Below are 72,089 nucleotides of genomic sequence, written 5' to 3' on the forward strand. Positions count from 1 at the left end.
TCTGAGACAGGATAGCATAAAGAGAAAAATAAAAACCTTAATTTACAAGTAACAGAAGTTTAAAAAAAAAAGTGGAGATATATATATGTATGTATGTAAAAATCCATTCAAGCTACTTGACCTGTTTGGCACTCGAACACAACGCCCAACAAATGCAGAATACCCAAGGACGCAGGAAATAGTCATTGAGATCAACCACATTCAAGCCCAAAAAACAAGTCTCAAGAAATTTTTTAAAAAGATTTTATTTATTTGAGAGAGAATGAGTGAGAGAGAGCATGAGAGAGGAGAAGGTCAGAGGGAGAAGTGGACTCCCCAAGGAGCTTGGAGCCAGATGCAGGATGAGATCCTGGAAGTCGGGGATCATGACCTGAGCTGAAGGCAGTTGCTCAACCAACTGAGCCACGCAGGCGCCCCTCTCCAGAAATTAAAAAAAACAAAACAAAACAGGGTAGGTGCACCTGGGCGGCACCCTCAGTGAAGTGCCCAACTCTTGGCTCTGGCTCAGGTCCTGATCTCAGGGTCTTGCAATTGAGCCCTGAGGCAAGCTCTGTGCTCTCTTTGCCCCGCCCTTCCCCCCTCCCCCACTCACGTGTGCTCTTTCTCTCAAACAAACAAACAAACAAAAATCATTAACAAAAATGAACAATGGTTGAGAGTGGGAGGGGTGGGGAGAGAAGGGGGCGGGGGCTGGAGGAAGCTGCCCAAGGGCCGCGCTGGCTCAGCGGCCACCACCGCCACCGAAGGGAGCCACGGAGCGCCATGAGCCAGGACGATTGCCAGCCGGCCGCGCCCCGGTAGGAGCGAGGAGCGCCTCCAGCGCTGGCCTAGCGCGCTTGGTTGGCGGCCACAGGGCCGCAGGCCCGTCCAAGCAGGCAGCCAGGGCAGCCTGGGGGCAGAAAGGAGGCATGGAGACCCCGGGGACTGACTGAGCTGCTGCAGGGCTTTGCGCGGTGCAGGTGGCAGGTGGCGAGGCACCAGCCTGCGAACCTGCTGGAGTTCCCGCTGCTGCACCTCATGCGCCTGCAGCAGGAGAACGGGGGCAAAGACGCGGGGACTTTGGCCATGAGGGTGGGACCTGGGGGGACGCCGGCACCGCCGCTGGGGGCGGCACCCCCAGTAAGGGGGTCAACTTGGTGGAGGAGTCCAAGCACACTGACTCTGAAAACCCGGAGGAGGAGGAGGAAGATGCTGCTGCGGACGCCAGGGTGTTCAAGGCACTGGTAATAAACCTATTCACAGGGGCGCCTGGGTGGCTCAGTGGGTTAAAGCCTCTGCCTTTGGCTTGGGTCCTGATCCCAGGGTCCTGGGATCAAGCCCCTCATCTGGCCCCCTGCACTGCGGGGAGTCTGTTTCTCCCACTCCCTCTGCTCTTGCACTCAAGATCTCTCTCTCTCAAATACTAAGTAAAATCTTTACATAAAGAGACTTTGGGGATAGCTCTGACTGCCCCAACTCAGAGCTGTTGGGAAAAGTGTGAAGACACAGGCAGGGCAGTGCTCATGCAAACAGACAGCTCCCCAGGACCCACCCTGCTTCCCTGTGCATACGGGGTGGTGCTGGTATTGAGGGGACACTGGAGGCTCCCTGCCTGATGCAGGGGACATGGGGTCACATGATGGCACCGTTTCTCAACCTGAGGTGTGTGCTCCAGTAGCTTCTGGAGTTGAACGAAAGGGACACCTGAGGCCGGTGTTCATGCCCTATTTCCCTGGAAATAGTTAAAGAAGCAGCATTCAAATGACTTATATTCCTTCTATTTGTTCTCCAAGTCCACTGTTCAATAATATAATCGTAACTGGTTTGGTCGCGTGTTACCGGCTCCTGTTTCAGGGAGCCTGGGTGGCCAGGTCCACTAGCATCTGCCTTGACTGCCTGTCATGAACTCAGGGTCCTGGGATGGAGCCCCAGTTTGGGCTCTCTGCTCACCAGGAAGTCTGCATCTCTCCCTCTTCCGTGCCCCTCCTCTCTTGCACAGAGGCTCCTTCTCCAAATAAATAAATAGATAAAAAATTAGATAAATAAACAGATAAATAAATAAATCATTCAAAAAAGTAAATAAATAAAAGCTCATGTTTTGGCAAGCTTTCATGTTGGAAAGCACTAGAGAGAAATGACATGTTTTCATTACCATAGCATAATACCTTTTATTTTAAGCACCTTCAGATTTGGCTGGGGTATTAGAAAGGAAAGGATTCACAGAAGGAAAGGGGAGCTGCAAGAACTGTGCACTTTGACTGTGTTGGTCTCATGATGGGTCTTTGTGTGGGGGGGAGGGAGGGAGGCAGGCGCAGGTTGACCGTTTCCCACACTGTGTCATCTGGGCCACTGCTGCTCTTGGGGCTTAGGGGTACAACGAGCTTGTTCATCCTGAAGCCTAGAGGCTCCTCTTTCCTGCACATCACATCACTGTCCAGGGGACCAGTCCCTTGAAGTCTGCCCAACCAAATGCCTAGGTGAAGTCTTTCCTGGGGAACATTCGTAGACACTCTCAGCTCCAGGAAGCACAGTGAGCTGAGACCAGCGAGGGCCCTGGTGCCCTGTGGCTCTGTGCCCTGGGGATGTCAGGGCCAAGGTCCCCTTCTAGAATCTATGGGGCCGCCTGGGTCCCAGACACCCAACCAGGGGGCCTCCTCCATCCGTCTCTGTGCCTCCCCCATCATTGCAGCACCTGTGTGTGCCTTCCAGGTTCTGGTTGGACAGCTGGGAAGGGGGGGGGGGGCTGCAGTTTTTAAAATGGATGTGGGTCTTCCCAATCATTGAGACCTATTTTTATTCAGTATTTAAACCCTATTTTCTCTCCGAATTATTTTGATCACATTAGTCCTTCCATCTTAGAGTGGCTACTTTCGAGTGCCTTCTGCTTTGTTTCAGTCATGTCATGCCTTTGCTTTTTGATATTGATGTTTGAGTCATTTGACTTTCTTATTGTTCGTTTTCACTTTATTTTTGGAATTCTCTATTTTCAGAGGGACCTGCTTTTAGCTCTGGGAATGTAGGTTTAGTTAGTCAGTGACTGTTCTTCATTTCTGATTCTTTAGGTCCCCAGATACATGTCCAGAGGGCCATTTCCACCTTGGCCTACAGTTCTATCAGCAAATGTTCCTATTTACAGTCCCAGACAGCAGGCTCACGGCGGGCCTGGGTGAGTGTCACAGACTCCCTAAACTTGTCCTTAAATAGTAAATAAATAAGAAAATAAAATAAATACTAATTAATAATAATAAATAATAAAATAAATTATAAAAAATAATAAATGAAAAAATTAATAAAATAAAATTAAAATTAACAAGAATAATAAATAAAATTAATAATAAATAAATAAATTGATAATTGCCAGGTTTACAATTCAAGGCAGAATTTTTGGGACCCCTGAATGTCTATGTGTGTTAAGCATCTGCCTTTCCTCAGGTCATGATGCGGGGGTCCTGAAATGGAGGCCCGCATCGGCTTCCCTGCTCAAAGGGGAGTCTGCTTCTCCCTCTGCTGCAACCCCTCCCCCCTGCTCGTGCTCTCCATCTCTCTCTGACAAATAAGTAAATAAAATCTTTAAGAAATTTTGAGGCCAAATTTTAGAAATAACCTCTAAAAAGATGAGCTGCCCGGATGGCTCAGTTGGTGGCGTGTGTGATGCTTGGTCTCAGGGTTGTGAGTTTGAGTCCCACCCTGGGTGTAGAGATGACTTCAGGTATGAGAAATAACCTCTGGAAACAAAGACACCTGTTGTGATAGGAGCAGCAAGATAATGGTAGCCTACATACTGTGTCCTCCCAGCTAGCTGAAATACTGTACACAACATGTAATGCCCATGAGATAGTGGGGAGGGTTGATCTGTGCTGTGTCCAGGAGGCCAGGATATTTAGTTTGCTTTTGACAAAGAGGATTTTACCAAAGAGCTCGTACCTAGTCTTCAGAAAGTCAGAATTGCAGGTAGCCACCAATGCAGCTTCTCAGACCTTGCCACCTCTGGAAAAAGTTGGGGGAGCAGCTGAAGACAGTGGTTGGGACAAGGAAGGCTAATTTCAGTAGGAGGGCCCAGGCGGCGCCTCTACCCTGCTGACCGCCAGGGGGCGTGCCGGCTGGATCGAGGCATAGCCTTGGACACGTGACCACTCTCGAGCCGTCCAGTTTAAGGCTGCTGCCCTGGTGGCAGTTATCTTGGGGCGGGGCTTGGGGGTGACAACCGCAGGTAGGGAGCTTGGAGGAGAAAACCTTGGTTGCCAGAGGAGTCCAGGCTATGGGAGGGCAGGGCCTTTGAGGCCATTGGAGGGCGCACTCTGTGAGTCAGGGTTGGGGGTCCTGGTGTGGGAGGGCCTGGTGCCCCGCGGGGTTTGGGGGCGCTCGCCCCACCCGGGAAGGGGCCCAGGGCGGCCACAGAGAGACCTAAGCTGGAGGAAGGAGCAGCACCTCCGCCTTTGTGTCCCCCTCCCCTCCCGCACAGACCCCCCACACTTTCCTCCCCTCCCTTGGGCCCCTGTTCGAAATGCACTGGCAAAGTTTGCAGTCAGAGCAGACCCTACAATCAAGGCCCTGGGCTTGAAATCTTAGCAATGCTTTTTCCACCTGGAGGAACGCAGCATTGGAGAGGTCTGCCTCTTTCCAGTGGTGTGAGCCCATTATGTCATTTCAACTCCCAGAGCCTCAAACCCCAGGTTGCTGAAAAAAATGAATGAGAGACTATGTTAGAAGGCTGTTAAACTTTGTAAACGATCGCTGCCTTTCTCAAGCCCTCTGCGGCAGCTGCACTGAACATTTTACATAGGTCAACTCAACCCCAGAATTTAGGGTTCTTGCTTTTATCCTGCCTGTGTGGAAATATGCACTCTGAGGGTACAGCGACTTGTCCAAGTTCTCAGAGCAAGTGAGTGGTGGAACCAGGATTGGGTGCTAGGAGAGACCGGCTACAAAGCCCACGCGTTTAACCACTAAACCGCTGCTTCTGTCCTTATTTACATTATGAGAATTGTTGTTAATGCCTGGGTTATCATTTTGCTTGCCTGTGGGAATATGGATATATACAAAGTGAGTTAGAGGGCTCTAAATTATTCCTGGAAAGGTGAGAGGCCCTGGCATCACTATGCTTCCGATTTGGTACAGGCGTTCCCAGAAGTATGAAATTCTTTTTATTCCTGTGGAAAGGAACCAGAGCAGGTATTGCACTGTTCATTGATAGGTTCATGCACTAGGAAATTAAAATGGGAAACAGAGTGAACTGCTAATGGTTATGGTCAATATTTCTCTAAAGGAAACTCCGCAAAGAGGAATGTCAGGTGCAGGGGAGATACTTACCCTGACTGATTCCCAGTCAGTCATGTCAGGAACATCGCTAGTAAGTAGTAATTTTAAGTCATTCATCTATTCATTCATTCATTCATTTGTTCTTTCATTCATTCAGAATCATGGAATGCTCACCATTTGCCATGCTATGGGGATAATACAAATAAGATACAGTCCATTTCTTAAGGAGCTCTAGGGTGTGTAGGGAGGTAGACTGATACATGAACACCATAAAACAATATCCTAAGTGCAGTGATTGAGTGATGCATGGGAGATATTTACAAAACAAAAATCAAGGACACTTAGCCCAGCTAGGAGGATGGTCAGGGAAGGCCTCCTGGGGGAGGTGTGCAGAGGAGCTGACAGAAAGAGTTCCTAGGGGTTAGTTGGAATGCACTTGTCTTAGAACAGAGTCAGCGTGATCATAGTAATGTAGGCTCTCCCCCTGAAGGAGAACTCAGTTGTGGTCCAAGGAGAAGTGACTGTGACTCGCCCATCCTTGGAGATGACCAGTGCCACTTAGAAGAAGGGTTTTGCTGTGTGGTTCTGCTCGGAGGCCAAGAATAAACTTGGCACATGCATGATTCATGTTATTTAAGTACGAAGTGTCCCACGCTCCTTTTAATTTTTTTAAATTATTACTATTTTTAAGATTTTACTTTTTTATTTGACAGAGAGAGTGAGAGAGAGCACAAGCAGGGGGAGAGCAGGAGAGGGAGAAGCAGACGCCCCACTGAGGAGGCAGCCCAATGTGGGGCTCCATCCTAGACCCCAGGATCATGACCTGAGCCAAAGGCAAACACTTAACCAACTGAGCCCCCCAGGCACCCCCCAGGTACCTTTTTGAAGCAGATCAGAGTTCCAGTGTGAGGCGAGCACTAAGGCTGGCTGAGTAGGAACAGAAAGAAAAGTAAAGGAGGGAATGAAGCAGCTCTATACTGTCTTTGGAATCACAATCTTCTTTTATTTCTTTTTTAAGAGAACCCTTGGAGAGTCAAAGGATGCGTTAGAATCAGAACATTTGGAAACAAATGAGCTTTTAAGAGACTTGAGCTCAAAAGGAAAATTTCTTGATTTGGATCAAAGCGGTTCTGAGGAAGCAGAGATTAGTTTCCCTGAAACACAGCCCTCAAGCAAGCTTGGGGAGAAAATCGACCAGATGCCCCAGGATGAACTGGGACGGGAAAGAAGAGAGGTAAAAAGATGATCAGACTTAAGTGAGCGACGAGAGGAAGAATTCCAGTCCATAGAAGAGATCCCCAAGAAATCACTGGTGTCTACCAGCGAGGACATGTTGTTTGAAAGGATGACCGCGCCAACGTGTATCCTTTGTTAAGGGAGTGTAACATGGTTTTTCATGTCCTCTAGTGCTTTAAAAGCATTGTGAAATAAGGGGATTTTATGCATATGGAAGAAAAAAATACCACCAGAAATATCCTTTTGAACTAATAATAGACTTGTATGTTTTGAAGTTCAGTGCTCTGGCGGGACATGGGTCAGAGGAGTGCTGCGTCTGGGCCTGACATCTGGGTCCGACAGGGTTGCTTCCCAGGCAGGAAATTCCGGACCTGCTTTGTCTGTTACCTAGGGTGCCCTTTCTTGTGGGAGACTCAAGGTCAATCTCTCCCTCTCCTCCCCATTCCCCTTCTTTCTCACTTCCTCCTCCGCTCCTCCATGCCTTTCCCCTTTCCCTCCTCTCCTCACCTCTTCTGCCTTAGATGGCTTGATACCTCTTCACAAGTTCCTAAAACTCTTATGGGCTCCTCAAACTGTGCATTCGGAGATGGACCAGAAAGCAAAAGGTATGAAAAAGGGAAAGGCACTGAGAAAGGCACCAGGGGCTCGACTGGCATCTGCCTTTGCCGCACAAATATTACCATTTACCAAGAGAAGGAAGAGGAGGAGAGTTTTTCCCTTCCTCCTCCACATGGCACTGAAAATTGCTTCCTAGGATTCACCTCCCTTTTTTCCTGTAGACTCTGCCTTTGGAAGATTTGTAAGTGATCGGATGCACGTAAAGTGTTTAATGTAGTTCCTGACACATAGCGAGCACTGGACGGGTGTTCACATCTAGACGATGACGGTGGTGGTGGCAAGGATGGTAGTGATGAGGAGGATGATGGGAAACTCCTAGTGGGAGATGCAGACAACTGCCAGCCTCGTTTCTGTAAATGGGGTTTACTTTGAGCAGTGGATTTCAAGGTCAAAACTTGGGCTTGCCCAGGATGAAAGATAGAACAAGTTTTAGAGCCTGTGAAGACTTTTGGCTTGTTTAGCCAGTTAGCATGACACCCGGGGATATCGCTAATGAGAGCAAGTGTCCTGCGTGCCAGGGGTTTGGGCCCCTGTTAGCCTTGGGCTCACTGTAGAACTCAACTCTTCTAGATCACCTCCCTCCGCAAATTTGTTTAGCACCTTTACAACACCTCCTTTCTGTTCCTTTCTCTTCCCGTTCCTGTATTGGTTTTCTCTCTCTTTTATTTTTAAAAATTTTATTTATTTGACACAGAGAGAGAGATCACCAGTAAGCAAAGAGGCAGGCAGGGAGAGAGGGGGAAGCAGGCTCCCTGCTGAGTGGAGAGCCCGATGTGGGGCTCAATCCTAGGACCCTGACATCATGACGTGAGTCAAAGGCAGAGGCTTAACCCTCTGAGCCACCCAGGCCCCCCCCCCCTTTTTTTCTTCCTGTTAAAAATAATAGGTGCTCTTTAGAACTACAGACCAATATCCATGATGAACACAGACGCAAAAATTCTCGCCAAAATACTAGCCAATAGGATTCAACAGTACATTAAAAGGATTATTCACCACGATCAAGTGGGATTTATTCCGGGGCTGCAGGGTTGGTTCAACATCCGCAAATCAATCAATGTGGTAGAACACATTAATAAAAGAAAGAACAAGAACCATATGATACTCTCAACAGATGCTGAAAAAGCATTTGACAAAGTACAGCATCCCTTCCTGATCAAAACTCTTCAAAGTGTGGGGATAGAGGGCACATACCTCAATATTATCAAAGCCATCTATGAAAAACCCACCGCAAATATCATTCTCAATGGAGAAAAACTGAAAGCTTTTCCGTTAAGGTCAGGAACACGGCAGGGATGTCCATTATCACCACTGCTATTCAACATAGTACTAGAAGTCCTAGCCTCAGCAATCAGACAACAAAAAGAAATTAAAGGCATCCAAATTGGTAAAGTAGAAGTCAAACTATCACTTGGCATCAGGGAAATACAAATCAAAACCACAATGAGATGGCACCTCACACCAGTTAGAATGGCTAAAATGAACAAGTCAGGAAATGACAGATGCTGGCGAGGATGTGGAGAAAGGGGAACCCTCCTCCACTGTTGGAGGGAATGCAAGCTGGTGCAACCACTCTGGAAAACAGCATGGAGGTTCCTCAAAATGTTGAAAATAGAACTACCCTATGACCCAGCAATTGCACTACTGGGTATTTACCCTAAAGATACAAACATAGTGATCCGAAGGGGCACGTGTACCCGAATGTTTATAGCAGCAATGTCTACAATAGCCAAACTATGGAAAGAACCTAGATGTCCATCAACAGATGAATGGATCAAGAAGATGTGGTATATATACACAATGGAATACTATGCAGCCATCAAAAGAAATGAAATCTTGCCATTTGCGACCACGTGGATGGAAGTAGAGCGTATCATGCTTAGTGAAATAAGTCAATCGGAGAAAGACAACTATCATATGATCTCCCTGATATGAGGACATGGAGAAGCAACATGGGGGGGTAGGGGGATAGGAGAAGAATAAATGAAACAAGATGGGATTGGGAGGGAGACAAACCATAAATGACTCTTAATCTCACAAAACAAACTGGGGGTTGCTGGGGAGAGGTGGGATTGGGAGAGGGGGAGGGGGCTATGGACATTGGGGAGGGTATGTGCTATGGTGAGTGCTGTGAAGTGTGTAAACCTGGCGATTCACAGACCTGTACCCCTGGGGATAAAAATACATTATATGTTTATTAAAAAAAAAATTTGGAAGGGTAGGCAAACCATAAGAGACTATGGACTCTGAAAAGCAACCTGAGGGTTTTGAAGGGTCAGGGGTGGGAGGTTGGGGGAACAGGTGGTGGGTAATGGGGAGGGCACGTTTTGCATGGAGCGCTGGGTGTTGTGCAAAAAGAATGAATACTGTTACGCTGAAAAAATAAAATGGAAAAAAAAATAATAGGTGCTCTTTAAAAAAAAAGAAAGCAGGGGCACCTGGGTGGCTCAGTGGGTTAAGTGTCTGAGTCTTGATTTCAGCTGGGGTTGTGATTGTGATCTCAGGGTTGTGAGCTTGAGCCCCTCATGGGGCTCTGCACTGGCCATGAAGCCTGCTTGGGATTCTCTCTGCCTCTCTCCTTTGGGCCCTCCCCCCTCTATAAATAAGTTAAAACAAAAAAAAAAACTTTCAGGCAGATTCCTCTTCTCGCACAGACCATGCCAAATCCATTTCCTGGAAGTGACTACCGTTTCATTTTGGTATAACTGTATATCTTTCCAGACCTTTTCCTGGGCATCTGTGGACACGTCTGTGTGTGTGCACCCACACATCACACATGCTAGGTTTTGTTTTCTTTACCGGTCAGATCTTCTGCATGACCACTTAGTATGTCTCAGAGGGTTTTCTGTATCAGGGCGTGTAGAACCACTTCCTCATTTTAAATTCAACCGGTGCCCTGTTATGGATGGCGCTTTTTGTTACTTCTGATTTGTTCTCACCAAAGGGGCTTCAACAAGTGTGTTCCTGCCTCTCTCTCTGCCTGCAGCCTCCTCCTTTTCCTTTGGGGTCCCAGAGTCCTGGAATAATTCAGAGTGCTCCTGGTAAGTAGGCATAACCCTGGATACCGACTTCCACCAAGAAAACAAGGTGTCATGCATTTATGAGAAGGAATCTTTGATGATTGTCGAACGCAGTGAAATCTGCTTTGGACCATAGCGTTTTGTGTTCGCGTTTGGAAGGTTGCTGTAAGAGCCGGCTAGCTCCATGACCGTTCACCACGAACGGTAACACTAGGGCCCAGCGTCAGCGGATACCGTGTGCTTTCAATGAGTGTGAGCGCTGCTGGAGCAAGGAGGTCCTGTCAATCCTGAGTGAGTCAGTTGCTAAAAGTCTCTGATCACTTAGCCATCACTTTAGATGCTACCACATTCGATTAATTGGCCTCGGTTAATTTTTTTTTAAGATTTTTTTATTTATTTGACAGATAGAGATTACAAGTAGGCAGAGAGGCAGGCAGAGAGAGAGAGAGAGGAGGAAGCAGGTTCTGCGCTAAGCAGAGAGCCTGATGCGGGGCTCGATCCCAGGACCCTGGGATCATGACCTGAGCTGAAGGCAGAGGCTTTAACCCGCTGAGCCACCCAGGCGCCCCCTCGGTTAATTTTTTAAATGGAATGTTTTTATTTTAAGTAATCTCTACACCCAACATGGGGCTGGAACACTCCCAGATCAAGAGGCATAGGCTTTACTGACTGAGCCAGCCACACGCCCCTAAGGACGATTTATTGGAGCAGTTTAGATTGATAGCAAACGAAATGAAAAGTACAGAGTTCTTGTGCGCCCCACCAGGTTCCCCTTTTGTTAACATCTTCATTAGTGGGGGACATTTGTTAGAGGTGATGAGCCCATGTTGACTGTTATTAACTAACATCCATATTTTACTTGAGGGTTCACGCCTGGTGGTGTGACATTCTCTGGGCTTTGACTAAGGTATGATGAGGTATATCCACCATTGCAGTGTCCTACAGACTTGTGTCACTGCCTTCAAATCCCTCGTGCCCCACTCTCCATCCCTGCCTTCACCCCCTCGCTCCCCGGCCACCACTTTTCCCCCCTGTCTTCATAGTTTTGCTTTTCCAGAATATCATGTAGTTGGAATCATACAATGTGAAGTCCTTTTTTTTTTTTTTTAAGATTTATTTATTTATTTGTCAGAGAGAGAGAGAGAAAAAAAAAAAAAACAACACCTGTTGGGGGAGGGGTAGAGAGAGAGAGGGAAAGAGAAGCAGACTCCTGGCTGAGCAGGGGGCCCAATGCAAGGCTCAATCCTAGGACTCTGGGATCATGACCTGAGCCAAAGGGAGACACTTAACCAACTGAGCCACACAGGTGTCCCCACTGTGAAGTCTCCTTAGGTTGGCTCCTTTCACTTAGCAAAATGCATTTAAGATTTCTCCATGTCTCTTCCTGGCTTGCTAGTTCATTACTTTCTATTTCTGAGTAGCACTCTTTTTGTATGTATCCACAGTTTTTATAAAGTGTTTTCATCACATCCATGATTTTTTATAAAAGACTTTGCACACAAAAAATATGCAGAAGTAAGCTACTATTGAATTAAAAGTAATAGATTTATAATACCTCTAATTTTTCATTTCAGAAAATTTTTATCTTGGATTTATTCCTGGGAATATGGATTTTTAAAAAGATTTTATTTATTTATTTGACAGATGGAGATCACCAATAGGCAGAGAGGCAGGCAGAGAGGAAGGGAAGCAGGCTGAGCAGAGATCCCGATGTGGGGCTTGATCCCAGGACCCTGAGATCATGACTTGAACCAAGGCAGAGGCTTTAACCCACTGAGCCACCCATGCACCCTGAATATGGAATTTTTTTTTCAAAATTTTATTTATTTATTTGACAGATAGAGATCTCAAGTAGGGAGAGAGGCAGGCAGAGAGAGAGAGAGGAGGAAGCAGGCTCCCTGCCAAGCAGAGAGCCCGATGCGGGGCTCGATCCCAGAATCCTGGCATCATGACCCGAGCGAAAGGCAGAGGCTTTAACCCACTGAGCCACCCAGGCGCCCCTGAATATGGAATTTTTAATCATGCTTAGGTAATTTTGTCCCTTTGTGCTTCATTCTTCCAGAGGAATTGGTATATGAAGAACAGATACAAATATTCCCAGCTGAATAATTATCTTTCTTATGAAGTTCCTTAGTAACTATACTGTAACTTCCCCCTTCCATATATTTTCATAAAGTAAATTGAATTTCACAATATTAAGTGCTCACTGTGTGTCAGGTACTGAGCAGTCTAGGTTCTGGGGATTAGGAGGATAGGACGTTCTTTCTGTTTACTGTTGACTTTCTTTTCTTTTTTAAGCAAGGTATAATTCACATACCATTAAATTTACCTTCTTAAAATTTAAAATTGTGGTAAAATACACATAAAGTAAAATTTACCATCTTTAAAAAAAAAAAGACTTTATTTATTTATTTGACAGAGAAAGACTCAGCGAGAGAAGGAACACAAGCAAGGGGAGTAGGAGAGGGAGAAGCAGGCTTCCTGAGGAGCAGGGAGCCTGGCAGGGGCTCGATCCCAGGATCCTGGGATCATGACCTGAGCTGAAGGCAGACACTCAATGACTGAGCCACCCAGGTGCCCCTCATATTTCTTTTAAATCTTTATTTATGGGTGCCTGTGTGGCTCAGTGGTTTAGGCCGCTGCCTTCGGCTCGGGTCATGATCTCGGGGTCCTGGGATCGAGTCCCGCGTTGGGCTCTCTGCTCGGCAGGGAGCCTGCTTCCCTCTCACTCTCTCTGCCTGCCTCTCTGCCTATTTGTGATCTCTCTCTGTCATAAATAAATAAAATCTTAAAAAAAAAAAAATCTTAAATCTTTATTTATTTATTTGAAAGGGAGGGTAGGGAAGGGCAGAGGAGAGTCTTAAGCAGACTATTCCTGGAGGCCAATGTCAGGCTGGATGCCACAACCCTGAGATCACGACCTGAGCCAAAGCCAAGAGTCAGTTGCTGATCCAACTGTGCCACCAGGCATCCCTAAAATTTACCATCTTCACCATTTTGAAGTGTACAGCGTCGTAGTAGGTACAGTCACACTGTGGTGCAACCAACACCTGGAACTCATCTCGTGAGATGGAAACTCCCTACCCATTGAACAACTCCCCGTTCCCAAGCCCTGCCCCTGGCAACCACCATTCCACTTTCTGTCTCTATGGATCTGACTCCTCTTGGGACCATGTCCGTGGAATCCTACCGTATTTGTCATTTTGTGACTGGTGGATTTCGCTTACATGATGTCCCCAAGGTCCATCCACGTTGTAGAGCGTTGGTTGCCTTCCTGTGGAAGCCTGAACAGCACTCACATGTTGTTCATCCCTTCATCCGTCATGGGACACTTGGCGTCCTTTTACCTTCTGGTTTCTGTGAAGTATGCTGCTCTAAACATGGGCGTGTGACTGTCTCTTTGAGACCCTGCTTCCAGTTCTTTGAGCTAGGTACCCAGAAGTGTCATTGCTGCATGATACGCTAATTCTGCTTTCAGTGTTTGGAGAGCTCTCCCTGGGGTTTTCCACAGCAGCTGCACGATTTCACATTCCCACCAAGAGTGCCAGTGATTCCAATTTCTCCACATCCTCATAAAAGTGACCCCTTTAAAGCGCACCATCCATTGCTTTTTAGCATGTTCACAAGGTTGTGCGGCTGTCACCACTGTCTGATTCCAGAACATTTTCATCCCCCACAGAAGAAATCCATATCCTCTCGCCGTCACTCCCCGACCACCTTCCCCAGACCCCCAGCAGCCACTGGGCTCCTTTCCATCTCTATGGATTGGACTGACCCTGCACTGCGTGTGGCCCCTTTCACTCAGCATCATGGATTCGAGAGCCTTCCAGGCCCTAGCATGTGCTTGAGGATGTTCTTGAAGTGATTTCCCTCACTTTGGACTGATGATGTGAAATCCTTCCCCTCCAGAGACTGCACCAGGGGTGCCTGGCTTCACAGTTCTGGGTTCGGCACACTCAGTGTCTTGGTGGTCTTGCCTTTGTCTTCCAGACCATGACTTGGTCTTTCAGATGGACCAGTTCTCTTACCGTTTACTACATTCGAGGTGAACACTAGCGAGTCCTTCTGTACGTCTGTGCTCACACTGTGGTCATCGACGATGTCTTCAAGAATACTCAGCAGCACCTTCAGGTATGCAAGTTCTCGTTGTTGCTTTTTAAGATTTTATTTATTTATTTATTTGGAGAGAGCAAGCGAGAGAGAGCAGTAGGGAGAAGCAGACTCCCCTGCTCAGCGGGGAGCCTGACGTGGGTCTGGATCCCAGGACCCTGAGATCAAAGCCTTAGCTGAAGGCCGACGCTTAACCGACTGAGCTGCCCAATATATGGGCATTTATTTGGGCATTTGACATATATTTTAATAAGGACCCTCCTTAAGTCAATGCGTAGGTCAAAAACATCACAGAGGGTTTCCCAAAAGCCTAGTCATATACAGGGATCCATGCCACGTAGGTGCAGAATTTGCTCTCTAGATGTCCAGAAACACACACAGGCCCAGCAAGCAGCCCTTCTTGGAGCTTAGTTGAATGTGCAGCACTGAGCACAGTGCTGATGGGAGGGAGAGGGGGTAGTTTGTATCTGCAGAGTGAGGAAGGAGCAGCAGGCAGACAGGCTGAGAAATAAGGACCATGCCAGGCAGCTGTCCAGCCTCCTGCAGAGTCAGGTGGCTGGGAGTGGCTTTGACGATCCATCCATCCACCCATTCGTTCCTCCATTCATTTATTCCATAGGTATTTACCAGAAACTCTTTGTTTCAGATTCTGGGCATGTAGTCATGAACAAAACAGATCTAGCTCCCCCCCCCGCCCCCCATGGAGCTTATAGTCTCATAAATACACAATTATGAATTACAACAAGCACTCCAAAGGAAATGTGGGCTGCTGCAGGAGAGAGATCAGGAGTGAGAGATGGCCCTTCAGTGGGTTGCGCTGGCAAACATGCCCTTTGTGCCGAGATCTGACTCACTGAGGAGGATGAACCAGGGGCAGTTTGGGGAGAAGCAGTCCAGACCCAGGGAGCTCCAGGTTTGCAGGCCTGCCCATGGGGCCGAGAAAGAAGGCTGGTATGACTGACATGGAGTGAGCAAGGGGAGAGGAAGGAGGGAAGAAATGAACTATTTCCTGGCAGGGAGCACTAGCATCTTATTTGTTTCCAGAAGGTTCCTGAGTTACTGAGAAAGGATTGTGGGGGGATGGGAATGAAAGCAGGGAGACCAGCGAAGAGGCTTTTGCTCCAGATCTGCTCAGTGGCCTGAGTGGACACTGTTTAAGGGAGATGAGGCCAGCAGGGCTTCAAGGGGGCTGGAGGTGGGGCAGAACCCCAACATTTATTCCCCACCTGGGTTCAGAGTTGGGCACATGCCTACATCTGTAGGGAGCACTGTCCTTGTGGGGAGTGTGGCTTACACTTTAGGGGTTTGAGGGAGAGAAAATCAGAAAACCACTGGCTATGAAGAAATGCCAGGGGAAGGCCATCGGAGTGGAACTTTCAGCCCGATGAACCTGGAAGAGGAGCTTAGTTTTCTCTGTGGGGCTCCAGCCTCTCTGGCCATCCTGAATCTTTCAGAGCACTTTCTCTGCATTTCTGCAGGGCCACACTAACGCGATCTCCTGCCTCTGCATCAGTGAAGACAGGCGGTGGATTGCCGCGGCCGACAAAGAGCCCTAGTGCCTGATAATCATATGGGACTCCTTCAAGGGTAGCCGTGGCGCAAGCTCCCTTTTCCCTACTCAGTGTAGCATATCCACAACAAATGAGAAATACCGGTCTGGGCATGCAGAAGCCAGCGGTGGGATGCCGGGAGAGGGTGAAGCGGTCTGGGGAGGCTGGTCGTCCTGTTGCCTTGAGGCCTGGTCGAGTGATATTACCTTCGTGAATTTCCCCATTTACAATTCTTGGCTCTTCAGGCTGAGAAACTTGGTTTGGCGATGTCCCAGAGTAGATGAGGGAGGTTAACACTAACGCAGCTTGGAGGCCCAAGGAAGTGAAGTGATTTTCCCCATCTACAAAAAGAGAGGCTGATCATACCCACTGTTTTAGTTTCCTTGGGCCGCTCTAAGAAATTACCATATGCTGGGGCGCCTGAGTGACTGAGCAGGTTCAGCCTCTGCCTTCAGCTCAGGTCATGACCTCAGAGTCTTGGGATCCAGCTTAGGTGGGAGGGCGCTCGTTTTCCTGAGAGCTGGGGTATTGTCCTAGGCATCTTTTTTTTTTTTCCTGTCCTTCGTGCCTGACACGGAATCAGCGCTCAATAGTGGGTGACAGTCGACTTCATGAAGAGAATGAACAGCATGCTTGCATAATGCTGAGTTAGTTCTATTATTTATTAAAATGAGATAAAATTCACATACGGTAAAATTCGCCACTGTGAAGCCTGCGAGTCAGTGGCATTGAGTGTGTTTACAATGCTGTGCCATCGCGGCTTGATTCTAGTTCCAACTGCTGTTTTAAAGTCATCTCTCTGCCCAACGTGGGGCTGGAACCTATAAACCCGAGGTCAGGAGTCACATGGTCCACCAGCTGAGCCTGCTGGATGCCCCTAGTTCCAAAACCCCAAAAGAAAACCCCAAAGCCATCAGTCATCCCTACCATTCCCTCTGACACCACTGACATGCCGGTCCGTCCCTGTGGATTTTCTAATTCTGGACGCTTCATAGCAATGAGCTCGAACAACGTGTGGTCTTTGTGTCAGGCTTCTCTACTTCACGTGATGTATGAGGGTCCACCCCTGATACAGCAGGGGTCCGTGCTTCCTTCCTCTGTATGGCTGCATTGCAGTCTGTTGTATGGATGGAGCACATTTGTTTCCTCCATAGCTTTTGAAACGAGTCCCTCCGGGGAGCAAGGCAGACCTCAAATCGGGATCCCTGGTCCTGTTTTGCAGCATTCCTGTGCACACAATATTTGACAGCTGCCCAGAAGGCAACGGCATCGGGGCCACAGCCATCACCCGGGATTCCAAATATCTGGCAACCATCTCCGATGCTGAAATCCAGGTATGGGGCACGTGGAGGCGGCCTCAGTGGGCTGGCTCAGCTTGGGCCACGTGGTGATGTGATGCTCTCAGGGAAGGACCGGACCCCATGGCCCCCCGTTGAGGGTTCTCTTCCTGAGGTATAGCTCTCGGTGCCATGTTCCCGAGCCACAGTTACATGGCTACCATGAGAGGTGTCGGGTTTGTCAACAGCCTTCAGGAACCTTCTCATTCTCCTCCATCTGCTGTCACTCGCAGGAAGTTTGCATCTGGAGGTGGACCTCAGCCGTGGAAACCCCAGCATGTACCCTCAACCTCCTCAAAGAGTATGGTGTTCAGGTGAGCTCAGTTTGAGTGTGTAAAGCTATGTCTACAGTCACACCGAGTCCAGGTCCAAACCTACTTTCGGTTTTACTGGCGTTCAGTTATGGTACACTAGTGCTTGTAAAAAAACACTGCCGTGTCCTTGATCTCACTTTAATCTTCCTGATAGTGAGTAATATTGTTCTGAGCATGTATTATGTGCCAGGTTCTGCTAAGTTTGTTACAGCAAGTATCTCCCGCAGTCCATGCAAACGTGCTGGGAAGGAGTTCTTTAGAAATACAATGGACTGCTACTGTTAAGTACTAGATAATTTGTCTGAAGTCACGGGCCAGCGGCCTTTCCTGTTCTAGACATGCTCTTAACTGCTCCTGAGACTCAGAAATTATTAGTCTCAGTTTGCTTGAAGCGACGTGTCAAGGGCACCCACCAAGTCTACTCTTCCATTCTGTGTCGTCGTACTCATCCTTGCACCCTTCGCTCACCACACGGCTGCTCGGTCCCTACGATGCACCAGACACTGTGCAAAGTGCTCACCTGGATGCAGGATCCAGAACCCAGTCAGAGGGCCCAGGTGACTGGGCTCAGCCGGGCACATGTCACGCTGCAGCTTCATGTCTGTGTCTCTCCTTCTGGCCCCCACCGTCCCTCTAGGTCTCCACAAAAAATTTCCTCACAGCTTTTATAAGCTGAGCTGATACGGTAGCCACCAGCCATAGCGAGTTTTTCTGTTGCTGCCAGAAACCGCTCTGGGACATTTTAGAGCTTGCATTGAATCTGGGGATTGCTTTGGGCAGTTGTCCTCTTAACAATCCATGAGCACAGCAGCGCCTGTGTGGCTCAGTGGGTTAAAGCCTCTGAGCTTCTGCTCAGGTCATGATCCCGGGGTCCTGGGATCGAGCTCTGCATCGGGCTCTCTGCTCAGTGGGGAGCCTGCTTCCCCCCCTCTTTCTGCCTGCCTCTCTGCCTACTTGTGATCTCTGTCAAATAAATAAAGAAAATCTTTAAAACAAACAAACAAAAAGCAAAACAATCCACGGGCACAGGCTGTCTTTCCATTCTCTTACATCTTCTTGAGTTTCCTTCAGCAGTGTCCTTTGCAGCAAACAAACCCTCCACCGAAGGTTTATTCCTAGGTCTTTTTATACTATCATAAGTGGATTGGTGTTCTTCATCCCCTTCGTGGGTTTTCATTGCTAGTCTTTAGAAACACAACTGCTATTTGTAGGATTTTGTGTCACGAAACTTTGCTGAATGCATGTGGCTGCTTGGATTTAAGTCGATTAGAGTGAGATACAACTACAGATTCAGGTGTCTCTGTGGGGTAAGCTACTGCCTTTGACTCAGGTCATGATGACAGGGTCCTGGGATCTGGCCCCACATCAGGCTCTCTGCTCAGCGGGGAGCCTGCTTCCCCGCTCTCTCTGCCTGCCTCTCTGCCTACTATGTGATCTCTGTCAATTAAATAAAATCTTTAAAACAAAACAGACAAACAAAACTGCAGATTCATTTCCTTGGGGTCACCACATTTCAAGTACTCCCCAGCCACCTGTGGCCAGTAGCTGCCATGTTTGACAACAGATGAGCCAATGTCTCGGTCACAGAGGAATGTGCTGTGGGCAGCGCTGCAAGGCCCCAAGTCTGGAAGCATTCTTCCTGCTCTGCATTCCTGCTGCCCAGCTGGACCGAACCCTTCAATCTGGGCTTGAGTCACAAAGGGTGAGTGAGCTCTCAGCACAGCCCAGCTTTCTAGGAGGCTGGCTGTTTCATTTCTAGAGCGAACGGTCTCACACCTTCTCTTCTTCATCTCTCCCAGCCCTTCCTCTTCCTCTAGGCTGATGACCTCTCTCATTTTGCATTGAGAGAATGGGGGCCATCGGATACAAACCCCGGCCTGTTCTCACTCCCAGCCTACAACCTGCTTCATCCTCACCACCGTCTCCTGCCCTTCTGCGTGTAAGAGCAGCCACTGCCTGAGATGCCACTCCTCTCGGGCGCTCGAGGCCGTCTCCTGCAGCGATCCGCACCCCCTCTGCTGGGTGATTATACCCCGAGCAGACACACATGCGTTCCTTTCCCCCGTCTCTGGGACACCACTGATGATGCGTCTCCTTCCGACTCTGGCCCTCTGCGCCTCTTCACAGTTACATGTCTCTGAGGTGCTGTCTGTGCCTGCTTTCTGACTTCATCATATCTCATTTACTCTTTTGTGCACAAAATATTTGATCTCTTTATATTTTCATTGCTAAAGGAGGCATACATCCAAAATGTGTACATTTTAAGGCATGAAACAAAAGGTACAGGTGTGTTTACTGCCTGATCAAGAAAGAACACCACCCAAACCCTAGAAATCCCTTTGACCTCCTTCCACAATCCCATCTCCAAGTTAACTAGGGTTAACTAGTTAACTAGTGTCCCCGATTTTGTGTTACACATTCCCATGCCTTCCTGTATACTTTTGTCTAGCAAGTATCTCTTGGTACTTTCCTTTTTTTTTTTTGTTTTTTTTCTGAGCGAGAGAGAGAGAGAGAGAGAGAGAGAGAATGTGAGCTGGGAGGGGCAGACATAGAGGGAGAGGGAGAGACTCTCAAGCAGACTCCATGCTTAGTGCAGAGCCTGATGTGGAGCTTGAACTCAGGATTCTGAGCTTCTGACCTGAGTCAAAATCAAGAGTCGGATGCTTGACCAACTGAGACCCCCGGGTCCCCTCCCCACCACCACATTTTTTTAAATTCCCATGCTGGAACTCAGGACCCTGAGATCAGGAGCTGTGGGCTCTACTGGCTGAGCCAGCTGGTGCCCCTCCCCCAGTACTATCCTATTTTGTTTTACCTGGTTTTTTTTGGTGCATATGGGGAATCATAATTGCTTCATTTTGTCTGCCTTGTTTCTGAGATTCATTCATTTTGATTACTGAGTTATAATTCACTATTTTCACGCCTATCTAGTCTCTTCTTGTCTTGAGTATAATGTAGCTCATTTATCTATCCTACTGATGATGAACATTTGGTTCTTCTGATCTGTCTTCCACCTACCCACAGCTCTACCAAATCTATGCTTATCACAGTCACTGGCATTTCCAAGTGAAGCGAGCACTATTACATCGGCATGAGCACCATTCCCAGTGGGTGCTGAAGACACCTTCCCTGGGCTCATAGCCTTCCCTGGGCTCCTCTGTGGGCTTGTCCCCTTTCACTGCACACCTTCTAAATGCTGGCCGTCCTCAGGGTTGAGTTGTGGGAGCTCCTCTTAGGGCGACACCTTCTTCCTGGGTGTCCTCATCCATTCCCATGACTTTTAAGTCCTGTGCACTCCCAAGATGCACCCAAAATCCTTCCTCCCCTCTCCATTTCCACTGCCACCACAGCTCCCTGCATGACTACAACATCCTTCAGGCTGAGCTGTGTTCATTCTTGTCCCAGTCCTTCCCGCCTTCCTGCAGCAGCCAGAGTGATAGTTCTTAAGTGAGCCGGACAGATCATAACACTCTCTTACTTAAAGTCTTTGAGTGGCTTCCCTTTGTGATGGGGATAACCCTAAGCTTCCCCTTCACCCATCTCCCAGCATCTACCCTCCTGTTTATTAATGTCTGTTCCTTTGTATGCCCTGGAATTTTACAGAAATGGACTCTTTTTGTGGAGTGCGCTGACTTCTTTTATTCAATTTAATTTTTTTATTTGATTTAAATTTTGAGATTCATCTATGTATGCAAAAATGGTTTATTCCTCTTTATTCCTCTCTATGTGTCCTTTAAAATGTGAATGCTGAGTAGTCATCGAATGGATATGTCACAGTTTGCTGATTCACCTGTTAAAAGACATCTGCCCCGTTTCCTGTTTGTGGCTGTTGAAAACAAAGGTGCATGAACTTTCATGTACAAGTCTTTGTAGGATATATGCTTTCGTTTTTCTTGGTAATTATCTTTGTTTCTGAAGGCTATTTGCCCTAACTATAGGACTGTAGGGGGGTAGTTATTTCCATACTTTGAGGATATTATTGTCGTCAGACTTAACACCATTTCCCTTGAGAAGTCAACTATCAATCTTATTTTTCCCTCTTCTGAAAGTTACGTATGTCTTTCCCCTCCTGCCCCATTCTGGCTGCTTTTAAGGTTTTCTGGTAATTGTTAGAAGTTTTTAAGGATGTGTCTGTATGCATATGGATATGTTGTTGATTTTTTAAAAAATCCAAAACTGGTGCCTGGCTGGCTCAGTCAGTGGAGTATGTGACTCTTGATCTAGGCTTGTGAGTTCGAGCCCCATGTTGGACAAAGAGATTACTCCCGAAAAAAGGATAAATAAATAAAAAATAAAATCTAAAAAACAAAAATAAAAAAACATATCTTCTGGAGTTCTTTGAAATTGCAACATCATATCTTTGTTCAGTTTTGCAAAATTCTCTGCCACTACTTCTTTTAAAATCACTTTTACCACCTTTTTTTCTTTCCTCTCCTTTTGGTACTCCAATTATACAGACATTAGACCCGTCCTGTACTATATGTGTCTTATTGTCTATATTGTCTGTTGTTTTGTGTCTTTGTCCTTCAGTCTGGACATTTTCTCCTATAATTTATCTTCCCATTGTACTGACTGATTATTTCTTTGGCTATATTTTATTTTCTGTTTAATCCTCTTTTGAAGTTTTTTAAATCAGTTTTTTTTTTTCAGATCTAGATTTTCTGTTTGATTCTTTTTAAAAATAGAGTTACTGTGGAGATTGCCCATGTGGCCCTCTACTCTCTGGCACCTCGTGACCACAGTTCTTGTCAAGTCTGCGTGTGTCGATGTTATGCCTGCATCTCCTGGGGTCCTTGCTGATGATTGCTTCCCTCTTGGTTGTCAGTCGTTTGGAAATGTCTCCTTCTTATGCCTGGTTGTGTTTCATCGGGTGCCCAGTGTCATGCTTTAAGAAGTTTAGGAATAATTTGAGTCTCAGGATGATACCTTCCTCCAAGGAAAACTCATTTTTGCTTCTTGCTGGCATCTGGCAGAGTTAACGAGATTAACTGATTAATCGCATCACAAATCACAGTGATTTGTCGCTGATTTCCAGCCTTTGTGAGGACTTGTCCATGCATTTGCTTCCAACAGTTCTGCCCACCCCTTCCCCCCACCACCCCATCCCCTACCCCTGCTGAGGCCGTTGAGTTGTCCTGAAATTACTTCTCAAACATTGGCACTGGTCCTTCACTTTCCTGGAGCAGGCAAGGAGTAGGTGATGGTGTGGAGGTGGCAGGAAGGGAACTTAAGTCATGTTTCTAGAAGCTGTCTCCCAGGGCTGCCCCTTCACCTCAGGCCACAGCCACCCCCTCCCACACACATACCCCCACAGGACACGTGCCTCAGTCTCCCCAGGGAGCTCCATGGTGGTGTGGCTGTTGTTCAGCTTCTGCACTTTGTGGTTTCCTCACTTGCGTAGTTACCACAGGGTTGATTTATGGGAGGGGAACCAGGCAGTCCAGGCTATTCACCGTGTTGGCAGGAATCAGAAACTCTTTCCAGTATCTGGCATTCACTCCAAGTTACCTTTTGGCCTTGTCAAATATAGATATGTGTATGCAGCAGTTTTTGTCCAAAAGGACACAGGGTAAAGGTTATTAGTGAATATTGTGCTACTTTTGCTTGTTCCAATTTACAGATGATGAATTATAAGAAATAAGACTAAAAATGGGGACACATTTGAGACCATTAATTTTAACACTCAGGGTTTCAATTCTATTCCTATTGCTTACAAAATGCTGTTGTCTTTTCTGTTTTTTATTCCTACTCAGCTATTTAATATAATATAAATATTATTTATTTTTAATGCTTAGCTTAGCCAGGGAGAAACAGAAAATTTGTCATAATGTAATATATTTCCATACTTTATATATCAGAACTATCTTACTTTTAATCCAGAAATATTTTGATTTGTCTTAAATGTAGGGACAAGTAGATGTTCATTCCCCGAGTAGAGATGTTTTGGTAATGTAACAGTACAGTATCTACTTAGGAAGCAATAAATATGTATTAAAATATTTCAATTTAATTATAGCATTTACTTTAATCTCATTGGAAACTAGTGTATTAAATCAGAGGCAGAAATTTAAATTTCATTTAATTTTTTTAAAGTAACGAGGCAAATATTTATTTGAATGTATTTAACATGTTTAAAAAATACAGGGTTTTTTAAGACCTTGGTTTTTACCCCCTTTTAGAAAGGACATAGAAAAGAGATCAGCATGTATGTGCTGACACAGGGCAGAATTGTGAGATTAAAAAAACATCAAACTTAAACATAAAATTACCACATGCCTCAGCAATTCCTAAATCCAAAAGAATTTAAAAATTTAAAACAGGCATTCAGACAAACACAGACATACAAACGTTTGTAGCAGCAGAATGATCGTCAGTAACCAAAGGTAGAAGCAAACCACATGTCCCTCAGCTACTAAATGCAGAAACAAAATGTGGCCCATCGTGCAATGGACTATGATTCGGCCATACAGAGGAACGAGGCACTGATGCCCACTGCGACATGGATGAACCTTGTACAAATCATGGTAAAGGAAAGAAGCCGTACACAACAAACCATGTGCTGTATGAGTCCATCGATGTGAAATGTCTGGAAGAGGAGAACCCATTGAGACAAAGTACAGAATGGTGGTTGCTGGGCCTGGGGAAGGGCATGTATGATAACTTAATGGAGGGGGTCTTCCTTCTGGGGTGATGAAAATGTCCTGAACTAGACAGAGGGGATGGTGCCCAGCATTGTTAGTGCACTAAGTGTCCCCGAATTGTACACTTTAAAATGACTAATGGTTGGAATGCCTGGCTGGCTCAGTCAGTGGAGCACGTGGCTCTTGATCTTGGAGTTGTTTGGGGTAGAGATTGCTTCAAAATAAAATCGCTATTTATTTATTTATTTATTTATTTATTTGACATAGATCACAAGTAATCACAAGAGGCAGAGGGAGAAGCAGGCTCCTTGCTGAGCACGGAGCCCGATGTGGGGCTCGAACCCAGGACACTGGGATCAATACCTGAGCCAAAGGCAGAGGCTTAACCCACTGAGCTTCCCAGGTACCTCTCAAAATGAAATCGTTATCATTAATTGAATTTAAATTTTAAAAATATTTAAGCATAAAATCTTTAAAAAATAATAAAATGATTAATGGTTAATTTTATGGTAGGTGAACCTTACCTCAATTGAAAATGGAAATTTTCAATGCAAAACAAAACCCAAGATTCAATCACCAATTTTCAGTGCTAGTTGTTACTTCTGGTACATGTTGTAGCTTTAATGCCTTAGAAATGTAGCATTCAGATTTTCATTTACTATCATTTAAACTCACAATCATTTGTGGCATTTTTTTTTTTACACATTTGCTTTTCTTTCAGAATGCTTTCAGATGTTCCTTGAGGCAGGTTCTCTTATCTGAGGAGGTTGCAAAGCTCTGCCCCTGTTTAGATGCATTCCTTTTGATTTTGTGGTTATAGTCGTTCTTTCTTTTAGAAACCAGGTCTTTTTGTAGTGGTGATTATTTTTTCTGTACCCCTCAGTATGAAGAGGGAGGTATACTTGCTCACAGTGCCCCACGTTGAACAGAAAAAGTGAGTATGCTTCCTGCATTTTTATATGCCAGATGCTGTGGAGAGTAAATATGTGTAAGCTTAGTCACTTCGGGCTACTCTTTGTTTGTCTTGATAGTACACCGTTGTCAAATCATTGGACATTTTTACTTGGGTCCTTTACTATATTGAATTGTCAATACAGTAATGGAACCATTGTTCAAAATAAAATATTATGGAAGAGAAATTTGACTACCCTGAGAAAATACCCCCCCAAAAGTGATGGCTTTACTAATATGTGTGTGCATACGACAAGGAGTGAAAAGTTATTTCAGAGTGATATAATAAAGAGTTGAACATGAGTGGCTCATTTTTAGGCTAGCCGGTTTTCAGAATAATAAAACATGATCTTAGATATTGAGATGTTTCAGAGCCAGTACAAAGGTGGTGCGTCAGGTGTTGGAGGAAACAGGTTATCTTTCCTGCCTGCTCACCTGGAGCCATTGTCGCATCTGAGGTGGACATCGGGGCTCGTCTCCTGCCACAATTTCTGCATTTGACACCCATGTAATCTGCCCTCAGTGAGCACCTTATGGTGTTTCTTCTGCTTCCTTTCTTCACTCTTGGTAGGATTTATAGAAATTTATTTTTAAGAGGACATGCAAAAAAAAAAAATTTGAGATGGATGAATACAAAGATGATTCTGTCCAAACCTCTTTTTCATAAATCAAAGTTATCAAAAAATAAAGTCAATTCTCATTATGTGTGGCAGTTAAGTTTCACAAAATCTCTGCAGACCTCAGCGAGTACAAAATCATTGCTCCTAGGAGAAGTATAGGATTACGTTCCTGCCAGCCTTGGGTCATAAGTTTCCCCAACAGATAGATACATAACCTTGTCTTCTGTGTGTTTTCTTTTGAAGACATCGCATTTAATACATAATGTTGATGCATCAGCGCTGCCTCACAGCCAGCAGCTCTGAAACACGTGCCTGAATGACATTTATCTAACTCAGGTATATTCTCTGGAAGGTACATCACTAGACTGCCTTTCAGTACCGTGTTTGCATTAGCTTAAATACTGCCCTCACCAACAAAAGCACCTCAAAAACGTGACCCACGTGGCACTAAGCAGACCCTGGAAAGACACTTGTTTACAGTTTGAAAGCTGGAATAAGAAGGCAGAGCATGTCCTCACTGGACTCAGCTAGGAATGTGTGCACAGGGAGAATCAGATTTTTGCCACTCCGTATTTGCACATGTCTGCAGACCATCATGAAAGGGCCACAAGGGTTGATGTTGGGGTTATAAATTGTAGCAAGTAGGTGAGTTTGCAAATACACAACCCACAAGCCATGACAATGTCTTGTATGGAAGTAGAGCAGCTCTTGGGGAGAACTTGATGCCCTCCTTTGACCAGTTATTGTTTTTCTGACCCTCCTGTGCTCAGGGCAGAAGAGGTGAGCCTAGGGTCTTCTCTGTGTCTTTAGAGAAGGGGGCAGCAAACTTGCTGTATCACGTGACAAATGAAGGCATTTCTTTGTTTGATTCATTCGCTGTACATTCATCGTGGGGCTCCACTCACCACTCTGGGTTCTTTCTACAATTCGTCTCCAAGACACTGCCTAAGAAAGATGGCTCTCGGGCGCCTGGGTGGCTCAGTGGGTTAAGCCGCTGCCTTCAGCTCAGGTCATGATCTTGGGGTCCTGGAATTGAGTCCCGCATCAGGCTCTCTGCTCAGCAGGGAGCCTGCTTCCCTCTCTCTCTCTCTCTGGCTGCCTCTCTATCTACTTGTGGATCTCTCTCTGTCAAATAAATAAATAAAAAAAATCTTTAAAAATACAAAAAAGAAAAAAAAAGATGGCTCTCGTGCTTTTTTTTATGTAGCACAGATTTCATGAGGTGTCAGGGGCATGTCTGTGTATAGTACTTAATTTCTTCTGATGGGAAAATAGTTTATGGGAAAAGTTTATAGTTATAAGACTGGGATAATTATTTTGTGATATCTTACAACTGGAGCATGCTTTTGCACAAGACAGACATTAGTTTCTTTTATCAATCTATGAAACCTCGGTAAGAGAAGTTGAATAGGTATAAACAAGTGGTTAAACACTTTTTCATTTGCTTAAAACAAACAGTTTCATGAACCCCGTACACAGTCCTTCACTTGCTCCTAGCAAACCTTCAGAGGTTCAGAACAGCCTGCACTATGGCAATTCACGGGGACGAGATTTCTTAGTGATTGGTTTTTTGATTTTGTCTTTTTTCCTACTGGAAATCAATGTAATATTATAAAATATGCCATACTGACAAATGCTTGTTTTATATTTATCACCAACGTAATGTGTAATCTGTCTTCTGAAATGCAGACCTTCAACAAGCTCGTGGGAAAATTTAGCCAGTCAGTCTTTCATTTGAATTTAACACAAATACTTTCCACGACAATGGAAGGGAAGCTGGTTGTCTGGGACATCCACCGCCCACCATAGCCTACCTCTGCCTCCGTGGGCTTTCCTCAAATCAAACCTTGTAAATTGGTTCATTTTCAGAAAGAGCGGATCACTGTGTTCATTACAGTTGATCTGTAATTAACTTAATAAGAAGGCAGCTATCAGTGATTATCAAAGTATATTACAACCCTTTTGGATGTATACACATATTTTGTATATGCAGTGAATATTTCTGGAGAAATTCCTTATTAACTGGGAATGTTTGGTGCCTCTGAGGAAAAGAACAGAGAAGCGGGATCAAGGGTGGGGGTGGCTTCACCTCTTCTTATGATCTCATTTGTACTAATTGGTTTGCTTTTTTAAATAATTTTTATTTTTATAAACATATAATGCATTATTAGCCCCAGGGGTACAGGTCTGTGAATCGCCAGGTTTACACACTTCACAGGACTCACCGTAGCACATCCCCTCCCCAATGTCCAAAACCCCACCACCCTCTCCCTACCCCCCTCCCCCCAGCAACTCTCAGTTTGTTTTGTGAGATTAAGAGTCTCTTATGGTTTGTCTGTCTCCCGATCCCATCTTGTTTCATTTATTCCTTTCCTACCCCCCAAATCCCCAACGTTGCATCTCCACTTCCTCATATCAGGGAGATCATATGAGAGTTGTCTTTCTCCAGTGGATTTATTTCGCTAAGCATAATACCCTCTAGTTCCATCCATGTCGTTGCAAATTGCAAGAATTCATTTCTTTTGATGGCTGCATAGTATCCCATTGTATATATATATATACCACCTCTTCTTTATCCATTCATCTGTTGATGGACATCTAGGTTCTTTCCATAGTTTGGCTATTGTGGACATTGTCGCTATAAACATTTGGGTGCACGTGCCCCTTCAGATCACTACATATCTATCTTTAGGGTAAATACCCAGTAGTGCAATTGCTGGATCATGGGGTAGCTCTATTTTCAACTTTTTGAGGAACTCCATGCTGTTTTCCAGAGTGGTTGCACCAGCATGCATTCCCACCAACAGTGGAGGAGGGTTCCCCTTTCTCCGCATCCTCGCCAGCATCTGTCGTTTCCTGACTTGTTAATTTTAGCCATCCTGACTGGTGTGAGGTACCATCTCATTGTGGTTTTGATTTGCATTTCCCTGATGCCGAATGATGTGGATCACTTTTTTCATGTGTCTGTTGGCCACCTGGATGTCTTCTTTGCGAAAATGTCTGTTCATGTCCTCTGCCCATTTCTTGATTGGATTATTTGTTCTTTGGGTGTTGAGTTTGCTAAGCTCTTTATAGATTTTGGAGACTAGCCCTTTATCTGATATGTCGCTTGCAAATATCTTCTCCCATTCTGTCAGTTGTCTTTTGGTTTTGTTAACTGTTTCCTTTGCTGTGGAAAAACTTTTGATCTTGATGAAATCCCAATAGTTCATTTTTGCCCTTGCTTCCCTTGCCTTTGGCGATGTTCCTAGGAAGAAGTTGCTGCAGCTGAGGTCGGAGAGGTTGCTGCCTGTGTTCTCCTCAAGGATTTTGATGGATCCCTTTCTCACATTGAGGTCCTTCATTCATTTTTCATCTATTTTCATGTGTGGTGTAAGGAAATGGTCCAGTTTCATTTTTCTGCACGTGGCTGTCCAATTTTTCCAGCACAATTTATTGAAGAGGATATCTTTCTTCCATTGGACATTCTTTCCTGCTTTGTCAAAGATTAGTTGACCATAGAGTTGAGGATCTATTTCCGGGCTCTCTATTCTGTTCCATTAATCTATGTGTCTGTTTCTGTGCCAGTACCATACTGTCTTGATGATGACAGTTTGTAACAGAGCTTGAAGTCTGGAATTGTGATGCCCCCAACGTTGGCTTTCTCTTTCAATATTCCTCAGGCTATTTGAGGTCTTTTCTGGTTCCATATAAATTTGAGGATTATTTGTTCCATTTCTTTGAAAAAAAAAAAAAAGAATGGGATTTTTATAGGGATTGCATTAAATGTGTAGATTGCTTTAGGTAGCATAGACATTTTCACAATATTTGTTCCTCCAATCCATGAGCATGGAACATTTTTCCATCTCCTTGTGTCTTCCTCAATTTCTTTCCAGAGTTCTTTATCGTTTTCTTAGTATAGATTCTTGCCTCTTTGGTCCGATTTATTCCTAGGTATCCTATGGTTTTGGGTGCAATTGTAAATGGGATTGACTCCTTAATTTCTCTTTCTTCTGTCTTCTTGTTGGTGTACAGAAATGTACCTAATTTCTGTGCATTGATTTTATATCCTGACACTTTACTGAATTCCTGTATAAGTTCTAGCAGATTTGGAGTGGAGTCTTTTGGGTTTTCCACATATCGTATCATATCATCTACAAAGAGTGATAGTTTGACTTCTTCTTTGCTCATTTGAATTCCTTTAATTTCTTTTTGTTGTCTGATGGCTGAGGCTAGGTCTTCTAGTACTATGTGGAATAGCAGTGGTGATAATAGACATCCTTGCTGTTGTCCTGACCTTAGAGGAAAAGCTTTCAGTTTTTCTCCATTGAGAATGATATTGGCAGTGGGTTTTTCATAGATGGCTTTGATGATATTGAGGTATGTGCCCTCTATCCCTACACGTTGAAAAGTTTTGATCAGGAAGGGATGCTGTACTTTGTCAAATGCTTTTTCAGCATCTATGGAGAGTATCATGTGGTTCTTGTTCTTTCTTTTATTAATGCATTGTATCACATTGGTTGATTTGCAGATGTTGAACCGACCTTGCAGCCCCAGAATAAATCCCACCTGGCCGTGGTGAACAATTCTTTTAATGTACTGTTGGATCCTATTGGCTAGTATTTTGGTGAGAATTTTTGCATCTGTGTTTATCAAGGATATTGGTCTGTAACTCTCTTTTTTGATGGAATCCTTGTCTGGTTTTGGGATCAAGGTGATGCTGGCCTCCTAAACTGAGTTTGGAAGTTTTCCTTCCTTTATTATTATTATTATTATTATTATTATTGGAAGAGTTTCAGGAGAATAGGAATTAATTCTTCTTTAAATGTTTGGTAGAATTCCCCTGGGAAGGTGTCTGGCCCTGGCCTCTTGTTTCTTTGGAGATTTTTTTGACTGTTTCAATCTCCTTACTGGTTATGGGTTTGTTCAAGTTTATTACTTCTTCCTGGTTCAGTTGTGGTAGTTTATATGTCTCTAGGAATGCATCCATTTCTTCCAGATTGTCAAATTTGCTGGCTTAGAGTTGCTCATAATACGTTCTTATTATTTTTTGTATATCTATGGTGTTAGTTGTGATCTCTCCTCTTTCATTCATGATTTCACTTAATTTGGGTCCTTTCTCTTTTCTTTTTCATAAGTCTGGCCAGGGTTTTATCAATCTTATTATTCTTTCAAAGAACCAGCTCCTAGTTTCTTTGACTTGTTCCATTGTTTTTCTGGTTTCTATTTCATTGATTTCTGCTCTGTCTTTGTGATTTTTCTTCTCCGGATGGGTTTAGGCTTCCTTTGCTGTTCTTTCTCCAGCTCCTTAAGGTGTAGGGTTAGGTTGTTCATTGGAGATCTTTCTTGTTTCTTGAGAAGGGCTTGTATTGCTATATATTTTCCTCTCAGGACTGCCTTTGCTGTGTCCCACAGATTTTGAATCATTGTGTTTTCATTATCATTTGTTTCCATAATTTTTTTCAATTCTTCTTTAATTTCCTGGTTGACTCAGTCATTCTTTAGAAGGATGCTCTTTAGTCTCCATGTATTCGGGTTCTTCCCAAATTTCCTCTTATGAATGAGTTCTAGCATCAGAGGATTGTGGTCTGAAAATATGCAGGGAGTGATCCCAATCTTTTGATGCCAGTTGAGACCTGATTTATGACCCAGTATGTGATCTATTCTGGAGAATGTTCCATGTGCACTAGAGAAGAATGTGTATTCTGTTGCTTTGGGATGGAATGTTCTAAGGATATCTGTGATGTCTATCTGGTCCAGTGTGTCATTAAGGCCTTTATTTCCTTGTTGATCTTTTTCTTGGATCATCTGCCCATTTCAATGATGGAGTGTTAAAGTCCCCTACTATTATTGTATTATTATTGATGTGTTTCTTTGATTTTGTTCTTAATTGGTTTATATAGTTGGCTGCTCCCATGATAGGGGCATAGATATTTGAAATTGTTAGATCTCCTTCCTGGACAGACACTTTGAGGATGATATAATCTCCTTCCTCATCTCTTACTATAGTCTTTGGCTTAAAATCTAATTGATATGATATAAGGATTGCCACCCCAGCTTTCTTTTTTGAACATTAGCATGGTAAATTGTTTTCCACCCCTCACTTTCAATCTGGAGGTGACTTTGGGTCTAAAATGATTTTCTCATAGACAACCTATTGATGGTTTTGGTGTTTTTTTTTTAATCCATTCTGATACCCTGCCCTGTGTCTTTTGATTGGGCATTTAGCCCATTATATTCCGGGTAACTATTGAGAGATATGAATTTAGTGCCATTGTATTGCCTCTGCAGTGAATATTACTATATATTGTCTCTGTTCCTTTCTGGTCTACTATTTTTAGGCCCTCTCATTGCTTAGAGGACCCCTTTCAATATTTTCTGTAGAGCTGGTTTGGTGTTTACAAATTCTTTGTTTGTCCTGGAAAGTTGTTATCTCTCCTTTTATTTTCAATGATAGCCTAGCTGGATATAGGATTCTTGGCTGCATGTTTTTGTCGTTTAGTACTCTGAATATATCATGCCAGCTCTTTCTGGCCTGCCACGTCTTTGTGGATAAGTATGCTGCCAATCTAATATTTTTACCATTGTATGTTACAGACTTCGTGTCCTGTGATGCTTTAAGGATTTTCTCTTTGTCGCTAAGACTTGTAAATTTTACTATTAGATGACAGGGTGTGGACCTATTCTTACTGATTTTGAGGGGGTTCTCTGCACCTCCTGGATTTTGATGCTTTTTCCCTTTGCCATATTAGGGAAATTCTCTGCAATAATTCTCTGCAATATACCTTCTGCTCCCCTCTCTCTTTCTTCTTCTGGAATCCCAATTATTCTGACGTTGTTTCATCTTATGGTATCTCTTATCTCTCAGTTTCTCCCCTTGTGGTCCAGTAGTTGTTTCTCTCTCTTTTGCTCAGCTTCTCTGTCATTTGGTCTTCTATATCACTCATTCTCTCTTCGGCCTCATTTATCCTAACAGTGAGAGCCTCCATTTATTTATCGTACGTCATTAACAGCTTTTTTAAATTTCAACTTGGTTAGATTTTAGTTCTTTTTTATTTCTCCAGAAAGGGCTTTTATTTCTCCAGACCGGGCTTCTCTAATATCTTCCATGCCTTTTTCAAGCCTGGCTAGCACCTTGAGAATCATCATTCTGAACTCTAGATCTGACATATTACCAATGTCCGTATTGATTAGGTCCCTAGACTTCGGTACTGCCTCTTGTTCTTTTTTTTTTGTGGTGAGTTTTTCTGCCTTGTCATTGTATCCAGATAAGAATATATGAAGGCGTGAATAAAATACTCAAAGGGTGGCCAAGACCCCAGGAAAATGTGCTTTAACCAAATCAGAAGGGACTCCAAATCATGGGGGGAAGAAAGTGGGTAAAAAGAAGTTCAGAAAAAAATTTTTTAAGTAAACAAATAAAGAAAAAATATATATATATATATGAGACTGTTGAATAGAATAGGGTCTCCCACTTAATTTTGGGAGTATTTTGGTCTCTTAGAAGAAACTAAAGAAAGTATCTCCCAAAATTTTAAAGAATGAAAAAAATATATAATGGTAAACACAATGAAGTGATGGAATATGATTATAAAGATGAAAATTTTTTAATTTCTATAAAAGGAATTGATAAGGATAAATTGGTTGGGAGAATAAAGAATAAGAAATTGGAGACAATTTGCTGAAGCTGGAGATTATAACAAAGCCCTGTGCTAGTTATAGGGTGTATTTTGATCTATTAGAAGAAGTTGTAACCCAAAATTTTATTTAGAAGAAAAAACCCTATGTGTAAACAAAAAATTAAGTTAGATGCAATGAAGGATAAAATATGACTTTAATAATGAAGCCTCCAAAAAAATGTTTTTTGTTTTTTGTTTTTTGTTTTTTGTTTTTTTTACGAAAGGTATTGTTAAGAGAAACTAGTTAAAAATGTTAAAAGAGGAAAGGGTAAAATTAAAAAAAATTTAGCGGAAAAAAAATAAAATTTAACAAATTTATTAACTGTGCAAGACTAAAGAATCATGGGGAGAAAGCCATGAATTCCATGCTTTGCTTTCTCCTCCTCTGAATTCCGCTGTTCTCTTGGTACGTGAACTTGGTCTTGGCTGGATTTCTTATTGACCTTCTGGGGGAGGGGCATATTATAGTGATTCTCAAGTGTCTTTGCCCAAGGCGGAAATGCATCGCCCTTACCAGGGGCCAGGCTACGTAATCCGCTGGGGTTCACTATCCCTGAATGCTTTCTGTAGAGTTCCAGAGCTCAGGAATGAAAATGGCGGCCTCCCAATCTCTGGCCCAGAGGAACAGAGTGCTTGGGGCCCCACTCCTCTGTGCGCCCTCGGAGAAAAGCGCTCAGTCACTCCCATCTCCCTGGCCTCCAAACTGTGACCAAGCTTCTCTGTCTCTGGCACACAACCCTGCCTGGAGTCTCTGAACCCCTCCGATCCCTGAGTTCTTCCAGGGGGGTCTCCCCGGATCTTATGGGGTCCCTGCTCACAGAGAAATGGCCTGTGCCACGGATCACGATAAGGTAATCCCAAGTTGAGAGCTCGCTCCCCGACTCCGTCTCTGTAGCTGGCTTCCCCACTCTAATACCTATGAGCTCTGCAACACTCAGACAGCCCCGATCCTTCTGTGAGCCTGAGCGACCTGAGGCCACGCTCTCCTCGCATGGGCTTCATCCCGGTTTAGCCTCTGGAGGGATGTCCCTCAGTGGAGCAGACTTTTAAAAGTTCTGATTTTGTGCTCCATTGCCCTGCTTCTTGCTGGGAGCGCCCCCCCCCCCGCCCCCGCCATGGTCTATCTTCCCATCACTTTGATTTCACTTCTCCGCTGGTCCTACCTTTCAGAAAGTGGTTGATTTTCTGTTTCTAGAATTGTTGCTCTTCTTCTATTCAGTCTCCTGTTGGACTTGTAGGTGTTCGGGATGGTTTGATAAGCTATCTTGCTGATCTCCTACTATCTGATGTTGTCTCAGTGGGCTACTTTTCTCCGCCATCCTGACTCCTCCCTGGTTTGCCTTTTTTTTTTTTTTTTCTTTTAAATCATGGCCATGTATTACTTTTAAAGAACCCCTTTGTGTTGGTGAAACAAAAACTTGGTTTTTTCCTTCCACACTAATTAGAGTCATTTTCACCCTAAATAGTATGTACTTTAATTTTAAGGAAATGGCATAAATAACTATATTGTTTCTTCTGATTACAAAACAACACTTACCCAGTAGGAAAAGATGAAATACAACAGAACTTTATAAAGTTTGCTGACTGAAGAGGCTGTGGGGGCTCATACAGTGTCATTAAAGGCTTTAGTCTCCGACAGAAAGGGGTTCACATTCCAGACATATCCCTTCCTTGCTGAAGGACTCAGGGCAAGGGACATAACTTGGCTGAGCCTCCATTTTTCCACGTGCAAAATGGGCATGACGACACTCTCCCTCAGAGTGATTTTATGAGAATTTTTGTGAGACAAGCCACGTAAAACTCTAGCACCTTGTCTGGCACAGGGGAGCTCTAGACGAAATTGTTGTTATCTGTATGCTTGAGAAGTTCCCGAAAGGGACGGAGGACTCTGCCTCATGACAGGGACCATGCACATGTGTTTGGAGTCCCTGTGCCAACTGCTTTCCAAAAGCCCTGCTTTTTTTTTTTTTTTTTTTTTTTTTTCATTTCTTTTAATACAGAGAGCGGTGAGGTCCTGGCATGTCTTTATAAAGAGAAATGCAAATTGTCCTCACTCAGGGGTGTGGAAAATACAGTAGAAGAATTGCAACTGATGGTGAATCAGCCTTTAATTAGTTGGGGGCTAGGGCCCAGTAAAGACCAGTCCTGTGCTCCCCACTCTCCATGGTAAATAAAACCCAGCCAGGACCAGGGAGCCCACCAAGGATCTTGAAAACACTTGGCCTGTTTTCCCATTTATTTCCAGCAGAGGGCAGTGAAAGATGTTCTCATCAATTACTCTGCCCACCTGCCTTGCTGATCAATCAGAAACTGCATTTAATCACTTTGCATCTATAAGAGGAAATTCATCCCCCATTCTGCCCCCCCCCCCGTGATTACACTTATGCCAGAAGCTTATAAAAAAAAAAAAAAAACATTTGGGATGGATCTGAGAACTGGAAATAAAAGCCATTTTGTCACAGGACACTGCCTTTGGCTGTGACCATTAAACAAGGTTTTATATGGCTCTGAGGGCAGTGGATTGTGTGGTTTTGCCAAGTGTGATTTCAGAGGGCTGGTGGACAGACTCTTGTGTCCTCTGTGGTCTCGTGGCAGAGAGTGTCAATCAATGCCCACCGTCACTGCACGTGGCTAATGGGAGAGGCCGGGGAGAGGAGAGCGAGACAGAGCGTGTGCTTTGCATTAGGTACTCCTGGGTCCCTGCACAGTCTAGCCACCGGGCCTGATGGAGCTGCCGTGTGTAAGTCGGTCCCCAGTGGTATTTGGGACATACTTCTACTGAAAGATTACTGCTTGTTTCACTGAAATTCAAATTTCATTGGGCATCCTGCATTTTTTATTTGCTAAATCTGGCAACCCCAGGCTTTGTCAAATTTCTCAACTTCTCTGAGCCTTAGTTTCCCAGATGTAAAGTGGAACAAATGTAAAATCAGCCTCGTAGGACAGTATTAAAGTGAAATTTGTACAACACCTGGAGTCCAGAGCTGGACCCAAAATGAGCTGTTCAGGAGATGGTACTTACTACGGTTAGTTCCCAAACCGTTTTTCTCCATTTCAGCTATATTGTCACAGGTGATAATAGAGGTAACATTAAGTTCTACGATCGGACCCTGTCCATTGTTAACTGGTACAGCAACTTCAGACTGAGCTCCTTAAGGACACTGTCATTTTCCAAGACCCCAACAGCTCCCCCACCGAAAAATCAAACTGTCCTCCAGACTGTACTCTAAAAGGTGACCTTTTATTATAAGGTAACTTGTTAATGAATCCAGGGCTCCTGGGTGGCTCAGGGGGTTAATCCTCTGCCATTGCTCTCTGCCTGCCTCTTTGCCTACTTGTGACCTCTCTCTCTCTGTGTCAAATAAACTGCAAAAATCTTAAATAAATAAATAAAAATAAATGATAAAATAAATTTAAAAATAAAATTAATAAAATAAAAAAGTAATTTACAAATAAAATATTAAAAATTAATAATCATCTTCATAATAAAACTACTAATAAAATAAATAAATTGATAATTGCCCAGGTTACATTTCAAAGCAGAATTTTCAGGACACCCGACTGGTTCAGTGTGTTAAGCATCTGCCTTCTCAGGTCATGAGGCCGGCATCCTGGAATGGAGTCCCGCATTGGGCTCGCTGCTTAAAGGGGAGTCTGCTCCTCCCTCTGCCTCGGTCCCTCCACCCTGCTTGTGCTCTCCATCTCTCTCTGACAAATAAGTAAAATCTTTAAAAAATTTTAAGGCAGAATTTTAGAAATGACTTCTAAAATGATGAGCTGCCCAGATGGCTCATTAGGTGGAGTGTGTGATGCTTGGTCTCAGGGTTGTGAGTTTGAGTCCCACCCTGGGTGTAGAGATGAATTCAGGTATGAGAGAGTACCTCCAAAAACAAAGGATTTCATAATTTTTCTCTATGGATAGATAAAAATCTATACCCACATATAAAAATATGTGAGCCGTGTTATGTTGGGACTCCCATTAATGAAAAATTGGAAAGCATGTTCAAATACAAAGGATCTTTGGTCAAAGCAAACTGTTGGACTATTACCGATGGGATTACAGTTCAGGATTTCAGAAACCCACCTCCCAGGCTTCCCACATGGGGTAGGGGGTCTTCTTGCTGCTCCATGGCCACAGACTATCCAAGAAAACAGCTGGCTCCTGGCCTGGGGGGAATCGTTTTCAGCAGAAAACCCCCAGGGAAAGAAATTCTCTTCCCAGGCCAAGTTTTCAGCCTCCTGAGCCCCCAGCAGCATGTCTGTGGCCTCGGGAGCAGTCATTGCTTAAAGTTTCTCTGTGTGCCCGTGGTGTGGGTTGGGCCCTGAGCAGATGAAAGCTCTGGTACTAGGCCAGCCCTGGACACAGGGGACAGTAGATGCTACCCACTCGTGCAAGCAGGAACAGGGTCCCACCAAAGTGCTATGCAGATGAGGAAGAGACTGACTAGGACACAGCGGGGGTGAGCTGCCCACTAGGGTCCTGACGTGCAGCCAGGAGGAAGGGCAAGATCTAGATGGCCTTACTGTATCCCTGGGTCGCTGCTCCTCCCCTCTTTCCTACCTGCCCTGTGTCTCTGTGTGTGCATGTGCATGTGAGTGTATGTGTGTGTGCGTGTGTGTGTGTGTTGTCAGTCCCCTCTGTTCCTCTCCCCTCCCACCTCCTCCTGCAGTGCTGTCCCTTCTCTGCTTCTCTGTCTGCTTGCTGCCCCATCTTTCCCAACCACCTGCCACTGCGTCCAGGACAGTCAGCGTCGTCTCTCAGCCCCCAGGCCACCTTTCTTGCATGCTCAGGCCAGCATCCTTAAAGCTCAAGCTGTACTTCCTGGGAGAGTGGCAAAAGGCGGCCCTGTGGGGGACGGGGGTCCACCTGGCCTATGGGCCACACTGAAAATGTAGCTGTTGGGGTCAGGGCCAGGGTACAGGGAACGGGCCCCGCTCAGGCCCCAGTCCCAGTGTGGGGACTGCTCAGCACCTTCTCCCCCTTACCACCCTTCTCCAGCAAGCTCTCAGACCTATACGGATGAGGGAAGGTCAGGGCCTGAGTTCTAACTAGGCCTGCAAGCCTCTAGGACCCAGTTCTCAGCATGGACTCAGGGTGGCAGCAGCCTATCAGCTGGGTGACCCGGGACAGGCGGTGAATCCTCTGTGTGTCTCAGTGTCCCCAACTACGGAACAGGGAAGACTCCCTCCTTCTTAATGTGCCTCTGAGTGGGATAGGGATGGACAGACATCAAGAACTTGGCAGTTCTTGCAGTTGCCACAGGCAGTGGTGAGAATTCGGTTCTGAGTGGCAGCAGCAGCAAGAGAGAAAAGCGCAGAGACCACCAGGATCGAAGCTGTAGCTGACCGGGGGGCTTACCACTGGTTGCCGTGTGGACCCACATGCGCCAGGGGACCGACCCTGGGGTCTCTGTGAGAGGGTGTTACCAGAAACAATTGCCCTTTGGGTTTCAGTTTGTGCTTGTGGGGATTGTCCAAGGAGACTCCACAGTGGGTGCTGGTGCTGTCAGAAAGTAAGGAAAGTTCTGTGAATGGAAAACAGTCCATGGGATCTTAGGGAGAGTAGAGGAGAGACTGAGCTGTAGCTGTAACCGCAGACGTGGGTGTGTAAAGTGTATATGAAGAGCATGGCAAGGGCAGGCCATGGGCACTGGAACAGGAATGGTGGACAAAAGGCAAGATGGAAAGCCCACTTGGACATTCACTCTGTTGCTTGATTAATCAAAATGGGGAAAGAACCCTAAAGGTCTTCAGAGCGTCTCCTAGAGGCCAGAGTCGCACAACACTGTGAGTCCACTGTCCGGGATGGTACCCAGAACCAAAGGGCCTGACACCCAGAGAAGAAGAAAATGCGGGCACTTGCCGAGGGAAGAGAGGATGCATGTAGCCCTGCAATGCCCGCCTGACGGGTCCACAAGGGGCACGGCTGTGGGACCAGCTCCTGTCCCTGACGGCTTGGGGCCCAGCCAGTTGACATGGCTGGCACCCACTGCATTCCCATTCCTCTTCCTCAGTTCAGCCTTCAAGCCTAAGAGATCTGTGAACCTCCTGAGGGTTGGGAACAAGGGAGTCGACCCCTACAAGGCACCTCTGCAGGCCTGATTCATGCACTGGGCGGCGGCCCAACAGAAGCTGTGCGCGTGCACAGGGGTTCCTGCACGTGCGCTCATTCCTCAGGTTCCAGGTTCCAAAGCTGTGTCCTGGCAACAGGCCCTGCATTGTGCTCTAGGCCTTCTGCCGCGACTTGGCAGCTGAAGGAGAGTGCTGCGAGCCTAGTTTGGTATCCTCAGCATCTGGCCTTACCTGACTGCTCTATGGGCACCTCCTTGAGCAGGCCGTGCCCCTCTCCACAGCCCCGGTCTCTGCGGGGTCTGCACCTGCCAGGAGGGCTGGTCCACCCCAATCCCGCTCACTGTGGCCGCAGACTACTCTTGGCGCCCAGGGCTCGCCCGGCGGTCCACGCCCCGGCGTCCACTTGCAGGCGGTCCTCCAAGTACCCCGCGAGTTGGCAACTATGCTCAGTGCTTGCAGCTTGCATAAAGTACTCCATGATCCTGGAGATCCTGCGCTTTCTTCTGGGGCTCCCCGCCTCCTTCTGCAGGTGGGGCTGCCGGCTGATGGCGAGGCTGTCAGCTGCTGGATCACAGGTGTCCTGCCGCCGCTGCTGCAAGTCCATCGTGGACACGGTCACCCCCTGTGTGGTGCAGAAGCAGGTCGTCACCGGGCTGTTGCCCTCAGCACCCAGGAATGTCCACAATGTCTCCACAGGGGAGAGCGTGTGTAGAGACCCCAAAGACAGCGGCAAAGGGATGGTCCACCGAGAGACTCACAGAAGGGACCCTGAAGTAACTGGGACCCCACAGGGGGCATTTAGGCCCCTAGGGGTCCACGGAGGCCTCTCTTCCTTTGTGCCCAGGCCTGGGCCTCTGCTGAGAGCCCTCCCCCGGGAAGAGAGCTCAGAAGACCCATGCAAAAAGAAGTCCCCCAGCTCCCATAGGAGCTCCTGCCCCACTCGAAATGCCATCACGAGTTCCTACAGTTCCACCAGGGGCTTCCACCTGGGGCAGAGGAGGAGGGGTCTGGCCACAAGTCAGGCCTCGCAGCCCCCGAGGTCCCCCAGAAAAGTCAGCCAAGAGGGCCCCGTGTGTCCTGCCGGAGTGCCTGCACTTTGCCAGAAGAAGAACCAGCTGGAAAAGGATGCCGATACCACCACCAGGCAGAAGGCAACGCAGATGAACAGCTCATCCCCAGCTGACTGTTCCAGAGCCCGAAAACGCAAGGTTTGTCTGCTGCCACACAGGCGAGGGGAGCCTCTGAGGCTGCCGTCACCCCCTGAGCTGGGGTTTCAAGTGACTGCTGAGGACCTGGACCGGGAAAAGAGAGCTGCTCTCCAGCGCATCCAAGATGCTCTTCGAGGGGACACAGAGGCCACCTGCAGCTCTGGCCCAACTTGGACATCCAGTGCCTTGTCCCTGTCTGCTGCAGTGGCTGCTCCCCTGCCAGCCTCTGACACCCAGGTCACCCCCGTGGACAGCTCCCCACCTTCGCAGCCTGTCCTCTTGCGGTCTCACCCTGGCTGCAGTGGGAGCAACTGTGCATCTACCCAGGCCCCCTTGATGCCATCCAGGGACAGCATGGCCTCAGTCACAGTCCCCATAGGGCTGCCTGCACTGCCCGGGGGTAGTGGCAACCCGGGATCCACTGCCCAGACCGCATTCGGGGCTGTGGGTGGGCAGTGGCCCGGAGCCAGCACCCTTCACAGCTCTCCCCAGCATGGACGGCCGTCAGCTCAGGTTCCAGACCCAGTCCAGGCCCTGAGCACAGCTCTAGCCCAGCTATCCTTGGGCAGCGGCACCCAGGTGGGTTATGTGGTTCCCTTACCTGCATCTGCCTCCCAGGGCACCCGTGCCTGTGCCCAGCCAGTTTCAACTACCACCCCTGCTGTACTCGCCCCTGGAGCGGCCGCTGCCCCTGGCTTGGCAGCTGCCCCCCAGGTGCCCCGCGTTGTGTCCCATGCTGGGCCCAACAACCAGCAGCCCCGCCCCACAGCTGGCAGCAGAATGGCGGTACCCATCAGGGTGGGGCTTTCGGCAGCACCCCCAGGTTTGGGGAGAGGTGCTGATATTGCGGATCTGTGCTCCAGCTTTGGGGCTCTCAGCATCACAGCAGGAATGAGCAGCACCCCAAGTGGCCCGCAGAGCTCCAGGGCAAGCCTGGGCCTGAACACCCTGTCAGGGACCGCGGGAGCCAGCACGATGAACCACCCTGTGTCGGGAGCCCCGAGTGCCCCTCCCTCCAGTCACATCCCCAGGCACCTGACCAAGCAGACATCCAGCTCAGATGGCCACAGCACTGCCAGCAAGGCCGCCTGTGGGAGCGGGGGCGTCCCGGTCTCTCTTCCTAGTGGACCCACCTCGCTGGTCAGCACGGCCCAGAGCAGCCTTGCCACCAAGACAGGCTCATCCCCTGCCCAGCGCTTGAGACGCAAACGAGCTGCACCATGCAACAAACCATCTTCCTCCACATCACAGCCCACTCCTTTGGGGCCCAAGAGGCGGAGGCTCGGCTGAGCCCGTAGCTTCCTGGAGAAGTAGACGGTGTTGCTTCCTTCCAGGTGACACCGGTAAAGAATAGGGTGGCACGGGAGACAAATCCAGCGGGTCCTGGAGCAAAACCAGGCTCCCAGCCAGCCAGCCAGCATTGGGGAAACTTCCCAATCCCTGACCCACCATTTTGAAAGAACATGAGGGCTTGAGGCCTCATGTGTGATCCCAGGAGCCACCGGCCTTGGGACAGTACACGGAGATCCGTGTCCCTTTGGCCTCAAGACCCGCACAGCTCCCGGGACTGTTGCTGCTGCCACAGGTTTCCCCTCCCTTCTCCCCATGTTCTTCCCAGAACTTTTAGGTAGTGTTCATTCATTCATTAAAGCCTTGTTCTAGTTTCTCTGCATAGCTCTCCTGAGTCTCTTCTGTGGGTCAAGTGTGCAAAAGTTGGGAGTCGAGTGGGTGCTGGCATGGGAAGCCAGACGCCATCGTTTCCAGGTTCCCGTGGCCCAGCAGAGCGGGTAGGGCTAGAAGGACGGACCCTTGAAGAGTGGGAGTAGGTTTTCAGTTTCGGGGATGGGCCTGGGAGAACACTGGCCTGGGGAGGGCAAGTGGGGGAGACTCACCCTTCCCTATTGGAAGCGCCACTTCTCTCCCACTGGGGACCCCATGGAATCTTTTTGCTTCACAGCCCTAGGGCAATGTAAAGACACTCCTGGCCTAGAGTATGGGTCTGGCATCGAAGATTGAGGCTCAGGGCAAAGGAGGACAGCTTTGCCGTGAGGGTGTGACAGCTCCCTGAGCGCTGAGTGACATCCCACTTCACACAAGCACCAGGCCTCCCTCAGTGCGTCTCTTCCCTCTGCCGGGATTTGGGGAGCTGCTTCCTGATGGCACTCAGGAGAAGAATGAGGTGCAAACAAGTCACCTGAAGAGGGAGCAGGACAACAGCTGAAAGGACTGTCACCCCAAAAAACTCCTCAGTCCCGTATTTATTAGATACAAGATAACAACCAACAAAGGAGGAGGTTATACATTAGTCATGGGTCTTGTAGGCCAACCAGAAGGAATGGGAGTCCTATGTTGATCATAGTCTTGTAGGTCAACAGAGTAGGGTGTGCCTGGCCCAGCAGCATGGAATTTATAGTTGAGCAAGAGCACAGAAAGGGATTATTCTAACAGAAGGCTTTAATGAGGCCGGGGAGATAATGGAAAAGGGAAACAGGCAATGTTCCACCCTGAGCGACCAGGGCATCCCCAGCTGCTGGGCTCCAAGGACGTGTATCCTCCTCTCCACCGGAGGCCTGCTGCTAGTACAGGTTTTCTCAAGGTCATCCTCAAGCATGCTGCGTGACCAGTACCATTTCTCATTTATTTATTAAAATATTATTATTTTAATAAATTTAATTGTTATTATTAAAATATTATTTATTAAAATATCACCACTTGGTGATATTTTAAGCAGTCTATCATTCTGAGGGACGGTTACATTTCCTCCTTTTTGTTAATGCAGAAGCAGCAAAATCCGTTTGCAAGTTGTCGTACCGTTAGTCATCAGAAAGATTTCCGTGAGCATCTGAGGACTAAGCATAAAATGATTATAGCAATAAAAAGTGTCATCATTCCACCTATAATGCCAAGACCAGTGTTTTGATCCAAGCAAAGGAGTTTACCTCAGACAGAATATCATTAATCCTTTACGTGGAACTCACTCTTGGAACTGATTGTAAGAATACTGAGGAATGCCCTGAATAGTATCTTGAAGCTGTTTAATATCCACAGTGAAATTACCGCCATGATGACTGGTAATATGGGTCTGGGATGTATCACATAGCACAGCATGGCCTGGGACTTGAGCATAAGTAGAAGTACTTGACTGGATATTTAGACATGAGGAATGTGGCAAGTCGCTGGGTTTCAGTGATATTTCTGTATCCATCATATATTCTCTACTCAATTTTAGTTAATGTCTAAATCTGCACTCTCATTCTATCAGTCCTTTTTTTTTTTCCCTTGAGATTTGTTTAGATTGAGATCCACTGTTTCTTGGTCAAATAAATCATTTGAATTTTTTGTTTAATCATCAGTTAAAAGGGATTTTAACACTCCCTGGTGCAGGTCTCCTGTCTTCCTAAGAAAAATTTCAAAACACCCATCTGCCATATTAAATTGTTGATTTTATGTGAATTGCAACCCAGATTTCCTAATTTAAATGAGAATTGGTTGAAAAGCATTTTTTCATTTCATTTTTCTTTCAGTTTTTCATTTCATTTCATTTTTCATTTGCAAGTGGTCTGCTCTTTTGTTCATCCACTTGTTGTTCTGCTCTATTTCTCCCAGGATGTGCCTCTTAGCAGCCCACTTGGCAATAATAAGGGCTTCTCGTGGCCCTGGGGGAACATAGCAAACTACCCAAAGCCTCCCTAGGACAGAGCTGTGACAATGTAGATCCACGATCTGGACAACAGAGTGGTGTTTCCATTCACTGGGGCGGGACCTGCGGATCTGTGTGGTCTAAATTTGTTTAGGTCAGAAAGGGCATCTAACTGGGATCCTCATTTCCTAAAGAAAGGAAGGAGTTAAATCAATGGAACTAAGTCAGGAGGAGGAATTGAATGTGTATTAGTTGGCATTCTCCAGAGAAACAACTGACTGTTTATACCTACATCTCCATGTAATCTCTCTCTAGAGAGGGATTTATTAGAAACTGGCTCACACGGTTATGGCCCAGGCAGGAGAAGACCAATGTCCCAGCTCAAAGTCAGAGGGTTAGAAAGAGGGGCGTCTCCCTTACTCAGCCTTTTTGTTCTGGCTCAACCAGTTGGATGAGGCCCAGCAGCATTGGGGTGGCAATCTGTTTTACTGAGTAACCGATTCAAGTGTTAGTCTCATCCAGAAACACTCTCATAGGACCAGAGCAAAGTTTCATCCAATTGGGTACCTTGTGGCCCAGCGAAGCCAACACAAAAAATGAACCATCACAGCATATTCCACAAGAGTGAATGAAGCTTCTGGGTCACGGGGAAATGATACCAAATGAGGTCACAGAGGAAGAAAAGAGAGATTCCCATCTAGGAGGCCGTGCAAGTGCATTTGAGGACCTTTTAAGCGCTTTGAAATTTCATGGAGAGTTTTCTCCACATTTTCCATGTTCTAATCCTTGTGGCATTGTTGAGAGTACCTTCAAATCTGGCTCCTAGTTAATTAATTCCTCTGTATCTGCTTAGCCCTCTAGCTGAGTTTGTAATTTTAGTTATTTCATTAGTCAATTCTGGAAGTTTCGCCTGGGTTCCTTTCAAATGTCTGGACATTTTTGGTAATCTTTCATCTTGATGTCAATACATTCTTTTGAAAATATACAGAGCCTGTAATTTGCAGTATGTGGTCTTTGCAAGCTTTTCTTCTCCTTCTCCCACCCCTCCCCTCCCCTCCACTCCCTGCCCCCAGTCCCCTCCTCCTCCCCCACCTTCTTCTTTGGTTCACATTCTGCACTGTTGTCCCTCCCCTCCCTGCCCCCAGTCCCCTCCTCCTCCCCCACTTTCTTCTTTGGTTCACATTCTGCACTGTTGTATGGGTTCTGATTATTTCCTCAAAAGTTTTTCAATAGGAATATATTAATGCCTGGCTTTAAAGCATATTCCTGTAGAGTATACGTATTCCTCTCGGTACCTCCAATGGGAGTAGATGTAGTAAACTCACATTTTGGCTTAGATTTCTCAGTCCACACAGGCAATGTGGATTTCAGGCTATGAAAATTAATAAAGGGAATTTGTAAATAAAATGAATGGAAATCAATATTTAAAGGCTTAAGTGTTCATGTTAAAAATAACCATGTTTTGGGAGAGGAGTGGTTTCCCAGTGCATTTAAGGGGATGACCTTAAGCATCCCATCTTGCAACCTGGAGATCTTGTCTACTGGAAAAGAGCTCCAGAAAAAAATCTCTTCAAGCTCTTTGGAAAGGCCCATATCAGGTCTTGCTAACCAACCCTGTGCTGCCAAACTCCAGGGAAGAGGCTCTTGGAGTCACGTGGCACATTTGAGGAAATCTCCAGATTCTGTGGGACCTGCACACCATGCGGTGACCTAGAAGTTCAGATTTCCCAACATGAAGTGGATGGCACCTCAAGAGATAGCTTTGCCACGATGCCTGGGTGAGACCCATGTACCTTTTCTCACACTTGCTTCCTGTCTCCTTCACGGAAAGACAGTGCTCCATCCCACACTTACCAGACCCTTGCAGAAGGAGGCAGCATTATTGTTGTTGTTGTTAGGATTTTTCAGACACAGCCTCCTCATAATGCCATGACAAATCAAACTTTTCCCTTTTTTTTGCTGGAGGGCAGAAGTTCCTGAATCCACAAATGTCTTTCTTTCATCGGAACCACTAACAGACTCCGGATTCTTAGCCACATTCACGGTCTCCGCATTTGCGCACTTACAGGCTGTATTATTGGATAACACTGGCTTCTAAACAGTTCTTTGGGATAATACAATTCTAATGCAGCTGTGACATCTTGCTGTTTTGCAGATAGTTGTCCACCTGTTGTGTCGTGTCTATACCTGCGCTGCATCTTCCCGAGGGCACTCGGTTGATTCTCTGACGGGCTGCTTGCAGGGCCCACTACTCTGTTTTCATGGCTGTTTGAAGCAGGGGCTCCAGGAGGCATGCATGGCTCTGTCTGGGTTGGCCTCCACAGGGAGAACTGTTCTCTCCTAAGTCACAATAAGTGCCAAGGACTGTTTTCAGTTGGCTACTTTCTGACCTAGGGTCCTGATTTAGAACCACAATACAACTTGGAAGTTTCATGTGAATTTTTATTTTTCTTAAAGATTTTATTTATGTATTTATTTAAGAGAGGGAGAGAGAGCATATGCAGCAGGAGCAGCAGGCAGAGGGTGAGGGAGAAGCAGACTCTCCTGCTGAGCAGGGGACCCGATGTGGAACTCTGTCTGATCCCGGGACCCCACGATCATGACCTGAGCCGAAGGCACATGCTTACCTGACTGAGCCACCCAGGGGTCCTGGATTTATTTATTTGAGAGAGACTGCGTGTGTGAGCTCTTGAATAGAGGAAGGTACAGAGGGTAAGGGAGAGGGAGAGAGAATCCTGAGGTAAAGAAACATCACCCACGACAGAATGGGAACTACTTACTGACAGCAGGACAGTGAGTCGGGGGGCATCTCCATCCCCTGCATTTGGCAGAGAATCAAGTCAAAGGCAGGCAGAGGAGCAGGAAAGCTTCTGGGTGGTGAAAGGGGAAGGTCCGATGACAGGTTGTTGGGGTGGGGGAGCAGGACGGGAGCTGACAGAACAGGACTGTTCTATGTCATAGACCATATTCGAGGAGCATATCTGTTTCCCTCGTGGTCTCAAGTCCGGGGGTGTGTGTGCTAAGTTGGGAGCAAGAACAAGAAAAGCTATCTGGGGCCGATCGCTGCAGAGTTGTGGCTTGGCTTTCCAGGAGGGCCTCTGCAGAGCTTGTGGGTCCAGCCCTGCCTGGTTTCTTGGCAGATTTAGAATGTTCTGTAGACTGGAATCCCTCTCCTAAGCTGTCTTCAGACAACTGAACACCTTCTATGGATAGAGAAACTATATTCCATAACAACTATGATTAGTACTATACATAATAATTACAATAATGATCAATAATAATTATAATCACCTACATATCATTCAATGTATAAACATTAATATGTATGAAATTATATAATCGATATATCATGCTTATAGTATGTATGTAATTATACATATTTATAAGAATTATGATAACATAAGTGATAAACTACATTAAAACATAATAAAGTAATACATTAACAAAGTATTAAATAATAAAAATTTTATGATAAAAACGATTGACTCACTGGGAGCCAGAGATGCTCCTTTTCCTTACTGTGAGCTGCTCCCAATGCTTTAGACTGCCAGGTGTCTGATCTCCAGATAACTGAGTGTTTCTGTACACGGATTATCAGTGTTTTAGAGCACTTTGAGCAAGGGACCACCACCTGCATGACCAGACTATGATCTGCTTTGTGTGGGCCCCACAAACTCTGGCAAGGCCCTTCTGTTGTCAAAGGTCTTCAGTGAAAGCCCTGAGAATTTGATCTCAACATGGAAAATTGTGTGATGAAAAATAAATGCACAGAGGCATGAAGGACAATGTGGGGTTGACAAAACAGATTTTAGTATTTAAAAGCACTGTTATTCTAGAATGCCATCTTGAGGGGTGCCTGGCTGGCTCAGTGGGTATAGCATGCGCCTCTTGATCTGGGGGTCATGAGTTCAAGCCCCACATTGGGCATAGAGATTACTTAAAAACATGCCATCTTGAACGTAAAAGAGCTTGAAGAGGCTGATAATATCTGGAAATACTCCCAAGGATCTCAAGGGATCTGGAAATGCTAGAAAAGGACTGCAGCTCAGCTCTTCAGCACCCACTGTATCCTTTTTACTTTTGCACATCATCAAGACAAGCCATCTGCTCACTCAGTACAAGAGACCAAAAGCTACTTTGAGTCTGAAACAGTTGCATGTGGAAAACGCTAGATCCTCATCCTTACTTGCTGGATGACTTGCATGTCCTGCAAGACAGCTTCTCTCAGCTGATGAATTCGTTAGAAGGAAAAGACAGGTGCCAGGCTGTGAGAAGATGAAATCTGATCAACACAATCATTTCCCAAAGGCCTTGAACCTATCGTGTTCTTTTCTCTTTGCTATTTTATTTTGGCATCAAGACTATAATAGCTCCAGTATTCCTCGAGTTATCTCAGACTCTCCTTTCCAGACAAGTGAATATTCTGTAACTCGGGAGAACGATCATTGGCATTCATATCACGCACACACAACTGAGAGAGAATGGATTCTCTATTTACCATTGGATTGTCTGTTCATCCTCAAAGCCTGCCTCCTCCTCCTGTTCTGTCTCCTCTATATTCTGTGTGAACGTGGATGGAATTCATAGCTCAGGGAACTCAATCCTTTGTGAAGAACTCAGCCTGGGTCTGTGTGCAGAGTGTTGGGTCACTGGTACTTTCTCCAAGATCTCTATCAGTTCCAAGATCTGGGGATTTTATTTTAGTGTGTGTGTGTGTGTGTGTTTGTGTGTGGTGTTTGTTTGTTTGTTTGTTGTATACTGGCCTTATATGTTGGGGAAAAAATAAGTACCCAAAACTTCAGATACTCTCTTTAACAGAAAGGAGTAACCTGCCATAGTAAAATTAACCTAAAAATTTAAAAACAACATGTATGTTTCTTTGATGACATCTGAAGCCTCATTCCACTCTTAAGAGCAAAGACATTGTTTTAGTTTTGGAGAGGAATTAGATGAAATTTAGGCACAGTGCAGGCATCACTAATTACTATTCTATCATTTTCAAATATTTTTAATGGAAGATTACTGTTTAAAATCAAGATACACCATAACATAGTTATATTCTCCTAAAAGTCTTAAGTGTTTGAAAAAAAGAAAGCAATTTTCAGGTAATAGATACAAAATTTTAAAACCAGCCAAAGAAGTATAGTTTATAATGCTAAATGCAAACTGACATGGATTTCACAAGATAACAAAGCCAGAATCATCTGTATATTCATCCATTAACTGCTCATGTGTCTTGATGAGCTCGCCAGCCTGCACCAGCCGTAAAGATACAACCTCAGCCACAGACAGAGCCTTGGAAAATTTGTCCACGGGACTCTGGGCCAGGGATATCCGTCAGGTGAAGGATAGGCTCTCCCAGGCACCTCCCGGCCCACACTGGGCTGGTTCTGGGCACCAGAGTGGAGCTGAAAATTTCACCAGGGGCACGCTGCCTGGACTCTTCTCAGCCAGTGTGAGCGCTGCCGGTCTCATGAGTACGATTCAGAAATATCCGTGGACAAAAACCCATCCTTCCTTTGTGGTTCTCAGTCCATTGGACACCCTTTGTGGATAGAGAAACTATTCAAAAAATGTAACAGTGGGGCACCTGGGTGGCCCGGTCTGTTAAGCATCAGCCTCCTACTCAGGTCATGATCCCAGGGTCCTGGGACTGAGTCCCGAGTTGGGCTCCCTGCTCAGCGGGAAGTCTGCTTCTCCTTCCCACCACTCATGTTCTCTCTCTCTAATACATAAATAAAATATTAAATAATAATTATAATAATAATTAATAGGTCAACTAATCTTCAACAAAGCAGGAAAGATTATCCAATGGAAAGAAAGATAGTCTCTCTGACAAATGGTATTGGAAAAATTGGACAGCCACATGCAGAAGAATGAAACTGGACCATTTCCTTTCAGCAGACACAAAAATGACTCAAAATGGATGAAAGCCCTAAATGGGAGACAGGAATCCATCCAAATCCTGGAGCAGAACACAGGCAGCAACCTCGGTGACCTCGACTGCAGCAACTTCTTTCTAGACACGTCTCCAAAGGCAGGGAAGGAAAGGCAAACCTGAACCACTGGGACTTCATCCAGATAAAAAAGCTTTTGCACAACAAAGGAAACCGCTGGGACAGAATGGGAGAAGGTATGTGCAAATGAAAAATCAGATAAAGGGCTCGTATCCAAAATTTATAAAGAACATGTCAAACTCAACACCCAAAGAACAAATAATCCAATCAAAAAATGGGCAGAAGACAGGAACAAACATTTTGCCCAATATGACATCCAGATGGCCAACAGACGTATGAAAAGAAAAATACTACACATCACTCAGGATCAGGGAAATACAAATCAAAACCACAATGAGATGACCACCTCACACCAGTAAGAAGGGCTACAGTGAGCCAGTCAGGAAAGGACAGATGTCGGAGAGGATGGGGAGAAAGGGGAGTCCTCCTCCACTGTCGGCTGGAGTGCAAGCTGGAGCAGCCGCTCTGGAAAACCATATGGAGGTTCCTCAGAAAGTTGAAAATAGAGCTACCATTTATATTTTAGTCTAGGAACAATTTTGCCTTGATTTGAACTCCCACCATTTTTTTGAAAAGACTTTTCTTTCCTTGATGAAAATTACCCTATGCTGTGAATTTATTTATTCAATCAGTAATCTGTTTCATTGATCTGCATCTTTCTGTAAGTCGGGGCACCACTTTCTGATTTCTGGAATCTTCACAAGTCTTCAAATCAGGATATTTAAATTCTCTACATTTGTTTTTTTCTTTTTTTTAATTGCTTTCACTATTTTAGGTCATTTGAATTTCTGTATAAATTTAGGAATAAACTTGCCAATTTCTGTACAAACCTGTTGCTGTTTTTCACTGTGATTGCCTTGAATCTGCCTATTAATTTGTAGACAAGTGACAACCAATCCGTACTGAGGCTTGCCGACCCGCCTATCATCTCTGTGTAAAAATATTCTGTTGATTTCGGGAGAGGTCTTGTACTTAGTCCATTACATTTAGTCTAAAATGTGTAACATTGTGTGATGCTAATATAAATGAAATTATATCTTGTTTTCTGATTGTTTATGGGTCGAATACTCATTTATTTCACCCTTGTGACCTTACTCAACTTTCTTATTTGTTCCACCAGGTCTCTGCAAATCACTTACATACACTGTATAACTAGGTTTGGCATCCGCAAGTACAGATATTTATTTCAGACATATCTGCCTTTCGTATGTAAACAAAACAAAACATTATCTTCAAGTACATGGTGCCCTGAGGATTTAACAAAGGTTAACTAGTCAGAAGCTCACGAACTCCAGAGCATGATTTTCTAATTAAGAAATGGTCAGGATGCCCTAATAAGATACTACTTCCTCCTTTAAAAGTGACAGCCGGTCCCAGGACATAAAATCTTCTCTTATCTGTATATCGCCTTTCTAACTTTTTTCCAAGTTAACACCTTTTTCTGGAGCAATTTTACTTTTCTTGTTTTCAGCTAGAATATGTTACCGTTATGGCAGCGGCACTGATCTTCCCTAAGGCAGAGCACCCTCCCTGGTCCCCAGGCACTGAGCAGTGGGTGAGGAGAAACGCTGCCAAGTTCCCATACTCGCCTGCATGTCCGCACAAGTGCCACTATGTACTGGTGGACAACGCATCCATGGAATCAGGAACACCCAAATGCTACTAAGAATTGTTGGATGGGAATTATGGGAACTTGTTTTCTTTTTCCTTCCTTCCTTCTTTCCTTCCTTCTTTCCTCCTTTCCTTTCCTCCCCCTTCCTTCCTTCCTTTCTCTCTCTCTCTCTCTCTCTTTTCCTTCCTTCCTTCCTACCTTCCTCCTCCCCTTTGCATCTCCTTCCTTCCTTTCTGGTTCTTTCTCTCTCTCTCTCTTTTCCTTCCTTCCTTCCTTCCTTCCTTCCTTCCTTCCTTCCTTCCTCTCTCTCTTTCTCTTTCTTTCCCCTCCCTTCCTTCCTTCCTACCTTCTGCTCCCTCTTTGTTTCTCCTTTCGTTCTTCCTGGTTCTTTCTCTCTCTCTCTCTTTTCCTTCCTTCCTTCCTTCCTTCCTTCCTTTCTCCCTCCCACCTTCTCTTCCCTCCCTCTTCTTTCCCTCCTTCCTTCCTTCCTTTTCCCCCCATCCCATGTCCTTCAAATTAGCCATAATGAAGAATGCACTATTTTTAAACCATGAAATCAAAACTTTGTTTATAAGAAGAAGCTTATGAGAAAGTTTACAGTTGTTGATTTTCAAGGATAGTTATTTTATAAAGCCGAGAAATGCAAGGCTTTGGAGGTTCCTTTTTGAACTGCACTTTTAAAGAAGAGAAAACCTCTACTTTTCAGTTATGCTACTTGGTACCATTGTATCTCTCTTTTATTATCCAATTAGAACCATCTTTATAGTCATCAAGAGTTCATCAGCAGAAACCTTAGATTATTTATGCTGAAGGGTTTTCAAGCAATAAGTAAATTAATGTGTATGATTTGGAGGTTTGTTTGCATATAAAATTTCTGGCAGAGTTTTTATTAATATTAAACTGAAATGAAGAAAAATCATATCCCATGCCATTTCATTAGTAATGCTCTCTGATTTAAATTTTACCTGAATATTTTTTGGCATCTGAGTGGCTTGTATGGTTAGGTGTCTGCCTTCAGCTCAGGTCATGATCCCAGGGTCCTGGGATTGAATGCTGAGTCAGGCTTCTAGCTCAGTGGGGAACCTGATTCTCCCTCTCCCTTTGCCTACTACTCAGTCTGCTTGTGCACTCTCTCTCTCTGTCAAATAAATAAATAAAACTTCTTAAAAATTAAAAAGAAAATAAAAATAAATTATATCTAAATATTTAATATATTTGTATTATTATACTTCATATATTATTTTTATATAATTATTATACTGTTTATATTATTAATATTTAGTGTTATATTTATTTACATATGTGAGATAAGCAAAATCTATGCAATTTTTATTTTAAACATGACAATAGAAACTTGTAATAAAATTTCTACCTTGAATTCCTAGCTTGCATACATGTTATTTGGTCTAAGAAATTAAATACTTTCATGGATTCCCAAAAGTCAATTCATTGCAAACATTAATTTTAAAAGATAGAATACCTTTTGCGTTGTATCTTATCATATAAAAACCTTCTAATAGTTTTCATGTTTAGAATTACATTGATGAAGATCGGTTTATTTGGGATATGAGAGAGGTAGAATGGCTTCCTGGAACTCATGAAAATATACATGACTTCTTTACAGAAGAACTGTACTTCTCTCCCATGCGTAGACTAATGGTTTCTTTTGTTCCTTTCACTTGGTTGTAAGTCCTTTAAAATCTGATTCATTAAACCCTTCTTCTGTTTGGGTAACACTTTTAAGGAGGCACACTGCTGGTTTCAGATGGTTTGCACATCATCCTGTCCAACTGGGCATGAGTAGAAGCAGGCAGTAAAGGGTAAATCTGGCTTCATGGCAGGGAGTTTAAGTAAGACACCTCTGGGTTTTTAGCTCACTGCCGGTGTAAGTCAACCACTTGACCTAAATGCCACCAAACTTAGAGTTCAGTAACTGTTGTTGCATCTAGGTGCCAAAATCAACACTTAGAGAACCACCAACGAAATTGTGGTCTGGACACACCGAGGTGATGATGATGTATGATCCGATGGTAAAATGAACTAGAAATGTTTGTTTTAAGAAATGAATGCCTTAAAGGGGGATTAGCAGCTGCCTTTAAATGTTCAGTGTCAAAATGTGAAACTAGTTCAAACGGCAGACCTGAGATGGACCTACAAAACCCACATAAATAATGGACTAAGTCTCATGCAGTGGGTTCTCTCCCTGGGTACCCCACGGGCCACTGTGAAGGTAGTGTCGCAGTTCGCTCTTAGCCGTGGTGGCTGATCTGATTTTCCTCTTTTGCCTAGATGGGCATGACCTCACTCTACCAGGGAAGAGATTGAGGCACCTGCTGGCCTGGAACCTACTGGGATGAAAACCAGGCTAAAGCATCCAAGAGTCTGTAAGTCTTACTTTTGTTTTTCTTTTATTTTTAAATTTTAATTCCCATATAACTGAAAGACAGTATTACATCAGTTTCAGGTGTATAATACAGTGATTCAGTACTTCCGTAATCAACCAGGGCTCATCCGGCTGGGCGCACTCCTTCATCCCCATCCTTATTTCCCCCACCCCCTCGCCTTTTGGAACCATGGGTCTGTTCAGTCATGTAACTTTCAGAGGACATTATGAGGAAGCATGAATTCACTGCCCCTCTGGAAAATACAAAGATTATTTATTTATTTATGATGTACTTACAATTTATCCTATCATTACAAAAATACATGACACGGAACACCAAGTCTCATTTTTTTAATTGTCAGTCATCAGGGTTTCCTCGAAAATAAAAAGCAGTGACACAAAGTGAATCATACCTTTAAAAATGCCATTCAAGTAATAACCCAAAGAAGAGATTGTGTTGAGTTTTTAATGACTAGAAGTGAGGTTCAGGACAGCCTTTAGCAGCTCACAGAACTCTTCCTCTTTCCTCTTTGAGGTAGAGTTGGTTGACTGTAGATTGGTGCTGGTGGTAGGCACAATGTTCAAGAAGAAAAAAATACTTAAAATGTTAAAGACCACCATTATGATTATAATTTTATAATCATATATAATCATAATGATTATAAATTTATTAATTTAGGATCATGCAGGGACAGATCGTGGATCAGGATTTACAAAATTGATTCAGTTCCATGAGTGAAGACCTCAGTCCTTTGTGATTTCTCTTTTCCCATTCTACTTCCTTCCACTCCTTATTTTCTATTTCTTTTAAGCAATGGTCACAATTCTCACACAGGTATATTTATTCCCAGGGGATTAAGTAAGAACGAAGGTGCTTCGTACATATTCTCTACATAAATATAACATCCTCAGTAGGTTTCTCAAACTATTTCAAGAAAATACTATTTTCTTGATTTTGTCCAAATTATGTGACAGTGACTTCAGCAGGACACTGGAATAGGAAGCCTTCAACTGATTCTCCTTACCTCCCTTCCCCCCACACACTGGGGTTTAGCAGCAACACACACAAACCAGTTCTCTTTGTGAGAAATCCAGGATCTAGTTGAAACACCCCGCATCCTGGGCAAGTGTGAGCACCCATCACCACCACCGACCATGCTATAGGGAACTGAGAAAGGAACTTCAGTGCCCAGCTAAGCCCTGAGGAGTCACAGAGGAGCACTGACTTAGTGCTGCAGATTTTCTAGCTTTTTCCCAAGAGAAGCTTCTGTCTTGCCTGCCTGGAGAGCTGTGCAGGCTGCCATACCCTCATTCCCGCAAGGGACTGTCCAGAGCCAGGTGATGGTTTGAACTAGCATGCAAGTGTAGGGGAGGAAAGCTTTTCCCTTCTTCTCCTCTATGTTTCCTTGGCTGGCATAATAATTAAATTAGCATAACGGATTAACGGAAAAAATCACATTTAATTTCATGCGGACAAGAGTTCATAGAAATATGAGACTCAAGGAAGTAACCAAAAGAGGCAGCTTTCATGTGTTTTAGACAAGGAGACAATAAATTTGTAGAGAATTGACAAGACAAAGGGGTTTAGGCTTGGGGTAGTAAATTAATGAAGAAGGAACAAGATTTGTTTGCACAGCCTTCTCAGCCCTAAATTCCCTATCTCTGGTGATAAGGATGTCTCTCTTCCTCCTGGTACAAGAGGGTACCTTTCCCGTAGGGAATTTGTTTTCTGCTTTCAGAAGGACAAAAGAAGCCAGAGTGTTCTTCTTGTACTTAACCACTTTAGTTCAAAATCATCAAAATAAGGAGCGCCTGGGTGGCTCAGTCAGTTAAATTCTGCTTTCAGCTCAGGTCATGATCTTAGGGTCCTGGGATGGAGCCCCAAGTCAGGCTGCCTGCTCCGCGGGGGAGTCTGCTTCTCCCTCTACCTCTGCCTGCCATTCTGCTGGCTTGTGCTCTCTCTGTCTCTCTGTCAAATAAATTAATAAACAAATTACTCAATTAATTAATTAAATTAATTTATTAATTAAATCATTTTAATTTTTTAAATTAAATTAATTAAACTCAATTAATTAATTAAATCTTTAAAAAAAAACAAAAAACTCCAAACAATCGTATACAAAGTGGCATATTTTGGGGTGGCACATTGTCCCCCCCCCCTTTGCAGACAGTTCCCACACTCTGGTCCCCATCTCGGCGCACGGTGAGAAGGAGATGAACCCCAGCCCCCAGCATCTTCTTGAGGAGGGAAAGATTGTACCACACGCCCAGTGTCCCAGCTTTTCTGGGGTTGCCCAAAAGGCTAGCTTCTGTCTGAGTGCTAGCAGGACTGAGCCCCAGCATACTCCAGCTGCCCGCAGGTCAGTGGCAAGGGCAGCTGTCACACTGAGCACACAGCTGGTCTCCACAGCGCCTCCTCCTGGTTCAGCGAAGAGTAAACAGGTGAAAAATCCCACACCTGTGCTTAGTCCTAGAGGGGAATTCCTTAGACAGGGGTCCCAACAATCCAGCTATAAGGGGGCTCCAGAGGATCTAGTTCTAGGCACTAACAGAAGCCAGCAGAGTGCAGACACCTGGATACCTGTCGAAGGAAGTCCTGCCGTCTGTATCAGTATGGGTGAACCCGCAGGGTTCAGTGAAATAAGTCAGTGACCAAAAGACAAACACCGCACGATTCCACTTATATGAGGTATCAACAACAGCCAAGCGCATAGAAACTAAGGGTAGAATTGGTTGCCAGGGGCTGAGAAGAGGAAAGAGGAGTTGCTCTCCAATGGGCAGAGTCTCAGTTATGTCAGAAGAATAAATTCCAGGTCCCTGGCGTGCAGCATCCTGCTCACAGTTCACAGTTATCTACTGTACACTTAAAACCTGCTACAGGTTCTTACCACAATGAAACAAAATAGAATAAAACAACTGATGAATCCCTGAACTTCACCTCTGAAACTAATAATACTATATGTTAAATTCATTGAGTTTAAATAAAAATGAATTAAAAAGCACTAAAAAAGAGTAAGATAAAAGAAAATGAAAAAAAAATAGTATAAATAAGTAAAATAAACCAAACTCTGGGTGCCTGGGTGGCTCAAGCATCTGCCTTCGGTCATGATCCCATGGTCCTGGGATCCAGCCCAGCATCACTCTCCCTGCTCAGTGGGGAGCCTGTGTCCCCTTCTCCCACTTGCCCTGCTTGTGTTCCCTCTCTTGCTGTCTCTCTCTCTGTCCAATAGATAAATAAAAATCTTTAAAAAACTTTTAAAATTTTTTAAAAAATTTTAAAAACTCAAGAAACTGATACTAGGCTAATAAGTGTCAAACTGGCAATTTGATTCATTTGTTCAAATGTAAAAAGTAAATTATAATGTAAATCATTTTCAGTTAGTAAAATTGTTCATCATATGGGGTCTTTTCCCCAGTGTCCTTAGTAACAACATTAATCTCTGTGACTGAGCCTGGGTGGAAATTATACCGAATGTATCATCGCCTAAACGGAGAATATTGCAAAACCAGCACTGCTTCACTTTGCTATATATATACACACATACATATATATGCATGTATATAGATATATATTGCTAATTAAACTGGGAATGTACTCTTAGGAACAGCTGTCTTGTGAAGTATAAGGCTATTCAGGTATTTTCTGTAGCTTTTGTAGAGTGAACAGTCTAAGGATTGTGAAATAAGAAAAAGTTCAGGTTCGATCTGATACTTTCGGACTTCAATCTCAGCCTGTGATCCATCCTAGCTTTGAGGACATTATTTAGAGTCTATTTTTTCTCAGTTTACTTACTCAGATGACCAGAATATATCTCTACATGTATTTGGTTTTCTCCCAGGGTTCCTGGCTCACAGCTCCCCAGAACTTGGGAATTCTCTGAGAGGTAAGAGCAATGGGAGCTCCTCTTGTTCTAATATTTGTCTCTTTGTCCCCAGTTCCTGAAATCCTTCAGGGCCCTAAAGGTGATTGTCTCGGTAATCATAACAAGCCCCCTCCCACGACAGTGGGGGGGAAGGGGGAGGGAGGACGCCTGTATCAATGAGGTGATACTGGAAAATACCAAGGATGGACGCTTGGTCAGGTCAACAAACAGGTGGGTAGAAGAGAGAAGGGTGGAACCGATTCCTGGGAAAGGGAGAGTGAGTGCAGCAGAATCGGTTAGCAATGGCCGGTGGTTTCATCTATCATGCCTATGTAATGAAGTGTCCATAAATGTCCAAATAGAATGGGGTTCAGAAAGCTTCCAGGTCGAGAAGCCAGGACCCTTCCATGTGCTACTGTACCAGGTCAAAAACTCCACGGGGAGAGAAGCTCCTTTGTTGGGGCCTCATCCTTCCTTCTTCTGCGTGTGGCTGTTGATTCCCATCTTTTAATATCCTTTGTGATGAACTAGTAATCTGTGCAAGCCACTCTAGCAAATTAGTTGAACCTAAGGAAGGGTTGTGCGAATTTCTGGTTTATAGCCCATCAGTCAGAGTACAGGTGATCACGTGAGAGTGTACTGGCACCTGAAGTGGAGGCAGGCTTGTGGGAATGAGCCCTTGACCTGTGGAATCTGATTCTGTCTCCACATAGTGTCAGAATTGAGGTGAAGTCTCAGACACCTGAACTGCTTGTTGGTGTGGGGTAGCCTCCACACACACACTGTAATTGTGTCCTGGAACCCAAAGGACCAAAGGTTTCAGCTGCCTGCTTTCACTGCTCTGATTCCAACTCTCGTACACTAGACTTACTCCCTTTGTGAAATAATAGGTTTAGAGCTGGTTATGTGCTCAGAACCATTTATTTTTTCCTTTTTTAATGTCTTTTTATTTTTCCTTCATGCCTTAAGCCTGTCCACATCATCCTCTGTTCATATCCGTCAGCGTTCTCCTCCAGATTGAGCCGTCAGACTGGGTGATGCTGCTGCAGCATCTTCGGCTCCCTCCCTCCCTCCCTCCCTCCCTGTCTTGTCTTCTTCTACCAAAGATGTCTTCTTCTACCAAAGATGTCATGGAGAAACACCAGTCTCAGTGGAATCTAACTCCAAGTCTCCTCCCACCTACATAAGAGCTTTTCAAGAGAGACTTTTTCTTGCATACTCTACCACTAAAACTTTAAAGTTGTCAACCTCCACTGACGACTGAAAAGTTACCAGGTCATCCTATGGTTCCTTAATCACCTCTCCCTTTATTCTATATAGCGGCAAATAAAAACTCTCCGTTCTCCTGAAAACTCTGACCCTCACCCCTTCCCACCAATCTCAAAGATGTCATAAATAGAAAACAGTATTGACATATTTTATTTATTTTTTAAAAGATTTTATTTATTTATTTGACCGACAGAGATCACAAGTAGGCAGAGAGGCAGGTAGAGAGAGAGGAGGAAGCAGGCTCCCTACTGAGCAGAGAGCCTGATGTGGGGCATGATCCCAGGACCCTGAGATCATGACCTGAGCCGAAGGCAGAGGCTTTAACCCACTGAGCCACCCAGGCAGCCCAGTATTGACATATTTTAAAGTCTTCCAACTTCCTGCTTAGGAGTCTATATTTATTTTTTAAAGACTTGTTTATTTATTTATTGTGGGGCAGGAGTGTAGGGACAGAGAGAGAAAGAATCTCAAGCAGACTTCCCACTGAGCTTGGGAGCCTGACATGGGGTTCGATCCCAAAACCCTGCCTCTCTGCCTACTTGTGATATCTGTCAAATAAATGAATAAAATCTTTAAAAAATAATTATAGGAAACTAGTATGTCCCCTGGGTCTTCGTAGGATAAGTTGTATATAATATGATGAAAATTAGCTTCAGGAACATCCTTATAATAAACATAATAGTGAGATTCACAGGGTTATATTTTTAAATTTCTTAATAGAAACCAATCATGTAATACCAAAGGAGAATTTTTTTAAGATTTTATTTATTTGACACAGAGAGAGAGAGAGAGATCACAAGTAAGCAGAATGCAGGCAGAGAGAGAGGGGGAAGCAGGTTCCCTGCTGAATAAAGAGCCCGATGTAGGGCTCGATCCCAGGACGCTGAGATCACGGCCTGAGCCAAAGGCAGAGGTCTAACACACTGAGCCACCCAGTTGCCCCACCAAAAGAGAATTTAATAAAGTCTATTCTGTATGAGTGGTCTGAATACACATACTTGATACAACTAATAATGATGTTGTGAGAACCAGGTCACTTAATTCTTAGTTTAGTGGTTTTGTTTTCCTTCCATCTATAATGGAAGCCACGTATACGTGTACATGCACATATACACACGTGTGTGTGAGAGAGAGAAATAGTGTCTTCCGCACGATGCTCACTTGTCAGTGATATGTTCTGGATTGGTAAATCAACACACACACACACACACACTGCTGACGATTTCTGATATATGGGAAGAAATGTCACTCTCTTTGCATGATCTAAAATGCACTGACACTCATAAAGTAGTTCTGTTTTTAATTTTTTGAGGAACATCCCTACCGTTTTCCATAATGGTTGCACCAATGTACATTCCAGCCAGTAGTGTGTACAAGTGTTCTCAATCCTCCAATACTTCTTTTGTTTCTTTTACAATTATCATCCTAACAAGAATGAGGTGGTATTTCATTGTGGTTTTGATTTGCATTTCCTTGATGAAGAGTGACATTGACCATCTTTTTGTAACTTGTTGGCTATTTGTTTGTCTCCTTTTCAGAAATGACTGTACAGACTCTTTGTCCAAGTTTTAATCAGATTGTTTGTGGGTTTCTTTTTTTCTTTTTTTAAGTTGAGTTGTAGGAGTTCCTCCTATATTTTGGAAATTTTCCTTTATCAGATAAATGTTTTACAAATATTTTCTTACATTCCATTGGTTGTCTTTTCACTGTTGATTATTTTCCTTCCTGGACAGAAACTTTTCAATTTGATGTAATTTACTTGTCGGTTTTTGCTTTGTTGCTTCTACATTCGGTATCACATCCAAGAAATAATTGCCTACACCAGAGTCATGAAGCTTTTCCCATTTTCTTCTAATAGTTTTTCAGTTTCAGGTCTTACATGTTCTTCCTCAGCCCATTTGGAGTTGATTTTTGTGTAAGTTAGCCAAGGGTCCACTTTTATTATTTTTGAATGTGAATGTCCAGTTTCCCAGTAATCCCACTTCTGGGTATATATTCAAAATAATTGAAATCAGGTTCCCAAAGAAGTTTCTGGGCTCCCATGTTTATGGGAACATAGTTTATACTAGCCAAAGTATGAAATACACAAAAAAATCTAAATGTCCATCAAAGGATAAATGAATAAATAGAATGTGAGATATGGAGACAATGGAATTTTTTACAATGGAATAGTTTTCTTCTTATAAAAAGGTAATCTTGCCATTTATGGCAATAAGGGTAAACCTAGAGGACGCTTTGCTAAGTGAAAGAAGCCAGTCACAGAAGGACAAACACTGCATCGTTCCACATGTAGGAAGTATCTAAAAAAGTCAAACCCATAGAAGCAGAAACCGGAACGGTGGTTGCCAGGGGCTAGAGGAAGGCAGAAAGAAGGCTTGCTGTTACCTGGGTGTAAAGTGTCCTCATACAAGATGAACAAGTTCTAGAGAGTAGTGTACCACACTGTGCCTGTAATTAACCCACGCTCTACTGTGCACTTAGAATTTGTTGAGAGGCTAGAACTCATGTTAAGTGGTCTCACTACAATTAAAAATAGATAAGGAAATAAATGCATTGGCAAATGGAGGTGAACCTATTATTTAGAAATATGGAAATTTACATAACTCTGAAAGCTGTTGGTATGCATTTTCACGAGTTGTTGATAACTTCTAACCCCTTACTTTGACTGATCAACAGTGACCAACATCGAAGCTACAGGTTCCAATCAATGGAAATGCCTGTTCTGAAAAATCACACTTTGTCTTATTAGTTTTACTAAAAAAATAAATAACATATCTCAATAAATGCTGAGAAAGTGTTACTACAGTGTGCAGTTTGTACCTTCAAACAGCCAATAAAATGAACCATTTCTCAATGATCCCATAATGTCTGGGATTGTCACAAGCATTTATCCCTCTTCATTATCTTCCCCTTTTCTCAGTCTTCTTCCCATCATTGTCTCTAACACCAACACAGCTCTGGTTGTACTGGGGGAAATGCTGAGGTATTGGTCCCACTATTTATCATAAGATGTGAAGTCACAGAAAGATCATCTCAATTTCTGCATTTTGAAGTTAAGGAAATAGCAAGGTCATATCACTTATCTAAGTCATGAAATTAGCAGATGACAGAGCAGAGCACGGAACCTGGAAATATCACCCAGTTCCCAACTATCTGCAAGTGTAGATGGCGCTCACAGCGGCTCACACAGTTCTCTGGTACAAAGTCTGATCCCTTCAAAATCGATAGTGGTCTCCACAGTCACTGTTTGTAATTCTTGACTTTTTAAAAGTTTCTGTTTCTATTCACTCGTTTTCTCAGGCTTTGATGTATTTTGTCCACTATAGTTAAGCAGTATTAACTTATTTATGCTGACATGCCTTGATTCAGCCTCTTATCTCCAGTTTCCATGAACCAGTCTTCTTCATCATAGTCTCTGACGAGTTCTTTCATCTGGGGATGAACCCAGAGTTAGAAAGTTCTCCTTCCTAATGACTCGTTCTCTGTGACATTCACTTGCTGATCCTAGCTGTATGCTTTTCTGCACTATCAAGATGGTGTTTGGACTCATACATCCAAGCAAATTTGACCTGTTTGCTGTCAGCCCTCAATTCCTGTTTGAGTTTTCTCTGTATGCTGTCTGCGTCTGCCTCTGTTCCCAATAAGTTCCTGAGACACATGGGTATTGAGCATCTACTCTCTGTCTCACCATGCATGGGGGAAATAAACAAACAGAATGGAAGAAAACTATGATCTTTAAAAACAATCTTTTAGGGGCTCCTGGGTGGCTCAGTCAGTTAAGCGTCTGCCTTCAGCTCAGGTCACGATCCCTGGGTCCTGGGATTGAGTCCCACAATGGTCTCTCTGCTCAGCAGGGAGTCTGCTTCTCCCTCTCCTTCTGCCTGCCATTCCCCCTGTTTATGTTTGCCTGTTCTCTCTCCCTCTCTTAAATAAAATCTTAGAAAAAAATCCTTTAATATAGGAAAAGGGGCAAATGTTAAATGGGTAATTATGCAGAATATTAATTAGTATTGTTATAGGTTATAAAGGAATACAGAGAACTGTGAAGAAATAAACCAGGGAGATGTAAACTAGTATAGAGAACATGCAAGGCATTTTCTTTTCATGCCTGTATCCCAGGATCGTTCAATGAAGGGACGAGGGGATATTCAGCAAACCCTCATCTACACCTTCTCTTACATCCTCTAGATCTATCTTACCATGAGACTCCCAGAATATGACACCAAGCTTCACACTGTAATGTTCTGATAATGGAGTAGGGCATGACTACCACATTAACCATGAGACATGCTACCTTCCCCCTTTTATTTGTTCTTTTAGAATTTTTTTTTTGTTTAATGTTGGATTTACCTGTGAAAAAATACAGTGTTATCCTAAAATAAGTCAAGCATACTAATTATGCTTAAAGCTCCTGTATCATGTGAAAATATAAAAGTGAACATATTAAAATCTCAGAGATGAAAAATGAATCAAAGTCAAATTTGGATAAACATCTGTAGCTTCCACTCTGTCATGTATTTCTCTCTGTGTGTGTATTTATATTTTAAGCTTAAACTTTAAAATTTTAACTTTAAACTTTAAGCCATGTCATGAATATATGTCACACAACGTACCATTTGTAGATCAGGTGTTTTTGCATCCAGCAGATTATCTGTTATCGCACGGTGATCTCTCTGTAAAGATTCAGAAGCATGTCTTATCAGGAGGGCCACCTGTTCCGGTCTTATTCCCAGCCTTCTTTCCCAGTACTTGTCTATCAGGTATCTATCTGCAACTGGCTTTACCACCTTCTCCGTGTCTCTGCTCCCTGCTGCAGGCTGGTAAGAGCTCTTGGTGCCCTGATACCACTTTTGTTATGGTTCAAATCTCTTCCCAGAGAACAAGGAGTCCAAGAGGTCTGATGTAGCCTGAACACAGAAGTAGAGCAGGATAGGCTGTCTTTTTTATTTGACAGTCCATGGAGACTAATATCCAGGGACAACAGTGGGTTTCAAAGTAGGGAAAGCGGTAGTAGTAAAGATGCAAAGCATAGAAGCTAGACTCCCCAGCTCCCCTGCACAGGAGGCAGAAGGAAGCCAGTACTGGGGCCATGTTTCCTCCCAACAGTGGAAGCTGCATCTAAAGTGTAGCTCCAGTGGGTAGATAAGAAGGTGCAGAATCCCCAAGGTGCTGGCTAGCTCAGTTTGGCTTGCTTCCTTAATGATTCTGTTGCTGAAAAGGAACCAACTTGGGTGGTTCCTTATGGAACCACCATATGGCATCAGCAACTTCTGTGCAAATTACTCCTAAAAAATACTTGGAAGGACAAGTAACTCATCACCAGAACCCTTGCTCCATTTTCAAATTGTTGATATGGCCCATATTTTCTAGGAAATCTGGATTTAAATACTGGAAACCAATTTGAAATAAAAACAATAATACAAAGAAAAAGGCCGACAGAGGGGAAACTCTCAAAAGACAGCATAAAACATAGACATGAAGGTCTAGAAAAGCCATCTTAAGAAACATGGAAACACGGTGACCAGAGCAGCTTCAGGTCTGCACAGGATGGGCCTGGGGCCACTCAGAACTTCAGGTTCCACATCCCTCCTCACATGTGTTTCAGTGTCTTTCTTCAGCTGTAGGCAATTTAGCAGGAACCATGGTCTCTAGAAGGTCCTGGTCCATAAGCTTCACATCCACTGAGGCTCACAGTTCCAGGGAAAGAATCTGATGGGCCGGAGTTGGATTAGATGCCCAATTCTTGGGGAAATCACTGTAGCCAGAGGAGCAAAATTTCAGAGTGGCAGCCCTGCCTGGGTCAATGGGGATCACTCTCCTGAGAGATTATTACTCTCAGGACGAGGAGACACGTCCTGCGGCCCATTATAGTCTGCTACTCTACTGACCAGCATTTGCCTTGAGTTCAGTGTGGCACATTTTCCCTCACAGAGATCGAAGAAGTTAATTTTGTGGAAGCCTTGAGTATTTACACAATAAATGTCTTATTTTGAGCCAGACTGTTTCAGAGTTTGGGAATGTTTTTCCCCAATATGAGCACCTTAGGATAAATGTGTTTGATACATCTCTCAAGGCACAGGGCCTTAAGACAATTCAGCAAGTCAACAACACAAGGCTTCAACTAGTTCATAGATATTACAGCATTCTTCCTAAATAATGGAGGAAATTGAGTTCATTAAGGAAAAGATGGAAGAAGAAGTGCCAGTGGGGCAAGCTCTACTTAGCGGGGATGAATAATCCGGGTGTTTCTCGAGGAAGAGGCCCAACCCATCACTGGAGCAGTATCAAATTCCATTCTACCATGTAATTAGTTAATTGTATCTGTTTCCTTTAGTGAGTCATGGTTTAGCAAGACATTGCTGACTCTGACCCATGAAGGGACTGTAGGAAATCATTTCATAGAGGGCTCTGGAGCAAACATGGGACATGTACTATCAGAAGGAACCATGTGAAAACAGCCCTGGAACCTTCTGAGTGGAAAGAGATGTGCTCATTCTCCATGCCTATTGTGCATGGTCTAGGGATTGCTGCACTACTGGACCCACGCTCTGGAGGCATCTCCTAAAAACAGTGGCTTCTGGTTTGCTGGACCAGAAAGAACAGGTCTGACGGTGGTTTGTGAGTTCTCTTATGCTTCCAAATGGATGGGAAACATCCTTCTGTCCTCAACACATTGGCCAGGACTCGTCACATGACTAGCCTGACTCTTAGGAGACTAGGAAATCTGGGACAACAAAGAAATTAATTGAGGAACAGAGTTGTCCCTGTCACAGAAGAATAGAATGCTGCTTTATTGTTATTATTAGTTTTGGTTTTATAATATCTTTATAAAATCCCCTTATCAGAAAATATCTGGGTCAGAAATCTCATCTTTTGATGAGGGACTCGCGGGCATAGGGATCCTCCAGAAAATATGAATGCTTACTGATTCACCAAGTGTCCATTTCTCAAGTTATAAAGGTATAGAGAACATGCTTATTATAAAGTATTTATAATACTTTATATCTTTGAAATGTCACCTTCTACAAGTTCCCCACACCCCCACGTGTCTTCTGTGAGAACAATCTTAACTATAATCCCTTCTTCGTGAAGTCCCTTGAGTTTTACAGTTTGTAACTGAACATATGTACAAGATGGGCTGTAGGGGCAATGTGTTGTATCAACTTAGGGGGTGATACATAACCTAAGTTCCTTCTAATAGGAGTGCGCTGTCATTTGGGCAATCCCACAAATGCATGTGTGACAGCTCATTGCATGATTAACTCCAAAAGCATCTAAAAGTTCTTTCCTAAAATGGAATAATGTCACAAGAGAATCTGTAACTTCAAACAGAAGCTCTACAGTGGCTTTGGTTTCGTATTTGAAGTTCAGCTGATTATGTATTCATATAAACATGGTCTCATGTTATAGCTTTGTAGATAGGAAAGTAAGATTAGAGTGAGAGTGAAACAGTTTATGTTAACACAAAACAATTTAATTCTAAGGAATACATTTTATACTTTGGAATGCATCCTCTGCTTTTTCATCATTAAAATGTATTAACCGTTTATATAGAAATTGGGATTCCACAAATTTTTCTCTCAATTGTTGAGCCTAATGTTTATGTAACATGGATTCCAAGAACCAAAATATACTTTGAAGAGATAAATTTTTTACATTTGTGAAGTTGAGTTTTTCACATTTTTTATAACGCAGTACATGCTGAATTATCAGCACAAAGGAGTCAACAATGAAAAGTCTCTCAAGAGTCTTCACAAAACCACAATTTATAAACATGATTTTTTTCTTCATTCTCATCACACTATTAGTATTTCAGGAAAAATGGTGAATAACTAATGTAATCGTGCACATCCTTATCTTTTGACTTTCATTGGTTGTGCTTCTAATGTTTTCTTATTAAACATACTAGTTTTAGGGTGAAACACACAAACACACACAGACACACAATTATCATGTCATAACAACAAAGTATTCATTTTAAGGAGTTTTGTCAGATGGTGGATTTTATCCAATGCTTTCTTAGCTCCTGAGGAGATATTTTTACCTTTTTATAGGTTACTGTGAATTATTTTAACATGTTACAAATATTATGATATTGGTTCTATTCTCCTGAATATTTTAGTATTTCATTTTAAAATTTACATTATGAATTATAAGTGCTACTAGCCTAGAAATTTGGTCTCAGGTGTTGTGTCAACATTATGGCGCTGCAGACAAAAACTTTCTCTTCTTCCTTCTCTAATCCATGCTCTGAAATAAATTAAGGAGCTTTGGAATGATCTCTTTAAAAGAGCTAAAGTCACCTATGAAATGGACTGAAACTTACTGGGCTTTTTTGGGGGGAGGGGAGGAGAATATAGATTTTTTTTTAAGTGGCCTCAATTTTTCCACAGTAATAGTACCTTAGACATTAATAGTTTTCTCGGGAACATAAAATATTAATTTACATGTCTTGAAAAATCATCATTTTCATCCAGGTTTTCAAATTCTTAAGCAGAAATTGAAAAAAACTGCAGGCTTTTATTTTCTTGTATTTGTGTTTTTTGCTTTTCTTATATTCGCATTTAAAAAATTATGTCTAATTCTATATGTATATACATTTCCCCCTCTGTTTTTTTGACTAAGTTAATTAGTGGTTTTCCCTAGTGGCCAGTTTACGCTCCCACCACAGTTCACGGGGGTTCTCTTTCTCCATAACCAACATTTGCTATTTCTTGTCTTATCGATGACGGTCCTTGTAACAGGCATCAGGTGATTAGTGACCATCTCTCCAGTCTCTATCACTCCATGGACAATCTATAACTTAAAAGTTCCACAAATTGATGGATACTTGTCACAAAATAGCTTCAAAACATCAAAACTCTCTTTGTTTCTTAATAGAAGGTGCAGAAAATCCAAGATTTTGAGGTTTCTTGATGTTCTGAAAGGTTGCAAGTTTATATTACCTTGAGAACAAAGCTTCTCAATTTGGAAACCTAGCAGAATCAGATATTAAGCTGTGTAGAATGTGTGAAATATATCTTTTTTTCCATTTGGAGATATGGTTCTCTGAATGAAATATAAAGTGTGGTCGTGGCGATGTCTCATTGTGGTTTTGATATGGATTTCCCTGATGATGAGTGATACTGACCATCCTTTTTATATATCTGATTGTCATCTGTATGTCTTCTTTGGAAAAATGTTTATTCAGATCCTGTGCCCATTTTTGAATTTGATTGTTTGTGTGGTTTTTTGAGGGGGTGTTGTGTTGTATAAATTCTTTATGTATTTTGGATACTAACCCATTATCAGTTATGTAATTTGCAATTACCATCTCCCATTCAGTAGGTTGCATTTTTGTTTTGTTAATGGCTTTATTTGCTATACAAAAGTTTTTTTATTTTGATAAATTCCCACAAGCCATCACTTTACACTATCAGAGTGGCTAATGTAAAAAAGATAAGTAATAAAAATTTTAGTGAGGATGTGGAGAAAAAGGAGCTTTTGTGCACTGTTGGTGGGAGTGTAAATTGGTGTGGCCATTATTGAAAATAGTATAGTTTTCTCAAAAAACTAAAAATAGAAATATTACATGACTCAAAAAATTCCACTGTACTTAACAAAAGAAAACAAAAATACCAATTTGAAGATATGGGCACACTTAAGTTTATTTACAACAGCCAGATGTAGAAGCAGCCCAAATGTCCATGGATAGATGAATGGGTAAGGGAAACACACACACACACATTCTGGAATGTTATTCAGCCATAAAAAAGAATAGGATCTTGCCATATGGGACGACATGGATGGACACAGAGGGTACTATAGTAGGTGAAATAAGTCAGACAGAAAAAGACAAATACCCTATGATTTCACTTATATGTGGAATCTAAGAAAAAAGAACAAACCCCAGCAGAAACAAACCCATCAATACAGAGAACAAATTGTTGGTTGTCAGAGGCAGATGGACAAAATGAGCAAAGAGGAGTGGGAGATACAGGCTTTTAGTTATGAAATGAGAAAGTCACAGGGATGGGGGATACAGCATGCGGACTATAGTTAATTATGTTGCAGTGTGTTGTATGGGGATGGATGGTAGCTATACATGTGGTGAATGGAGCATAATGTGTAGACTTACAGAATCACTATATTGTATTCCTGAGGCTAAGCTAATGCTGTCTGGCAACAATGCTTCCATTAAAAAATTAAAAATATATAAATAAATATGAAGTAATGGCATCTTCTCTTTGGGGAGTCTAAATATATGTATCTGGCATATTATGAAGTAAGTGATTCAATATTAGACTATTGTTCAACTCAAAATATAGATATCACCCTAACAACACTATTTGTAAACAATGCAACAGGAAGGAGAAGAAAACACCACTGGAGGAAAATGTGACCCATTATACCCAATTAGCTATTTTTGTTGAAGAATCTGATCAGAAGTGACAGTCTTCAGGCTATAAATAAGCACCAGGCTTTGTCTAATTAACACCACGCCTTAGTTATATAGCACCTTCAAGTTTCTTCCTAGAGTTTATGTAAGTTCAAGAAAAAGAAAAGAAAAGAAAAAACATCTCTTACACACGAAAGCCAGGATTTAGAGGGGAGCGGATAATGCCAGAAAGATGTCCAGGAATCTGTCAACACCCAGGGTGTCTCTTGTGGGATTTGAAAATTTGCCATAATCCAATACTCAAGCCTCAGTCTGCAGACTCAGAAAAAGACTGTTTTTCAGGTTATCAGTAGCGGGTATCTATTTAGTGAGTATTTCAACTCCTTGTCACAGCTTTATTCATATGTGAATTCACATATAACACATGTTCTGTGGCATCAATTTTGAGATACAGAGATGCTCTTGATACCAGCACCACAATTAAGACAATGAATACATCCATCACCCTGTTTCCTCAAGCGTTTTGGTAATTCATCCCTACCCCTCCCCAGCCCGAGTCACTGACTCATTTTCTGTCCCTTTAAATTGGTTGACGTGCCCTGGAATTTTTATAAATGAAACCTCCCAGTACACCCTTTTTTTGTATGCTTCTTTCACTAAATATAATTATGTTGGGATTCATTTACATGTGTTCAGTCTACTCGTTGCTGAGTTTGGCTCCATTCCGTGGTATACAATCAGCGTAACCATGCATTTGTTGAAAGCCCTTCTGTTTCTTTCCAGTGCTTGAGCACTACCAGCAAGACTTCCATGCCCATGAATGCAGAACTCACTGCATGTCCATGTCATGGCGTGGACGTGTGATCTCCTTTCCCTTGGCTACTCACCAAACCATGGCATGGCTGAACAGTACACCGTGTGTGCTTAATTTTTTAAGGAACTGTAAAATTGTTTTTCAAAATAGTTTTAAATTTTATATTCCCTCTAGCATTGTATTAGAGATCCAATTCATGTACATTTCCAAACATTTGTCCTAGCCACATGATTTGTTGAAATTTTAGCCATTTTAATTGATGAATATTCTTTCTTAGTTGTGTTTTCAACTGGTCGTCAAAAACCAGTTGTCTCTATATGTTTGTGTCAATCTCTGGTTCTCTGTGCTGTTTCCTTTCTTTATTATCCAGCATTATGTCCGTACCACACTGTCATAATTACTGAGGATTTAAAATAGGTCTTGAAATCAGATAAAGTTATTACTTCATGTTTTGTGCTTTTTAAAAGATATTTTGGATATATTTTAATTTCTATAAGAATTTTATAATAATTTTGTCCTTTTTTATAAAATTTTCCATTTTTTTCATTTTTACAAAAATCTGATTAGGGTTGAATTGATAAATGTGAGTAGATCTGACATTAATAATACTGGGTTTCCAACCTATGGAAATGGACTACTTTTCCATTTATTTATGTCTTCATTACTTCATTCTCCACAATGTTTTATAGTTTTCAGTGTATAGGTCCAACATGTATTTAGAATTTGTGTCAGACAGAGTGTAAAGTAATCACCATAATGTCCACCTCCTGGTATTCTTACATTTATATGAACTTCTTCCATTGAGAGTGGTTGGGACCTGTAACTGGTTTCTAACCAACAAAATATAGTTATTGTTGACTTTTTCCATTGTTTTTCTATTTTCTATATCTTGACTTCTACTCCCATCTTCCTTGTTTCCTTTTTTTTAAATTTAGTCAGTTCAATTTTTAAAATGCCATTTCTTTTTTTTAAGATGTTATTTACCTATTTGACAGAGAGAGAGAGCACAAGACCTGGGCCGAAGGTGGTTACCTAACTTACTGAGTCACCCAGGTGCCTCTAATTCCTAGTTTCTTAAAGTGTTCACTGGGGTTGTTAATTTGAGAGCTTTCTTTTCTTGTATAGATGATTCTATAGATGATTCCTGTCCCCAAGCCCCACTTTAGCAGCATTTCACAAATTTTCATATGCTGAATTTTTATTATAATTTAGTTAAAATATCTTTTAATTTCCCCTTCAATTCCCCTTTTGACCCATGAATTACTTAGAAACTTATTATTTATTTTTTAAATGGCAATTTTCCATAGATGCTATTGATTTCTCATTTAATTTCATTGTCGTCAGAGAACTTCATATGATTTGAATCCTTTTAAATAAATATATTGAGCCTTGGTTTATAGCCCAGAACGTGATTTCTCTTTAAATATGTTGTATGTGAACTTAAGAAGTATGCTCCTTCTGCTCTTGGGCTGTCCCATCAATACCAGTTATGTCAGTCATGTTTTTCCAGATTTCTGGATCCTCACTTGTCTTGTTCTAGCAG

General features: G+C 43.8%; 1 protein-coding gene and 1 pseudogene across 1 annotated transcript; both read left to right on the forward strand.

Annotated features, from left to right (window-relative positions):
* Positions 1–14,106: 14,106 nt before the first annotated feature.
* On the forward strand, positions 14,107–17,842 carry LOC123930171 (cilia- and flagella-associated protein 251-like). Its single transcript, XM_045986427.1, has 3 exons — positions 14,107–14,240; positions 16,992–17,103; positions 17,340–17,842. The coding sequence occupies exons 1-3, from the start codon at positions 14,209–14,211 to the stop codon at positions 17,433–17,435; spliced, it is 240 nt and encodes a 79-aa protein (XP_045842383.1). The 5' UTR covers positions 14,107–14,208; the 3' UTR covers positions 17,436–17,842.
* A 25,222-nt stretch (positions 17,843–43,064) lies between these two features.
* On the forward strand, positions 43,065–48,489 carry LOC123929993 (annotated as a pseudogene).
* The last annotated feature ends 23,600 nt before the right edge of the window (positions 48,490–72,089 follow it).

This window comes from Meles meles, chromosome 18 (assembly GCF_922984935.1).
Source record: "Meles meles chromosome 18, mMelMel3.1 paternal haplotype, whole genome shotgun sequence".
In the NCBI taxonomy this organism is placed as follows: domain Eukaryota; kingdom Metazoa; phylum Chordata; class Mammalia; order Carnivora; family Mustelidae; genus Meles; species Meles meles.

What these genes read in the sequence shown, in the direction of transcription:
- LOC123930171 (XM_045986427.1), top strand. Translation starts at nt 14,209, where the DNA reads ATGTCTTCAAGAATACTCAGCAGCACCTTCAG. An exon ending in ATACTCAGCAGCACCTTCAG is followed by an intron (nt 14,241 to 16,991) that starts GTATGCAAGTTC and finishes CCTGTTTTGCAG; the next exon opens with CATTCCTGTGCACACAATAT. An exon ending in TCTCCGATGCTGAAATCCAG is followed by an intron (nt 17,104 to 17,339) that starts GTATGGGGCACG and finishes TGTCACTCGCAG; the next exon opens with GAAGTTTGCATCTGGAGGTG.